Source organism: Cupressus sempervirens, chromosome 2, assembly GCF_028749045.1.
Source record: "Cupressus sempervirens isolate cs-2001-9-10 chromosome 2, ASM2874904v1, whole genome shotgun sequence".
Taxonomy (NCBI): domain Eukaryota; kingdom Viridiplantae; phylum Streptophyta; class Pinopsida; order Cupressales; family Cupressaceae; genus Cupressus; species Cupressus sempervirens.
The window spans coordinates 197,783,816-197,855,904 of NC_143119.1; the positions used below are offsets into that span (position 1 = coordinate 197,783,816).

At 35.4% G+C, this 72,089-nt stretch overlaps 1 protein-coding gene across 1 annotated transcript; it reads right to left on the reverse strand.

Annotated features, from left to right (window-relative positions):
- Positions 1-10,043: 10,043 nt before the first annotated feature.
- On the reverse strand, positions 10,044-52,275 carry LOC149571760 (uncharacterized). Its single transcript, XM_089813166.1, has 5 exons — positions 52,079-52,275; positions 39,009-39,069; positions 38,732-38,874; positions 38,524-38,573; positions 10,044-10,655 (listed from the first exon to the last, which is right to left on the reverse strand). The coding sequence occupies exons 1-5, from the start codon at positions 52,187-52,189 to the stop codon at positions 10,613-10,615; spliced, it is 408 nt and encodes a 135-aa protein (XP_089669292.1). The 5' UTR covers positions 52,190-52,275; the 3' UTR covers positions 10,044-10,612.
- Between the last annotated feature and the right edge of the window lie 19,814 nt (positions 52,276-72,089).

Consider the following 72,089-nt stretch of genomic DNA (forward strand, 5'->3'; position numbering starts at 1 on the left):
AAAAAGAATCATCAAGATTTTCTTTTAGCTTTGTCCTTGTGGGAATGAAGATTTGTGTCAAAAGAAAGCATAGATATCTTTTTTTTCTTTCCTTTTACTTTAATCTTCCTCTTCAACTTAGCAAAAAAGGTCCTACCAATCCAATGAATCCATCACTGAAACATCCCCACCCTAAGAAAGAGAGCCAACAACACCAACAACCTTAGAGGCAACACAAAGGGTACTAACAGAATTGATAGTCATAGCACTAATAGAGGATGTAGAAACCAAGGGTATATTCATACACTCATCCAAAGAAACATCAAGAGGGATAAGAGATTTAGAACCAACCTCCACCATGACTCCTCCAAAAACCAGATCAGCCTAAGAAGAAAACACAATAATAACCTAAGGCACAATGGCTTCAAAAATTCCACCATCAGAAACTAGAATTTCCTAAGTTTTAGTCATGGAGCACAAAGGATCCTACACAACCATCTGGGAGAAACTTCTTTGGTAATTATATGTCTTCTCAATCATATTATGTTGGACTAAAGCACATATCCACCATGAAGTCAGAGATTTATTCTTCTCTAATACACATTGAGCAGCTAAATGTCCAATTTTAAAACATCTACACCTAAAGGGAATCCCTTCATTAACCAAATTTTGAATCTATCTTTCTTTAAAATATTTGATTAAGTTCTCTACAAGAAACCTCTTAGAAACATCTACATCAACTAGAATACCGACAAAGGTGGAATGAAGAATATCAGATGATTCATCATCCACCACAAACAAATCTCCAATAGCATCTTCGATTTCCTCTAAAAGAGAGTCAATCCAAAGATGAATGGGGAGATAACGTAGATGAACCCATATAATAATCTTATCCAATGTTTTAGAAGAGTTCAAATTAGTATGTCGTGATGGTTTTACCCTAAGCGTAAATATATCATTCAAGCTAAAGAAATGATCACACAATTTTTTTTTTTTCCCCCCTAAACATCTTCGAATTTAGCAATAAAAAAACCTTTGGCCATAGGGTCAATGTGCACAATACTAGTAAGGAGGGGCTCCCAGGGTTGTAAGATCCAAACTTGCATCTTTGGGAGGCTAGACCAAAACATTCAACACGAATAGATCAAAGCATGGATGGAGAAACTAGAGGTATTATGATTTATCTCCTCTAATAGAAATGGGATTTGAAATAGGGAAAGGTGCACACTTAGCAATTTGCTTCTTCATTATTCCATTATTGTCTAGTCTAAGCCTCTAAAAATTTGTGACCCTAGCATCAAGATCAACATCCACAATGACCAAACTAGGATGTTTCCTCTCAACTACCACACTAGAAGAGACCTTAGCAGAGGCACCCATAGCCACGAGAGAAGGGCAAAGGGCATTGCCACACTAAGTGACCTATTTGAAGCAACAACCCAAAAGTGCAATGGATGAGAATTAATTGAAAGATCTAATACTCCTATATGATTCATCCTTGTTCACCTTAGTAGAAGGAGAGGACCAAGCAACATTAAGATGGGAAAACACAAGTGCTAATGCAGGAGTAGAAGGCACCATTGTAGCAAAAGGAGATGGGTCGATAGTAGACACAAAGGGACCAACATACATTACACTAGCACATTTTTAAAGCAGAGGAGATGACATTGTAGCAATGCAAGATATAAAACCATATCTTCAAGACCCAAGTGATCCTGTATGGGAAGAAAACCTAGTTGCAAGTGTCATCTTAGAGATTGAATGATGAATGTTATTGAATCATATTAGTAATATCATAATTTGACCTATTGTAGAAATAATTGATGAGCTAAAGGGTTCTACAATAAATGGTTCATAAGAAACAACATTTGCTAAGGTTTTTGTTGGCATGGTTTCAATCTAAGTGGGCTTAATCTTGGAGGTTAAGTGTGCTTAAGTTGGAGTTGTACTAGGATGGGTAACCTTCCAAGAAGGTCCAAAGCTTCATCTCTATGAGCATCACCTAGATGTTATAAGTTTTCCATTCATTCTCATGAGAGACATGGGTTCTTGTGAGCAACTTCTCATGACCATATGGGTTTATGAATTTGACTCAAAATTGACACGTTGTGGATAATATCTTTATCAGTCAATTTGATAAAGGGGTTCTATAATGAATATTTTTTAAGGCACAATACTTGGTAAAGATTTTGAAATTGGGGTTGTGAGCTAATAGGACGTGACCTTGGAGGAAACAATCAAGCTCGTTTGTGTTGGAGTTGTACCAAGACGAGTGACCTCCTAGGAAGTCCCAATGCTTCACCTTTATGAGCATCACCTAGATGCAATGAGAATTAAGTGGTTCATTCATTCTCATGAGAAAAAGGGTTCTTATGAACCACAACTCATGATGGATCAATAAGTTTGACTCAAAACCTACATAGTTGAATCCCAATAATAATGTCACAAGGTCACAATTAGTTAAATTATAAATAGGAGGCTACCAACTATTACTAATTCAATATTTGTGCATTAATTTGAATTGAGGAGTTTTAAAGTGAAATATACATCATCAAATAATTACAAATGAGAGGCCACTTCTAGTGATAATTAACTCTTAACAACATCAAGTTGGAGGTACACAACTATATTCACCAGTTTGACGACATCTCATTTGCTTGAAATCAAACACATCATGTCTCAACATAAACTCTATATGGATGTAAAATAGATGCTCGTCTATTATGCTTTGCATTAACATCACACACACTCATAATATCATTACAACATTTATATTCACAATAAGCACACATGCAAATAAATATGCAATGTATTTCATAATTAGAATTTGCATTTCTATATTTTTGAATGAGTCATGATCATTTATATTACTTTATCGAAGAGCGTAGTAGTAGTATTTAAAAACTAATTTTTTTTAATTGTGATAACATCATAGTTAAAATATCTCGTATACATATGAAAGTCCTATTGTAGGACTTAGATTTTTGATATGTTTCCAAGCTTTAAGGTTCAAGAACAAGTTATGTACTCGGAATGGTATTTCGGTATAGGATTATTAAAAAAATAAATTGATTTAAAGGGGAAACACATTTTTTTTAGAAAGACATGCCAAGAATGACAAGTTCAATGGGTACATAAGGGCATTAAAATTTGAAATTCCAAAAAAATAACATTTGAATAAATTATATGAGGGCGTGAGCAAGTTGTCAAGATTGGTACATAAAGTATATTGGTATGTAATTCTTTGAAATTCTTCAAGGTTGATAAATATACAAAACACTAAGAGGTGACAGTAGAAACAATCCAAAGTTGGACTTTTGATGGATTTCTAAATTTCTTAATACTTAGGAGACTCATTTAGAATGTTTCACTATTGTTATCTACCATGGGGTCAAATATGGCTAAGACACAAAAAGGGACTTATAAAAAAATTTGACATTACAAATTTAAATCCCAACACAAGGCTCCATGCTTCACCTAGATTGGATCAAGGAGGATTAAATGAAGGAATTTTTGAGCTACCAAATCTCCTAAGCTAGATGATCATGGATATGTTTGCAGCCATCATTTAATTTCAACAAAGCTTTTCCATCTTTATGTTGTAGTGTAAGGCAGAAGAATCCCCAAAGGAGATGTCCTAGCCCCCAGCAATAACCACATAGCGGAAACACAATAACAATGCAACACATATGCAAGATCTGATACCAAATCACAACTCTTTATTTATAAAATAACTGTTTACATGCAATATTCATAATTTTAATCCCTTCTAGGTTAGGGCCAAATACAATAGCAAATACAATAACAGTTCTGCAAGATCCACAAGATCCAACTCACAACACTAATCCCAGCTAGTCCAGATCTACACTCTGGTAGAAACCTCCAAGGAAGATCTCAACTTGTGCTCGCAAGCCCACCAAGCAATCTCCTTGTTTTCTAAGCCACAACTACTAGCTCTTCAAAGTTCAATCCTACACTTTATCTCCTTCTCCAAGCTAGATGATCATGACAAAAGACTCCACAAAACCCCCTACTTATACCCAACCAAGCCATAAGTCGGCCTAGCAATTACAAATTAAATAATACCCCTTGCATTAAATGCATATTTAAGCCACAAGTTGGCTCATAACAAACATTAAATACAAAATGTTAACCCTCACATTAACCCGCAGTTAACACGTGATAACACACAAAACACTTAGGACAAGCCCCAAGTTTACAACACAAATTAAATGCACATAGAAGAGATGATCAAGACCACTCATAGGTCCACACAAAATTTCAGATCAATCTACATCGTGATCACACACCAAATGCACCAAGAACTCCAGTCGACACCAACGAACTGTCGAGTGTCAACAAACTCCCGAGCATTGCCAAGTAACCAACACATGCCGAGCAACCAACACATGCCGAGCAGCCAATAAATGTCGAGCACAACAATGAGTGTCGAGAAACAGGATCTACCAAGCTCTTTAGTGACCGAAGCCCTTCAATGACCAAGTACCTTGGCTAACACTACTTTTAACAACGACCGAGCACCATTCCTTTGGTGACTTAATCCACAACTCCAAAGCCAAATACCCCCAACATGCAGGATCACAAGAAAGCCTAGGATGCTCCTGCATCACTTTATTTAATGACAAAGATGACACTTTGATAGTCAATACTTGATAGATTTACCCATAATTTTTATGGCTTTTGTATAAAAGGTTTTGACAATTTTTTCTAGTTTGAGACATTTGTTGGCACTTAACTTTGATTGTTAATCAGATTCTTGATCTGTGTCCTTTGGATTCTATTCCTTTTACTCATGTCCCTAGGGAGTGGAATGGTGTAGTGATTGTCTAGCTAAATGGGCTACTAATTACATGCAAACTCAGAATAATGTAGATAAGAGTCAATTGCCTTCGGGTTTGTCACATCATTTTGACCACTTGGTGGATCTTGATAGAGTTGTTTGATGCCCTTGCTTTGTATTTCTTCTAGTTTGAATAAATTTTAACCCCTCCTTTATTTAAAAGAAATCAATGTTTCAAATTTAGTGGTAGATGTGTAGATGAACAATTCGTTTGTTTTTTCCACTACCCATGGGATATATGGTAACATGTATATCCTTACATGCCTTAATAAAATGGTGTCACTTGTGGAAAAACTACATAATGAAAATAAAATAGTCAATTGCACAATTAAAGCCAAAAAAAGCATTCCTAGTATTCGTGCAAGTCATATCTAGGACCAAAATCTTTATGGTATAGAATGAGATAAAAGAAGAATGGAGTGAAATAGAATTGAATTTCCAACACATTATTGACTTTTGAGTGATAAGCAAATGAGATTGGGCATATTTCCAAATGTAAAGTGTAAGGAAAAAGAGAAGAGGAACTATTGATGTACCAATCATATATCAATGTTAGATATTAGGAAACCATAAAATCTATTATCTTTATTTACTAAATATTCTTAAATGTTTTAGACAAGAAATATTGAACTTTATGAACACTCATGAACTTACCAACCAAAATCTTCTTCTTTCTCTATCTCTTTTATTACATGTGCCTCTACTCTTTAAAATAAAGAAGTATTAGAAGATGAAGTGTATATGGGGACAAAATTAGAAGATGTGAATAAATAGGTGAACAAGTCATTGTTGTTTTCCTAAGACTCATATTGTAACATGTATTTGTGTACACGTCTTGGTAAAATGGCGTCACTTGATCAAAAACCACATAATGAAAAAATAACCAATTGTAAAATAAAAATTAAAAAGCATTCCAACAATATTATGTTGAGGACATCAATTGTGCGAAGTATATGTAAGACCATATTTATTATGATATAAAATGAGATAAAAGAAGAATATGGCATTTCCAACATTTTTATATCTTGAATCTTCAACAAATCAGATTGTGCATATTTCCAAATGTAAAGTATACAAGAAAAATGAAGAGAGGAGCTAATCTTGTATTAGTATTGGCAATTATAAAAACATTAAAATCTAGCATTTTTTTCAAAGTTTTCATAAGTATTTTAATGAGAAATATTAAAACATATGAACATTCATTGACCTACAAGACAAAAGCTCCTTCTCTCTCCATTTCTCTTGTTCTGTATGTTTCTATATTTTTTAAATAAAGAATTATTAAAAGATCAAGAAGGAAAAAAACCCTATCTTAGCTCATCCAAATTATCTTATGTAGTACAAGAAATCGAAAGCAGCTCTCATTTATTATTTATTAGAATCACTTTATAGCACCCCAACTTACAATTCTTTAATTCAAAATATTATAATACCTTTAAAGTTGCAATTAATATGCATTGTGGGATGGACTATAATATATGAATATCATTCACTAATGAAAAAATTTCTAGAAGTAAAAGCATTCTCCCAAGTTGGAGGGTTTGTTCCTCTTCACCTCTATAAAAGTTGTAAAAGGTAATTTGTTGAATGAAATGCATAAATCCTTTCAAATGTTTGATTATAAACAAGATCCAAAGTCCTTTCAATCTGAGTCATAAGCATAGATGTTTGAGCAATATGTGATAAATGTAAAAGATCTTTATATAATTGTATTAACCAATTCTTATATAGCAATTAGTACCTTATAGGGAAACAGCTTAAAAAGTTGTGTTTGCCTTTGAGTTGATCCAATGGTGGAGTTCTTGTATTCTAAGAAATCACAAGTTAAAATCCCACTAGATATAGGGTGTGAGTGCCTCGTTTGTAGCACAGCTAAGTACCTCCTGCAAGTAATACAAGATAGCTCCATATTGTTCTCAAATGTAGACTCAAAAACACATAGCTAGTATTTGGGTTGTAAAACAACCTTTCCTTTCCTAATAAATAGGAGATATTTTCTACAATAAGTCAAATTTTGATGTTGATATCAAGATTCAATGGTGTAGTTTTTGAGTCAAACTTGAGTAGTGGTTCACAAGAACCTATCTCTCATCAGACTAAATGAAACACTTAGCACTCATTGCATCTGGGTAATGCTCACAAAGATTAATAGTAAGCCTTCCTAGGAAGTTACTCATCCTAGCACAAGTCCAACTCAAACATGTTTAATCCCTCTTAGATTACAACCCCATTTGCAAAACCTTCAACAATTGTTGTGCTTTACGAACAATTCATTATAAAAATTTCACAATTGATTCTCGATAACTATACTACAAATTGATTGGTTGTGGAAAATCTCTCCTACTTTAAATTATTTATTTTTGTTAAAAATATCTAATAATGTTTTGACCCTTACACCACCACAACCCAAGGGTTGTCAACAATAATTATTTACAAGGTCAAAAAATACCATTAATAGTAGACTAGCAGCACAACTTCTAATCCACGCCAAGAATGGAACACTTAGCACTCATTGCATCTAAGTAATAATCACAAAGGTGAAGCACTAGGACTTCCCAGGGGATCACACATTCCAATGCTACTCAAATTCAAATATGTTTAACTACGAAGTTTCCTCCATGGTTAGGCTCACTTTAGTTGAGTTTGCTTGAGCTAGAGTAAAACTAGGATGGATGACCTCCTAGGAAGTCTCAATGCTTCACCTCTGTGAGCATCACCTGAATGCAATAAGTGCTAAGTGTTCCATTCATTCTCTCTAACACTGTTTGGTGGTCTATTTGCCCTCTATTTCCTGTTTGTATTCTCAATCCCTTAGACCCATGTGTGGTCTCCTGTTGGACATTAATAGATTATATTATTTCATGAGAGATGGAATCTTGTGAACCATTACTCATGAAACAAGGATCAATGAGTTCGCCTCAAAAACTACACAGTTGAATCCTAATACAAATATCACAATTTATCTTATTGTGGAAAATATCTTCTACTTATCAATTAATGAGCTTAAGAGGCTTTCTAATGGATGGTTTATTAGGCACATCACTTACTACAGGTTTTGCAAATGGGGTTCCAAGCAAAGTGGTGTGAACCATGGAGGATGTTTTGTAGCTAAGCACACTTGAGAGGGAGTAGTACTAGGATGGGTGACCTCTTGGGAAGTCCCAGTGCTTCACTTTTGTGATTATTACTTAGATGCAATGAGTGTTATATGTTCCATTCATTATTATGAGAGATGGGTTCTTGTGAACCACTACTTGTGAAACATTGGTCAATGAGTTTAACAAAATACTAATAGTTTAGTCCTAATAGCAATATCACAATTTGACATGTGAAAAATATATCCTACTTATCAATTGATGATCTTAAGGAGCTTTCTATTGAATGGAACATAAGGCACAACATTTGTTGAAGGTTCTACAAACGGGGTTGCAAGCAAAGTAGACTTAACCATGAAGGAAACTCCACAACTAAGAGCTCTTGAACTAGAGTAATACTAGGATGGGTGACCTCCGAAGAAGTCTTGATGCTTCACCTCTTTATGCATCACCTAGATGCAATAAGTTTAGTGTTCCATTCATTCTCATGAGAGATGAGTTCTTTTGAACCACTACTCAATGAAACATGGTCAATAAGTTTGACTCACAAACTTCATAGTTAAATCCTAATAAAAATATGACTATTTGACTTGCTATAGAAAATATCTCCTACTTATCAGTTGATGAAATTAAGGGGCTTTCTAATGAATGGTTAATAAGGGATAACACTTGTTGAAGTTTTTGCAAATGGTATTACAAGAAAAGTGGGCTAACCATGTAGCCATGTACACTAAAGCTAGAGTAGTATTCGAATGGGTGATCTTCTAAGAAGTTAGTGCTTCACCTCTATGAGCATAACCTAGATGCAATAAGTGTTAAGTGTTACATTCATTCTCATGAAAGATGGGTACTAGTAGACCACTATTCATGAAACATGGACAACAATATCAACTTTCCTTTCCTATTAAATATTTATTGTAGATCCAATTTATGTAATATTCTCTATTTGACACACAAATGTGCATGACTTTGTGATTTATTCAAAAAAACACAATAGAAGAATCGATGTACATTACAATATGCCATTTGATACACTTTTGGGAACTCTTCACAATTAGTAGCTTATGCATGCCCAAAGTTGAAGGAGACATTGATGATTACAAGAACATTGTTTACGACATCTACCATATTACTTTTGAAATGATCACTTGGTTTTGCAACAAGTTGACTATCATTACACTATCTTTGAGTAAAGCATAGACTATTGAGTAGTCAACACAAATTGAGGAGTCTTTCAGACAATTGAGACTTTATTGAATTCCATCATGTACACAGAAAAACTCACTACTCTTTGGCATGATTGCAATTATCTATAATTTTCACAAACCAATGGATCACCAGCATGCCAAGCATTTGAAATCTATACGTAGCCCCTAGATAACTAATTTCAAACCATAAACCTACTTGTGACTTCCATGCAGTTCATCAAGGACAGCATGCAAAATTTTACAATACCTAAATACTGATGCAAACAATTGCAATTAATGTTGAAAGTTTGAGATATTTAATTTATATAATTTGCTCAAGTATTATGTTGTTTTATTTGCATTGTTTGGAAAACTTGTATTGTGCATTAAAAACGCTACCATTATTCAATTTCTTAATTTTGTTTGTGTTTGTTTCAATAAGTATAATAAACATCTCATGCTTCATATATTAATTTCTAGTAGTTTCATATTATTCTGTTTTAAAATTTAGATGTGTTTATAAAGTTTGTTCTAAATAGCTTTCCTTTCATAATTATAATATGAAAGTTACTCCACCTCCTGTCACTATAGTTTATACCTCTAAACATAATTAGAAGAGGTCAAGTTGTTCAGATACAAATATTTCAGTTGTGCCACAAGAAATAACTTTGGTATGATTCTAAATTTAGCATAACCAAAACTAAGGATTACAAATTTAAAAAGTTCATCTGGTAACAAAAAAACCAGGAAACATCTAGATTTAATACAACCTGCTCAAAGGCAAGATGTAGTTTAGATGAGGTAGTAGATATCAATGTCAAATCCATCATTAGAGAAGCAAGATCATCATAAATTAACATGGAAACATTCTTTGAATGCCATAAGATGATTGTGGAGAAACATTATCATTAGGAGCAGCACTAAAGAAAACACCAAGATTATTCTGATTCAGCAAATACCATCGAGATGGCGAGGACCCTAAATAACAAAAGTTCATGTTCAAGTTGCACCTTTCAACAATCTGACACGGACAAAGAATGAAAACAGAAAGACAGATAAATAGATCTTTACACAACTATTCTATTTATCTGCATTTCAAGTATTTAACCCTTACAACCAGCCTCCGTAAGGAAATTTAAACTAAACATTAACAAATTCCAACATCATCCCTGTTTACACTCAGTCCGAACATAAGCGTTAGCAAAGCTAAAGCCAAACTGTTACAGATTAATGTATATTACACATAACTAAACACTTTATTTGCACTGTTTTTACAGATAATGATAAACATGTACTTTTTGCCATTGCTAGTCCTTTGAAGCCGGAGAGTTGAATCATGTAGTGATTGAGAAACCCGCTAATGAACATGGTTCAGGTTCAACTAGAGCTTGTTCTTGCATTGCAGCTAGACATGAATACCAAATTGCTTTGAAAATAATCTAACAAGTATGCAATCTTTGAGAGAATCAAGCACAGAATGTGTTAGCGAATCACATGTTCCCCTTCCGTTCCCAGCGTTCCTTTGTGTCAAGCCTGTCATAATTCAAATATTACAAACATAAATAAAGCCATTGTTAATTATAATTGGCTCTAGACCTGAATATCTCAACTATTTAAATAGAAGAAAGATTAAGCCAAAGGTTTAAGAAGATAAGTGAACAGACACACATTTTTATTACATAGACCAAAAATGGACTTCTTGTGTATTCTACCGTTTGCTAATTTACTATTAGATTGATAAAAATGCAATGGTAGACTGTTAACTACCTGTTGAAATGATAGCTTCGGTCTGATAACTATGGATGATAATTATCAATCTATGATTATAGACATTATATAATAATCTACATTGTATATATTGATATATATACAAACATATTAAATGCTTAACCATATATCATTATATTGATCATATTGTAAAACCAATTATCATCCATAACGATCTGATTATCATTTATATTGTTCCAAGTATAATCTGAGTTTTCAATCTGCATTTTGATCAATATTGATAAACATTATCATTGCCATTTATAAGCATTGATATCTAATCAATAAATAGAAAAATAGCATTGATTGTGAATCTGATTAAGACTTGTTATACTGCCAACAACTATTGGGAATGAGATAACATACTGTTTATTTGAAAGGGTGCATATACTAATCACTGATAATGAAGAGATATAATTATCAGGATAGAGGCATGTCTTGGAGAGACATGTCTATCCACTGATATGTCTTGTCAAAACATATAAATATCTCAATGCAGATCAAATCATGACAAGTACCGAAATCCATAAGTGCAAGTCACGAGCATTTGAAGTTTGAACTATATATTCAAAATTTGTTTCACAGTTTGAAGTAACTGAAGCATTAACATATCAAGAATATTTATGTAGGAAATACCATTGCATCTTTATTTTGTTATGGATTATAAGGTACTAAAAACTCCCTGTTAATCCCACTATTCACACATTACCCTTAAAAAATGTCTAAAGTGTATTCTCTTCCATTATCTGTTCTTAATGTTTTAATTTTCTTCCTAGACATGTTTTTGTAAGAGTTTTGAAATCCTTGAACCTCTTAAGGATTTCTTCAAACTCTTTACATTTAAGAAAGTGTATCTAGGTATTCCTAGAGAAATCATCTACAAAAATTATATTGTATAAGAATCCTCCCATGAGGGCTATAGAGATGGGTCCACATTGATCAGAATGAATTAGTTTAAGTACATTTTCAGTCTTACTAACACTATTTTGAAAAGTTCACTTTGTATTCTTTCCTAGAGCACAACCTTTGCATGCTCCTTCATGTGTTTGATTTAGTTTGGGCAAGCTAGTCACCATTTTCTTTATTGAAGATAGGGTACAAAAGTGAAGATGCCTTAGTCTTCTGTGCCAAATCTCATTTGAGTTAGAAGTCTCATGAATTAGTGCAAAGTTTGCAAAGACATCCATGTCTTATTCCTATAGTATGTGCTTTTTTTATAGTGGAATTCTTTGGCCATGCCAAAACTTTGTCATCTATAAAGGTTATTCTACTCTATCTTTAAGTGCAAAGATGGAGACTCGATTTCTTTTTATTCTTGGCACAAATAATACTCGTGTGAGTTGAAGAGATATGCCTAATTTCAAATTTATGGTGCAAGTTCCAATCCCTTTTACTGTGTAGTTAGAATCATCCCCAATAGTTACTTCCTTGTCATTATTTTCCACCAAAGTGTCCAAATGTTCTCTGAATCCTATAATATGGTGTGAGGGTCCACTATCAATCACCCAAATATTGAGTTTATTGAAACTCGACAAGGCTGAATAGAAGACAAGTTTCTCTAAATCATTTTCTATGTTAGCTTTTCCAACTTCAGCAAAGCAGGCTTGTTGATTTGTACTATCAGGACACTTTATGGCATAATGCCCATACTTATCACATCTAAGACTTTATATTTGAGATATGTCCTTCCTCTTCTTGGAAGAGCCTTTTCTATAAGTATTTTTCTTCCTTTTGAAATTCTTCTTCTCTCCTTTCTTATGAGTGTTAGTGTTTAATACATAAATATCTTCATTGATGGTATTTTGGTTGATCCCTCTAGTGATTAGTCGGAATTCTTCTTGTAAGCAATTTGTTTTTTACCAATCAAATTTAAGGAATTTTGACCGTGCACTTATTCCCCAAATAAATGATTCCCATGATGTTAGGAGTCCACCTAGAGTCATCAATGTTAACTCCTTATTGTCAATCTGATGACCAATTGTCAAAATTTAATCTCTTAATTCAGTGATCCTCATAAAGTATGTTGTGACAGTTTCTCCCTTATTCATCTTCACGGGATGGAGTTGTCTTTTCAATGTGAGAGCTTTGCTGGTGTTGTTTATTTCATATGTATTTTCAAATGATTTGAACATGTGGTATGCAGTATCATATTTTGATATAATTGGTACTATATGGTCCCTAACTACATCCACCATTATTTTCATAGCCTTTTCATTGTTCTCGCTCCATTGAGTTTTCTCAAGATCATTCTCTAGTTCAAAGGTGTTTGCGTTCACAAACGAGTCTAGTTTATTTTCTTTCAGTATTAGCATAACTCTGAACTTCCAAGATACAAAGTTAGATGTTCCTTCAAGAATGGAATGTGATTATTCTTGTAAGAGCAAATTTATATTCTAGGTAGTTTGCACTCTCAAATCTAATCGGATCTTCCTTAGCGAGGCTCTAATACTATGTCCCCCTTCACTCCTAGACAATAAAACCCCTGAAGAAGCATTCACCGACATTAAGCCTAATATAAGTCATCTATGAATCTTTGGGTGTCTTGCCTACATTCATGTACCTAAAGAGCTTGGTATGGAAGGATTGATCACTAACTTGTGGGACTAGGGTTTTCCAATAATGATGTTGATCCAAACCTTTATTTTAAGGTAATTAGTGGTGATATTAATACTTATTTAATATGTTGATGACATGTTAATCACTGGAGAAGATCGCCTAATCTCTCAATATAAGAGGGATCTAGCTTCATAATTTGACATGAGGGACTTGGACATTTTACATTACTTTCTTGGATTAGAAGTCTGACAATAGTCAGATGGCGTCACTCTTAATCAAGGGAAGTATACTGCTGACATTTTGAAGAGATTTGGAATGTTGGAATGTAGACCCATGTCTACACCCATCAAAACAAATTTGCACAAATTGAAGGAAGCAGCAACACACTTGGAATTTGCAAATCCCACTCTCTATAGATAGATAATTGGATCCCTGATGTATTTGTTAAATACAAGATCAGTTATATATTATGCAGGGAATGCACTTAGCCAGTTTATGTGTGAACCAAAGGAGATACATCTTGTCGCTGCAAAACATATTATGAGATATCTTTGAGGTACAATTATCATTCTATAATTATACACTACCTCAGTGACTCCCTCAGCATATTAGAAGGGGATAGGTAAGTCTTTTTACTTCTTCCATTATGTTGACTTGATACACATAATATATGGCACCCATTAATGCATTGATACATTTAACTTGTCTTGCATGATTTATCATTTATATCTGCAATTCCAGAAAAATAACTTCTTGATCAATGCCAACACCACACATTCCAATAAGCTATTACAGTTGCTTATACATTGCATGTCTGTATCAAGCTTGGTTATTGAAAGAAGCTTTTACCTTGGTAATTAGTGGTGCTTAGTGAAGTGTTTTCTTTTGGGAGAAAGGATTATTATAGCTGCTAGGTGATTTGTCAATGCAAAGGATCTTTGTGATTCTTTCTCATTGTTTAGAAAGTGAGTCGGTGTAGTTGTAAATTTACAAAATAATGTGTATATGCATAATGATACTGTACATATATGCTATCATGCAAAAACATTAATTCATTTAGAGAGTTTCCAATCACAAGCTAATGATCCAAAAAACTTTTAAAACCAGAGATGACAACCACGTTTCACAAAAGAAAGCCCACCCAAAATGCATAAATTATTATTACTTATCATCAAAGGTCTAAACTTCAAAATGACAAAATGGGCAGCTAATGAGGCAAACAATGTCACATCAGCAATCACATAAAAATATATCATGAAAGAGTCACTAATGTCTACAACATTCACACTTCAAATGTTGAATGGTTAACAAGATTTTTAAAAATATAAAATGTTAGATGAGAAAGCATTGCGATTCCACCATCAAAGGACCACCATGTTAAGAAACAATGTTTCTATGAGACTAGATGGAAATTGATAGAACCAACAGCTGGAAACAATTATGTTTCTCACTATTTCTTAAAAATGTGTTTCCTAGGTCAATTGGTACTGTGGCCGGCTGAGAAGTGCAGTAAATGGCAAAAAATAAAAATAACAAACGGAGTTCATTGCAAGATATGTGCAAATCAAGTTTTTCTTTAGACCAAATTTAAAGGTCATTTAAAGAAAAAGAATTTTGCCAAACCCTTGATTGCTTTAATTAATGTTAAGGACAATAACTAGCTGTGGATGAAGCACACTGAAGGTGAAGGGTCTCTTTATTGGTTATATATTTCGCTTCAAGCAAAAGGATTGTACACTTGAATATTTTATTATTGATAAAGATCTTTTGTTGTGTGGCTGGGTTTTTCCCTTCATTCTAGAAGGGTTTTCCTAGGGTATTTCTGGTGTTTTATTATTTCAGTTTTAACTATTTTCTTATTGTTGTTTATCATTGATTTCTGGGCTCAAGATTTAACATGGTATCAGAGCCTAACTTTTGATAATAGCATAATGTTATCTGTCTTGTTCCTTATATCAAGGAGCATTAAAAGGCTACAATCAAGAGGGGTGCTGAGTATATAAAAGTCTTCTCAAGATCATACGAAGAGTTTTTTGGAAGATGGTGCTGAATTGCTGGGTCTGGAAATTGCGTTGAGAATGCTAAGCAGGAGAAAAAAAATTGTCAGTAAATGTGTATTATTCCCTGCTGTTTTGAGCAAAGAGTTCAAACTAGGACTAGTGGAAAATCGTCAAACAGTTGGGTTTGTAATCCAAGTATTATGCTATAATGCCACTGAAATATTTCGATTTCCAACAATGCAGCAAGAATGGCAGAGGATTTCATACAAAGTAAAATGAAACACTTACAATGACAATGCTTAAAATAATAAACATCAGATTCAACTCCATGAATGGTCTACTGTTTTGGATGCTGAAGAAAGAAAGTTGAACTCATTCATATGGCCTTAGCAATGATTTGAAACATTTAATGATAGTTATTCAAACTGTAAACAAGAAATGATGAAACCTCGAACCATGCGAATGCCTGCAGGTCAGTCTGATCTCTCGCACTTCTCCAAATGTATGGCCTCTATCAACACTAGCTCATCTCAAGGTGGTGACTCGACTAGTGTCATATTGTGTTCAGTCAAGCTTGAAGACCACAAATGTGGAACCGTCTACACTCCAGTTATAGTTAACACAAATCTGGAGATGACTGACAGTGACATTAAGTCCTCTCCCGACTGTAGTCATACTGTCCAGCTAATAACTGCTTCAACCCAGGCTCTCCTGCTATGTGCCCCCAACCAGATGTAGCTAGCATATGTCGAATAGCATCATAATGATCAAGAGATGAATTAATGTCACTATCACTCACTTTCAGCTGATAAGTCACGTGAGGCCTTTGTAACCCCTGACTCCTATGCAAGCTTTGTGTCTCACTAACTGCACTGTGATAGGAAACTAAATCAAAACTGTCCACCACAAGATCACTCATACATGCGCCATCGTCCTTGCACAACTCTACATCCAAGATACAACTACTATGTACCTCAAACAACTCCTCTGAAGAAATAGAAGCCCTCGCAATCTTAATCTCCCCACATGTCTCAACTTCCACCTCAATAGTAAGATCCTGTAAACATTGATCACGTGACTCATCCAAAATCTCATAAGAGTCATCACCCAATATCTGACAAGGGGTATCATACTTGGTGCAAATCATAGCATCATCCAAAAAATCACCAGAGGTGTCCATACTACCTACATCCCCATCACTTAATAGTCTCAATTGTCATCACCTGACTTTGCACACATGACTATGCTAGGGTGTGAATCAATAACACTAAAGCATGAAACCACATCTACTGACTCTCCTATAACACCCAAATCACCAACATCACAGCTAGGTGACTCCATACATGCATCGGTCCCACCTAAAGAAGCAACTGCCTCCTACACTGGAGCAACACTATGACAACTCCCATACAAATCTCCAATAATAATTCCCTCCTCAAGGGAGCCTAAAGTATCAATAGTAACAACTACATCAATTGTCTCTGCACTAACTGCAACATCTCTAGGGGCCTCAATGTGTTGAAGCTTAGTGTCGCTATCCACCAAGGGTACTAACACATCTACTAATCTCTGTGAACTGGGTCCATCATCAACATGACAGATAGGACTAGCAAGTGTCGAGTAAAACTCAAGTTTCCTTCCCTGCAATCTCGATGTTGGCCTTCTAAAGGTAGAAATTGTATACCTCACTGTCCTCTCAACTGTCTCTAAATCTAACAAGCTCTCTATTTTTTGATTTAAGTATTGAACAAAGGACAAAATCTGCTTAACTGGATCAGGGACTAAATCCTAGTCATCGTACATTGCCATAACATTATCTAGTAGTAAGTTTGGTGCCGCAGGTGGTGCTACCACTTCCTCTGCATTAAAAATGGTCATCAAAGGCCTGTTAATGTTCCATGTGGGTGGCCTAGCAGCTCGAGGTGATCCTGCCACACTACCACTTCCCCTGTGATGACTCGGGGCTGCCTTGTGAGGCGGAGCTAACTACTGCATAGCACCTATAAGCTACTAAAATGCAGTGGCTATATTGTTCTACCCATCTCTAATAGCACTCAAAGTTTCCCTCACTTCCCATCCTTGTTCATTCTCATTACGAGCCATTTGAGTGTCTTGTATGTGTTTCACTTCCTCTTTCTTGTACTTGCTACTGAACAATGTTGCATTTCATAAGCACTATTGATTCCGGGCTTTTATTACTTCTGTGATCATAGCAAAAATCACAATACCACTATCTCTCAAAACTCCGATTTGCACTATTGCATTCACAGACAGACTTCTACTAACATAAACACTCCTTATAAATTCACTCCACAATCTCCATCTCTTAACTTAAATTGTTTCTGATAAATCCTTATAAAAATTTGCCTCTATTATAAATCCACAAGCTGGCAGGAAGACCAAGGACTAGTAGAATTTCGTCAAACAGTTGGTTTGTAATCCAAGTATTATGCTATAATGCCACTGAAATATTTTTATTTCCAATAATGCAGCAAGAATGGCAAAGAATTTCATACAAAGTAAAATGAAACTCTTACAATGACAATGCTTAAAACAATAACATCAAATTCAACTCCATGAATGGTCTATTGTTTTGGATGCTGAATAAACAAAGTTAAACTCATTCATATGGCCTTAGCAATGATTTGAAACATTTAATGATAGTCTTTCAAACCGTAAACAAGAAATGATGAAACCTCAAACCATTCGAATGCCTACAAGTTAGTCTGATCTCTCGCACTTCTCCAAATGTATGGCTCCTATCAACACTAGCTTGTCCCAAGGTGGTGACTCAACTGGTGTTGTATTGTGTTCAATCAAGCTTGAAGACCACAAATGTGGAACCGTCTACACTCTAGTTATAGTTAACACAAATCTGAAGATGACTAACAGTGACGTTAAATCCTCTCCTAACTGCAGTCAATGTACCCCTTGGAACGTCATCCAGATGATAACTACTTCAACCCAGGCTCTCCCGCTATCCAGAACCTACCATCTATGGGTATTTGAACATATTCTGTTCTCACGCTACACTCCTATGATCAAACCAGTAATCCGACTGTGACTGTTAGGTGCGGGTAGAACACATGACTGAGCAGCAACGTGATTGGTCTAAATGAACCGTCACCCCTCTAACATGTAATTACTCCCAAGCTCCACCGTTCATCTTCTAATGATATGGCGATTACTGTAGGTGTCTACTATTTCTATATTGCAATCCCTCATACAACTCTGAATATAATAACCATCTGATCATACATTATCACCAAATGGTATAACCAAAGAAATACATACCGCCTTCCTATATTAACGCAAACTTCTAATATAATGTAATAATCTATAACTCCTTACTTGCAACTGTTGAAATCTCCAAGAGGGTTGGGGCTATGTCCAACTTCTCAAACTTTCTTAAGGGTTTTCGTCTCTAAGAAGACACAGTCACATTCAAGCAACCGATTAGGATTTGAATAATAACATATATTCGTGGTGTCAATCCCAATGTAGCTCTACACTTTTATAACCTCGATATGAGGGAAGACACAAATAACTAGGCAATGTGAGATTAAAAGCCAATTTCGTCTTTTAGTCACTTAAGTAACTTTATAACTTTATAAGATTAAAATATTTAAATAAATCACTTAAGTCACTTGAACTTTAATATCTCTTAAAATACTTGTCTGATTGCCATGCCCTTTGAAATAAGAATCTCTCCTCATAATTCCCCATCTGACCAAATACACTTTCTAAAAATAGAAAAGGTCCATCTCTATTACCCCTGAACTATATATAGTATGGCAAATGGAGTCCAAATGACATCGAACGAAGGCCAAATCCATAAATCGCTAAATGTTGGAGATAAATCAATCCCCAGAAGACCCTCTAACCATCCTCATTAGCCTACAAGGATCCAATATTAGGCTAATCCCTAAAATTCTGATGCTGGCAACCAATGGGGACATTACCGAATGATGAGCTTTGGTCAGCCATGGAATAGACCAAGGTGGCAAAAATGATCCAAGAAGTATCCAAATGAGTGAATGACATTTTGCAGGAGCTCTTGATCTTTTGTCACGATTGTTCTACTCTGAAGAGTCGGTGCCTCCTTCGTTTTTTAGTGCAAGGCCATCTAGTTTCCCAATTGTCCTTTGAATATCCTTGACTGCAAGAAGGAACGCGATGCACTCGTTTTCATTCTGACGAGTCTTGACGTTTGCAGAGAGGACTAAATAGTCACATGTCATTGAGAAGATGGCATCATTGTTGTTGGATGTTGTATCATGTCTCAAATGATTTCAGAAGAGTTGTGGGTGATGTTCGGACCACAGTTATCTGGGTAGTCATTGTCATTTGCAATTCCTTCAAAGATTTGTTCTTCATAATTTGTCAGGCATCGTCTTTATTAGGGGTTTCATTTGAGCGTGTAATTCCTTCATTTTCTAGAGCAAAATATATCTGCGTTAGATTTTAAGTAGAGGTGGTCGCCGGTTATAAACGTGGACTTGGCAAATTTTATTGGGGACTCTTGCCTTGATCATGTCATTTGAAAGAGAATCTAAGGAAAAACCGTCACAATATTTCTTAAAATTTAGTTGGAGTCGTGCTTGAACATCATTACTATGCTTTAATCCTTGCTTGAGTTCAAAGACGATGATTGATTTTTAAGGAATCTTTCTCTTGGTGAGTCTATTCTGTTGGTGAAACTGTTGTCTTCCTTTCATCGGTTCTTTAATCTTTTATTTTGTACATGTTGTGTGGGAAATACAACTCAAGGATACAAACCCTAAGTTAATCACATAACCCACCTACATATGCAAGTGTGTGACATAGAAAGGGGTAAATAAGGAAGAGAAACCTTTCAATCCCAATTCTAGATGAATAGGTCTAGAGAGATTAGTGCTAACTAAATGAATAAGGAGCACTAATGCAAATTAGATCTAGGAAGAATAGGGGAAAGATGTCTAAAATCCTTAAAGAGCCTCAATATGTGTGTGTATATTCTACATATAGATGTGTTGAATTGACAAAGAAGGGAAAGGGAACTCATCTTTGAAATCTATTTTGTGCTTGTTGTAGTGATCAAAATAGGAGGAAATCTTTCATATCCTAACCTAAAATTGAGCAACAGACGAAACCCAAAAACCTTTTGACGATCAGTCAAGGTCGAATTGGTGCATCGCGAGTGCACTGGTGCACCAAGGGTTCAGTGCAACCCTAATTGACTGTGTTCGATATTGATTTTGTCTGTTTTCACAGTTTTGAAGAAAGCCGAAAAGGGTACTCCGATCAGCATCTTGTCGTCAATTTGCATCTGCAATCTACAATAAAAAAGATTTTTTGTTATTGATGGGGGGGTTTTCCTTGGTCAAACCCCAATTTAAGAATTAATCTTGAATTGAAATAATTGAAATAACATGAATGTAAAGTAAATGTACGAATTCGCCTTACATAGTTGAATTGAATGCAATGCATTTGACTTCACCAACGGATTTAGACCAAGAAGATGAAGATAGATGGACGTAGAAGATATGTCAAAGGATCTTGAATAGATTGAAGAAGATTTTGAAGATCTTGAATAGATTGAAGAAGATCTTGAAAATAAACTCCTTCACTTGCTTGAATGCTTGAATCCTTGATCTTCAATGGAGGAATGCTTGAATGGATGCTTGAAAGCTTGAAACTTGAATGCTTGAGAACTAGAATGCTAGGATGCTTGATCGCTTGATGATTAGATTATTATGAAAAATGGAGCAAATGGAGGGGTTTATATAGAGGTTGGAATTAACTAGCTCCTATAGGTAGACTCTCATAGAAGTTAACCCTCGATTATCCGAAACACGGGACTTAAAGAGAAAGGGCCAAAATAGGGCCTCATCAAGGGCATAGTGAGCCCCTGATTGGCCCATCAAGGGTGCAATGTGCCCCTAATTGTCAAGTGCACAAACCCCAGGGACAATTTGGGGACCCAAAATAGGTCTCGAAACCCAAAATTGAGCTCAAATTTTGAAGAAACCCTATTTTGGTGCCAGGAGTAGATTCCAAGTGGAAAGGTGGATGGAAAGGAATGACCTAGGGGAAATAGATCCTACCTAGAGCTTATCACCATGAAAATAGGAGCTTTAAAAAGAATCTATTAGGTTTTATCCCAATTCCACCTAGGAGAAAGGATGGAAAAGGGAAAAAGAAATGAAAGAGAGGAAAAATGATGATCTCGCATTAAATAGGTGCTAAACCTTCATTAAATTGGAGTGCTTCCAATTTAAGACAGTTCATTTAGCCCCCACTTTAGTGAGAGGTTGGACTCAGTCCAAACTCTTGGTAAAGTAGAGCACGAGGCATAAGATACTCTTATTAAGATCTAGGAGAGAAAGAATCAAGCCCCTAAGGGTTTGAGACTTTGTAACTGCTAAATTATAATGAAAGAGATCATTGACTGAAAAGAGAAGGGGTGATTATCTCACCCAGTAGAATGTCCATCCTATTGTGAATCACTAAAGAGCTGCTGAAAAAGATGGCATTGAAATAGTGTAACAAGGTGGTAACCCGCTAGTCAACCCATCGGAGGACCCACCCATAGGTCAACGTTCTTCGTATCACCATAATAAGGTTAAGCAAGGATGAGTTACCTGTACATGGAACTTTAGCAAATTGTTATGGGTAGCCCATAGATGAGATTTAGCATATGTGCATATAAAGGAAAGACAGACTCGATGTCAAGGATATTCACTTCCTGGATTGAATGTGTGCATAGAGAATCTACTCTTTAGGATCGTGCATAATCCACAAAGAGATTCATGAAATATGTGCGTTGAAAGAGAAGGATGAAGTAGTAATGCAATACTTAGGAAGCATACTAAGAAACTAAAGCTAGAGTACCCCAAACTAGACTCATAAACCATATTCACTACCCCATGATTGGAATGCAAGGATGAGAAGAGCGTATGCCCCCACATTAAAGTCATTGTCAACACTTTAATGGGAGTAGTGGCTTTAACGGAGTATACGTACAATGATTGAAAGACGTTTCCACTATGAGATGTCCCCAATAGCGAACAAATCAAGGGAAATGAAAACAAAACATGCAAGAGCACAGAAGGGATCTACTAACTCTGGGGTCAGTATGATCATCTGATAATAAGTATTATACCATGTATGGCATGTCATCATCTCCCAAAGGGAGTAAAACTACAACAGAATGGAAGAAATACACATAAGAGTTATGAAGAAGAGTCTATTTGGACCACTAGCACATACACCAAAAAGAATTGGTACTACCATGTTGCAGATCCAAGAAGACAACACAAGGATACAAGTACGAACAATAGCACATGTACAACATAACAGAGAACAATAAATAGAAGTAGTAAAATAAAAGAATGTCACGATGCCGTGATTTCTTTATCACCTTGCATCAATAGAGCAACAAGGGTCGTTTAAAAAAATCTGAACGTACAATTATGATAGAAGGGAAGCACATAACAAGAAGAAAACACACAAAAAGCTACTATGCTAGAGCACTCACTGCAAGCATGTTTCCCTCCTCTCCTATCTCGGTCAATATTAATAAGAGAAGGTGGATAACTTGCAAGAGGAGCTATGTCCAACACAATAGGAACAATAGCTAAATCCAAAGGACTCTTAGGAGAGTCACTATGCTCAAGTGTAGATGTAAGTGTAAATTGCGTACAAAGCATGTTAGGTAAATCAACATCAATATTAATAATCTCACGCACAACATCTAAAATATCTTCCTCATCTAAGTTAATAGTAATAGAATACAAAGCAGGAATATGCGTATCATTAACCTCTTCAACAGACATGGACTGTCGAGAAGCATTCATACGAGCTTTAGCACAAGCTTGACGGTTCTTTCGACGTTCCCAATCATGTTGGTTACGCTTAGTTTTATTAGAATTTTTTTGAGAAGACGAAGGAGGATCAACAAACATAGGTTCCTTTCCTTTTGATGGCACAAGAGGTGGAACAATAGAAGGCTGAGATGTAGAATAAGGAACCACACTAGGAAGGTCATGAGATGAAAGAGGTGGCTGAACAATAGAAATAGACGAATCTGAAGAGATGGGTGTTGAAATTGTAGGAAAAAGACTAAGGGGCTTACTTAACTCAGCAATCTTTCCACATTTATATTCTTGATACGAACGAAACACATCATCCAAAAGAGTAGGGGGAGTAGTAGGAAGAGAAGGCCAAAAGAAGTCCAAAGTAGCACAATGTCAAGGTCTAGAAGGATGATAAAGACTATAATTGATCTTCTTAATCTCACCATCATAAGGGAATTTAATGCATTGATGAATAGGAGAAGCTATAGCTTGCATGGAAGTCAACCAAGGTAAGCCAAGCTTCACTTGAAACTGATTGGAAGTAGGAACGACAGCAAAGGTACTATTCACCACTTTACCACAGAGCTCAACTAGGAAAAGAGATGGAACCTTGCAGAGGATACCAGAAACCATCACAAGTCTAAATCCAAGTATCAGTTGAGTCATAAAAGTTACGTTGTTTCCCTTTATTATAAAGATGTTCTTCAATGATGATGTTAACCATAGAAGTAGGATCAACAAGACACCCATAAGAAGGATATTTAGCGATCAGAGTAGCAATATAGAAAGGGCCATCCGGAGCCTTAAACTTATCAGCATCAGTGAATGAAATAGTAAGTGCTCTAGTAAGCTTACATTTCGGTTTAGGTTGATCATTAGATGTAGAAGGAATGTCTTCCTTAGGCAGAGGTGGAGGTTGAACTACACATTCCACAAGATTAACAATATTATCATTCTCTTCCCGTAAAGTATTATAAGAAACATTCACTTCCATAGAACAGAAGAAGAAAGATGTTGAACAATAGTGTTTGTAGTGTGTTGAGGTAAAGGATTAGTGTAGATTTGAAGATTTTAATTAGGAGGTGTCACAGATTTATTCCCATTATCATGACCCACAACAGATAAATCATTAGCATCAATCAAATCTTGAATCTTATGTTTCAAAGAATAATAGGCTTCAGTATCATGTCCAGGCTGGCGATGAAATTGACAAAAAGCTTGAGGATTGAAGTGTGGACTTGATGTAGTAGAAGGCAAAAGTGGTTTAACAAGAGGAAGCGTAATCATATTAGCACTAACCAACCTAGTCGTAATGGAATGCAAAGATTCAGAGAGAGAAGTAAACTTATGGTTTATCCGAGAAACAGAGGAAGAAGTAGTGGCATCTAAGAGGCAACAACACTTGATCATCTACTATATTTGTGGTTTTGTTGATCTTGACATAGTTGTTAGGTTTGTAGAATTTGTTAAGATTAGGTGTGGCATCACTCTTATTAGCAGGTATATGAGCCACTAGAGAAGTGCTCTCAAATTGACTCACTTGTAATTGATAATGATGAAGTGTTGCACAAAGCTTTGTCACGAAAAGTGCGAGCACACAACTTAGCTAAAATCCTATGGTCATGAGCATAGTCACTACATAGAACTTGGAAAGTCTTAAGATGTGTCACGGGATCACCTTTACCATTGTATGTATCAAGGCAAAGCATATCAGCTTTAAAGAAGAAGAGGTATGGATAATGTCAAAGGACAAAGGACTACCCATTTCACATGAAGGAATATTCAAATTAGTTTGAGTGAAAGAAGCGAGTTGTTGCAAAGATGACATCATTTGAGCAAAACTAAGGATAGTAGAATCATTATAAGAGACAAATGGAATAGGTATATTCGACACACTAGGCAAAGTGTATGAATTGGCTGGAAAGGAAGAGACTACAAGTGGAACACTGGGAACCACAATAGAAGGGTTAAGATAAGTGAAAGGGACACTATTATATGAAGGTTGTGAAGTTGGCAACAAAACGGGCAGAACACTCACAGGCAAGGAAGGAATAGGAAGACCACTAAGAGGATTAGATACCTAAACAAAAGTAGTCATAATAGGAGGGATGTAAGTGGAAATGCTAGAGATAGGCATCGAGGCAGGCAAAACAGGCTCGAGTAGAAACAGGAGGAGCCAATCCTACTTCAAAAGCAACTTGATTCAAAAGTTTAACATGAGTATGGACAAGGTGAGTAAGACCACACAAAAGATTAAACACCACATTCATCATTACGGATCACTTTTTTAAGAGAATCAAAAGCAGCAATAGTTTCAGTGTCGTGATTTTCTTGTAAAAAAAAATTATACATTTTATCAATCTCATTACCATACCAAACCTATCAACTTGTTCATGGGAACTCTTAAAGCCTCATCCTCATCATGAGATGAGTGAGAAGAGTAATGCTCCATAGAAGGATTAGGGTCAAGAGAAACCATAGGATCACCAAGGTTTTGAAGAAGAGGAGAAGAAGAATCTAGATCAAAAAGAGCCATGAGTCTACGACTTCTCCTAACGGGAATGCTATTGGTAAGACTAAAAGTAGTAAAGCTCATACACCAAACAAGACAAGAAGACAATAAGAGATCTAACCATACGATATGAACTATTCTTGATGTTTTGGTTGCTTTAGTAGGATAAACCTGTGAGATCATAGAGAAGTTAATATAATTACAATGATATATATATATATAATTAAGTTTGATATTATATTAATTATATTGATGAATAGACATGTCCCTTGAAAAGACATGTCCCTTGAAAGGACACGTCTCTTCTCAATTTATTCCTCATACAGATTCAAAGAGATCAATGCATTTGGAAAACATATACCACAAATTATGGCAGTGCTTAGTACATTTGCAGCGATCCTCCAAACTTAACATGGTATCACAACCTAGTTGCAGATGTAAATCGAATCAAGGTTTGATTAGAGAGAATATAAATATTGTTAGTGATTGAATGACTATTCGTGCATTTCTTTGGTGAATAACGACTTGTAATAGTTCCATTTATGAGTCAAGGTGATTGGAGCACATAGTGATCCACATTCTAGTGATTTGGCATCCATCTCATCAGCACATCGATTCAAGTGACACGCATATCAGATTGCAGATACCAAATTAAACCAGCTCACAGACTTTTTGCAGCCCATCTCTTGATCATGATCCAACAAGCCCATTAAATCAGAGACTTGGATAACACCCTAATCATCACACTGAGCATTGCACAAATTGGTGCACCCTTCATAGGACAAGAGGTTTGGTAAATCGTGCATTGAACCCTACCAACGCGGGCCTCCCATTCATGCCAAGTTGATCTGACATAGGCGAGAAGATTGTCATCATAGCAAGTAGACATAGTTAGATCCAATCATCGTGGACTTGACACGACAAATTTGTGCAACTTCATTCATCATTGAGTTGTCGATTTAGCTCATCTTATTTAGGCATCCACATGCAGTTCCTCTACAAAAACATTCACAGAGTTAGGGGCTTCTACGGTTTTCAATTATCTCATTGACACCATTTTGAGATTTGATTTGGCATTCTACATCTGCCTAGAATATGAACGCCATTGGTGCATGAGCCAAACCTCTCACCATTCTCGAATAATCCACATCAAATCAACCCACCATCTTGGTCTCACCTGCGAGCTTGGTCCAAGGTTGTCGATCGCATATAGACCTTTGCAAGAAAGATCAGGAGTTGTCGACCCTTGAGAGTGTCGTCAGATACAAAGGACAAGTTGAAGGGCACCCCACGTGATTATCATCGGACAATGGGAGAAAGAAACAAAAAGAAGACATGTAAAATTGTATGGAAAGAAGGAATTGAATATTGAGAAATATGCAGACGTCAAAATGACATATGAGTACCCTGACCTCTTCAATGTTAAATAAAGAACCACAATTTGCAAGTGGTGTCCTACACAAATTAGGTTGGGCTCATCAAACTCATTCTTCAATCTTGCACCTCCCCCGCAACGTTCAACCCATGTTTTACCAGACAATCTTATGAGAAGGGCAAAATTATTGTAAGAATAGATTGCCACCACATGGAAAAGCCCAAAACAAAGAGAGTTAAGAAAGGCATCGAACATTAAGAGAATATTATTAAAGGTATGTATAATGTGTCTTAATATTTCTTTCTCCTTTCTATAAACAAACATTAGATGGGATATTATAATTATATAATATATGTGACTATATATATGATATCATTAGAATATAATGTATATAAGTGATCATTTTACTTTGACATTGTATTTATTAAAGATATTTGATGTTTTATAGATATCAATATTATCTCTTACTACCTCATACGGTAAAGTTGATTGTGTGTGTGTGTGTTTATATATATGTAATGAAATCCTAAGAAATAATGAATGATATGATATCCTACATAATATCAAGTGAAACTCAAGATAAGGAGAAAGATAAGTTCTTGTTACTTCTTGTGAACTAACTTCATTTACTTTTGTAGTTAAATTTTTCTCTAAGAGTTATTTACCTTGATCTTTTCTGAGAATGTCATTGTAGGAAAAAAAACTGATTTTAGACTCAAAGGGAGATTGAGATTTAGAGGAAGGCTGACATTTCAAGAAACTTTGAAAGAGAGGGAGCGTATAGAGGATATGATTTAATCAACCTTCGATGATCTCAATCATATTGATTCAGAGGGAGTAAACCATATCGAGATGGATTCTCCAGTAATCAATATATTGTGGATTCTCCAGTAATCAATATATTGTAGCAGTCAAGTGGACTTTAATTCATGATTATATCTTATGACTATGTAATGGGCCTACCCCCTGTGTAAATCATGAGGAAGTGATGACTTCCAAATGATCACCACTTAAAGATGCAGAAGTTGTTGAAAGGTGACGATCTTTCTTGCACTAAAGAGGCAACTAAATCATATACAGATAAAGAAGGGAGAGTCTATGAATTCTTACTTCCTAAGGGTGGCTAATCTAAGAGATGAACTTGCAAGTATAGGGACCATAATAGAAGACAAAGAGCTAACACTTATGGCTATAGATGGGTTACCGAAATCATGGGAAACATTCTCACAAGGAGTAAGTGCTAGAGACAATCTCCCAAACTTCAATAGACTTAAAGGAGATTGCCTTCAAGAAGAATCTAGGAAACTTAAAAAGGGAGGAAAATTGAAAATTGAAGATAAAGAACTTCATGTTCTCAACACAAATTCCTATAAAGGTAAGAAGAAGCACTTCAAGAAGAAGGGTAATCAAAGAAAAGACAAACCTACGAAAGATTTATCCAAAATAAAATGCTTCAAATATGCAAAATTTCAACACTAAAGCTGTAATTGCCCTGAGATACAAAGCAGCAAGTAAACTGTACAAATGTTACTAGGAAAGAAGAAAACTATGATCCTGAGAATCGCGTATTATATTCTGCACTATCAAGTGAAGCATCAAGCGACGCATAGGTAATTGATAGTGGATCATCTTGACACATTACAGCATACAAAGAAGTACTAGACTCGATATTAGAAGTTGATGGCGAAGTTACCATAGGTGATAATTCCTCTCATTCAATCACAACGAATTGGGAACTGCACCTTGAAACTAAAGTCAGGTATATCTCTACTTTTTTAAAGAGTACTCTATGTACCAGGAATAAAGAGGAACATAATCTCTATTACAGCACTTGAAGATGATGGACATAATGTTGCATTCATGGACGAAAAAGTAATAACCTGGTCTAAGAACTCTTCATTTAAGAAATCAAAGTTGATTGGTCAAAAAAAGGGATTCTTGTATGAATTAAATATAGAACCTAATCAACCTATTCAAGCCTTAATTCATGAAGTTGCTGATATAAACAAAAAATGGCATAGAAGGTTAGGACATTTAAATTTCAAAGCATTATCGACCATGGAGAAGATGGTTACTAATTTACCTAAGTTGAATAAAGATCATTCAAGCATATGCAAAGGATGCGCTCTAGGTAAGAACACCAAAAGTCCATTTCATGATAGCACTAGAAAAACTAACAATGTTTTGGAATTAGTCCACTCGGATTTATGTGGACTTGTGTCTGTTCCTTCTCTTAGAGGATTTTAGTACTATATACTTTTTATAGATGACTTTAGAAAAACTTGGATTTACTTCTTAAAATGTAAAAACTCAGAAGAAATCCTTAAGAGATTTAAAGAATTCAAAACCTAAACTGAAAACTTATCAAGACACAAAATTAGAACTCTTAGGACTGATAATGGAGGGGAATATACTTCAGATGTGTTTAAAGAGTTTTGTAAGAAGTAGGAATTAAGAGGGAGTACATTGTTCCTTATAAACCATAGCAAAACGGGGTAGCAAAAAAGAAGAATAAAACAATTATAAAAGCAGCAAGACTATGATATTTGATCAAAATTTAAAATATTCTCTTTGGGTAGAAACCTCTTGTATTGTTGCCTATATTCAAAACAGAAGTCCTCACTTTCACCTTAGAGATAAGACTCCTGAAGAAGACTTTATTAAGGTTAAACCTAATATAAGCCATCTTAGAATATTTGGGTGCCTTATATACATTCATGTTCCAAAAGAAAAGAGAACTAAGTTAGAACCCTCCGAGAGGAAAGGTATTTTTGTCAAGTATAGTGAAACATCTAAAGCATAGGGAATTTTCATACCTAGTCAAAAAAACATTGAACTTAGTAGGGATGTCGTATTTGAAGAAGATTTAGCATTCAAAAGAGCCCTTAGTTCTGAAGATCCCACACATTTACCTAGTTCTAAAGAAAATCATGAATCTAAGTTTCAGCTGGAGAACATTGAAGAAATTGAAGATGAAATTCAAAATCTTAATCTTCAAAAAACTCAAAATCCTAAGAAAAGACCATTTTGGGCAATCAAGATTGTAGAGGAAGCACAAGACTTCGCTACACCATCTAGAACCTTCAGAGAAAGCAAAAGACCCAAAAGATTTTCTAGTTATGCAGCAAACATGAGTGATTTATCTAAATCAAAACCAACCAATGTTTCAAATGCTATTAAACATACAGCTTGGAAAGATGCTATGACGGAAGAATACCAATCCATTATTAAAAATAATGTTTGGGAAATTGTTCCAAGGCCTGAAGCAAAATCTATTGTTTCTTCTAAGTGGACATTTAAAATCAAACATGCTGCTAATAGTAGAATTGAAAAATATAAAGCCAGATTCGTTGTTAGGGGATTCTCTCACAAAGAGGGAATTGATTATGAAGAGAGCTTTGCTCCAGTTGCCAAATACCCCTCTATAAGAGTAGTTCTAGCTATTGCAACATCGAAGGGATGGAAAGTACATTAGATGGATGTGAAAACAACATTTCTGAATGGAAAGATTATAGAAGAGGTATATTTGGAACAACATGAGGGATTTGAAACTCATAACCCTAAAGTCTTCATTTACAAGCTCAAGAAAGCTTTCCAAAAGCATGGTATGAAAGAATTGATAAGTATCTCTCTAGTTTAGGATTCTCCAAGAATGAAGTTGATTCAAATCTCTATTATAAAAAGGATAAAGATGATATGATAATTTTGATACTATATGTTGATGATTTACTAATTATAGGTGATGATCATCTTATAGATCAATGCAAGAAAGATCTAATCAGAGAATTTGAAATGAAAGATTTAGAACTTCTTCATTACTTCTTAGGATTGGAAGTATGGCATAAATCTGACAGCATCATACTTAATCAAGGAAAGTATACATTAGACATCTTGAAGAGATTTGGAATGTGGAACTGCAGACCTATGTCTTCTCCAATGGAGACTAATCTACACAAACTTAAAGAAGCAATTGTAGAATCACCCTCCATAGATTCTACTCTTTACAGACAGATGATTGGGTCTCTTATGTACTTGGTAAATACAAACCCTGATATTTGCTATGATGTTAATGCTTTAAGCTAGTATATGTGTGAGCCAAAGGAGATTCACCTAGTTGCAGTCAAACACATTATGAGATACTTACAAAGCACTCTTAACCTTGGGCTCAAGTATGAGAAAGTTGACTTGAACTTACATGGGTACACATATCCAAACTGGGCTGGAAGTGTTACTTATAGGAAAAGCAATTCAAGATGATGTTTCAATTTAGGCTCAGCAATGATAACTTGGATATGTAGAAAGCAAGCATCAGTAGCACAAAGTTCCACAGAAGTTGAATACATTGCCACAGCAATGGCCACTTGGGAGGCAGTTTGGCTTAGAAAGTTACTTGTGGGATTATTTGGTCAACCCATGAATCCTACTATTATTCATTGTGATAATCAAAGTCCCATCAAGCTTTCTATAAATCTAATTTTCCATGACAGGTCCAAACATATTGAGATTCCTTACCATTATGGTAGATAGGAATACTGTAAAATTAGAATACATTTGCATTGTAGATCAGACAGTACATATTCTCTCGAGTGACGATGGATCATTTCAAGAAAAGACTTGGTATGGTTGAATTATAATACATTTGTATTCTTCAAAAGATATGGTAGATAGGAATACTGTAAAATTAGAATACATTTCAAGAGATATGGTAGATAGGAATACTGTAAAATTATGATCATTTCAAGAGATATGGTAGATAGGAATACTGTAAAATTAGAATACATTTGCATTATAGATCAAACAGTACATATTCTCTTGAGTGACGATGGATCATTTCAAGAAAAGACTTGGTATGGTTGAATTATAATACATTTGTATTCTTCAATTATTATTGAAATAATTTTGAGTAAAAATTATTATTGTCAGGCTATTGACTGTTATGGGCTCCACCATTTGTATTCATTATTTAGAGGTAATGATCTCTGAGATAATGAACACTTACATAAAAGACATTATGAGAGATGACGATCTCTTGGATAATGTGTTGAACAGTAGAGAACTACTGTCAGATCTGGATGAATTCAAGATCACATTGTGATATAGACATTTTTATGCCTATGAGTAACAACTTGGATAAAAGATGAATTTAATCATTCTCCGGATTTTAAACTGTGATTTGGTAGATCTTAACTCAAGGTCATACTGTGATATAGGCCTATTAGCACCTATGAGTCACAACTTGGATAAAGGAAAAAATTAATCATTCTCTAGATTTTATCCTGTATGTTGCATTCCATGCAATATTGTTATCACTAGTATAAGTGATAAGTCATATCATAGGTATAGTAATATGACATTGTATCATGTGTTCAATGATACCACATGCTTAGAAGATTCAAATAGATATAGAGTATCAATCTATGCTTATTCATCTTAATCGATGTTGCTAGATATGTTATATCTCAATATGATTATCACGTTAAGAGGTAGTGTTAATTCTGTAACACTAATATATCATACTGGTCTGATTAGAGATCATACAAATTTGTTCTTGCATAGAATCCCTTAGTAAGTTAGTCCTATAGATAATTGTCTTCTCCTTAATAGATATCAGCATCTCCTTTGGGCAACATAGTTAAAGACTAACTAATCATCTTGATTAGTTTATATATTAACAATATGTCTCCTTGTAAAGTATTTGATTATTAAGAGAGCAATTAAGGCCGACTTTGGAAGGGACATGTCCCTTCCAAGGACATGCCCCTTGGTTACTATATTTAAATAGGGTGTGAATGTGGATAAACGACACACAAGAAATACTAAGTCTACTCCTTTAGCATTCATTGCCTCTTACGAATTATAGCAGATATAAATATATAGTTGCAGAATTATACATCGGATAAAGGATACTGTATATACCAGTTTGTGTTGATAAAGACCATCTCCAGCAAAGTACAAAGGCTTCATATCAGATTTGGTTGTTCAGAATTTGTAGAAACTTTACATCCAATAGGTTAGAGGAACTTAAAGGACATTAAAATATCATGTAATGGTCGTGAGTTACAGATTTGAATGGTTGGAAAACTTTTTGAGGAGGATAAAAATGAAATGAGGTTTTGTTTTGCAAGTTTTATGTAAATTTTTTGTGTAATTTTCCGGGAACCTGACTGTTGTTTCTATTGGTACAAATTCATATGAAAAGATACAGACCTAAAACTTATATTTTCAGAAAGGTATTTTGAGTTCTCTTTCTTTTGGCTTTGGTTTGGTTGAATTTCATTGTGATTTGAAGAAGTTATGAGCATTTGAGTGCAGACTGGTCTGAACCTGATTTTTTGTGTAAGCAATTTTGGAAGACATATAACTTTTATTCTAGTTATCATTTTGAGGTATAACTTTGGAAAAACATGTTTAACTAATATATATACTCTCATAAAAGGAATTGGTTTGATATCTTCATTTGTGAAAGTTATTAATGGTTCTTTGGAGAGTTTATATTCTATCCTAGATGATTAAATTGGTAAAAGTTCCTTAATTGATGTGTAAGAACACATTGTTGAAGCCTCTTGAGTAGTAATCCCAAAAGAGATGTTTATAAGGTGTACCTCTGCATCAAGATACCTTTCAATCCCAATTCTAGAGGACTAGGTCTAGAGAGATTAGTCCTAAAAGAACAAATAAGGAGCACTAATGCAAATTGGATCTAGGAAGAATAGGGGAAAGATATCTAAAATCTTTAAGGACCCTTAATATGTGTATATGTGCTAGATATAGATGTGTTGAATTGACAAAGAAAGAAAAGGGAACTCACCTTTTGAAATTTGTTTTGTGCTCGTTGTAGTGATCAAAACGGGAGGAAATCATCACATTCAAGCCTGAAATTGTGCAACAGACGAAACCTAGAAATCTTTCAATGATCTATCAGGGGCGAACTGGTACATCATGGGTGAACTAGCACATCAGGGGTGCAATACTTTCCTAATTGACTATGTCTAATATTGATTTTGTTTTCACATTTTCAAAGAAAGCCGAACAGGGTACTCTAATCAGCAACCTGTTCATCAATTTGATATCTGCAACCAGCAATAAAAAGAGGTCTTTGTTATTGATGGGGGGTCTGCCTTGGTCACACCCCAGTTTAGGAATTAACCTTGAATTGAAATAATTGAAATAGCATGAATGTAAAGTAAATGTACAATTCACCTTACAAAGCCGAATCTCTTGAATCAAATGCAATGTGTTTGACTTCACCAACGGATTTAGACCAAGGAGATGAACATAGATGGATGTAGAAGATGTGCCAAAGGATCTTGAATAGATTAAAAAAAATCTTGAAGATAAACTCCTTCAATTGCTTGAATGCTTGAATCCTTGATCTTCAATGGTAGAATGCTTGAATGGATGCTTGAAACTTGAACACTCAAGAGCTTGAATGCTAGGATGTTTGATCGCTTAATGATTGAATTATTATGAAAAATGGAGCAAATGGAGGGGTTTATATAGGGATCAGAATTAACTAACTCCCGCAAGCCGGCTGTCATAGAAGTTAACACCCGATTATCCGAAACACAAAACCTGGAGAAAAGGGCCAAAATAGGGCCTCATCAAGGGCGCAATGTGCCCTTGACTAGCCCATCAAGGGTGTAGTGCGCCCCTGATGTATCAAGAGTGCAATGTGCCCCTGATTGTCAAGTGCACAAACCCTGGGAACAATCTAGGGACCCCAAAATAGGTGTCATAACCCAGAGATCAAGTTCAAATTCTAAGGAAACCCTGTTTCGATGTGAGGAGTAGATTCCAAGTGGAAAGGTGGATGGAAAGTAAGGACCTAGGGGAAATAGATCCTATTTCAAGCTTGTCACCATGAAAATAGGAGCTTTAAAGAGGATCTATTAGGTTATACCCCAATTCCACCTAGGAGAAATGATGGAAAAGGGAAAAAGAAATGAAAGAGAGGGGGAAAATGATGATCTCGCATTAAATAGTTGCTAAACCTTTATTAAATTGGAGTGCTTCCAATTTAAGATGGTTCAATAAGATTGGTTTTGCTCCCATTTTACCTTAACATCAACTACAAGGTAATTTCTTCTACACATTTCTTGTTCTGCAGCTCGAATCTCTCTCTTGTTGATCAATGCTTTGGAGATAATATCATGTTTTGTTTCTAGCAACGATTCTCATCTAATGAATATAATATTTTGGCTTATTCTTGAGCTATATGTTTGAGTGTATATCGAGTAAAGCTTATGTTTTCTATAAATTCTAAGTTGGATGCTTGTTCATAAGTCTTTTGGAGACCTATCCTTAATGAGGAGTGATGTCCTTTCTACCATTTTTGTATCAGGCTCTTGTAAGGGACTGTTTCAAAGTCAACAAAAAAGCCTTAAATCTGGCGTTAAAATTTTCATGTGTATGAAATGATGGGAAAGTTTGAAAAGGGAAAAATTCATTGATTTTACTTAAGGCTTTAATACATCCAACATCTAGCAATATTTCTTCATTCACGGAGAGCAAACCAATCTTCAAAGCTTTGTGGAGAATTCAAATTTATCATTGAATAACATCATACAACGAGTTGAAGGGAGATATGAAGGATACCGACAAATTCTGGAATTTCACACAAAACTCGATGGATTAAAGAAGCATGCAAAGTTGGAATACTAGGCAGTGGCATAGTATCCTGCCATTTTATAAAGATCAAAATCTAGAAAAGATAAACATGAGATAAGATTTCCTTTATCCTTGAATAATTAGTTGTTAATCATATCATGGAAAATAATGCATGATTTTTTGTATTAATGTATATATAATATATGATAGATTGATTTTATTAATCTCTCTTGTTTGTAGGATGCAACAAGATGAGATGAGGATGTTGCTTACTAAACTGGATTAATTTGCATATGAGATTCAAAGGGAGCTTGTGCTTCAAAAGGAGATGTACAACCTCGTAGGAAGGTTACATTCTCTTGCTTATTTTCGTGCTCAAAATAATTCTTGATTAAGAGGGAGAATTTATGCAATCGCTATAAAAAAAATTAAATGTTAATATTTTGGTTTTAAGTCTCTTAATGGAAATGAGTCTAAATTGTGATTGCATGTCTTACTGATTATGAGTTCTTATTCATAATTTGTTAGTAAGGACAATCTGATAACTCTTTCACTCTGGGAGTGATCATCATGTGGAGAATCCACGATGACATCACATGGAGGGAATCCGTGATGGGAGTTGGATGTCATATTGAGAGATTCCATGACAGATCACGTTGAGAAAGTCCGCGATAAAATGCTGATTGTAAACCTTACTAACTTGTCATGTTGAAAGATTCCATGACAACATCAAGTGAAAGGATTGTACACTTGAATACTTTATTATCAATAAAGAAGATCTTTTATTGTGTGGCTGGGTTTTTCCCTTCATTCTAGAAGGGTTTTCCCATGGTATTTCTAGTGTTTTATTGTTTCAGTTTTGACCATTTTCTTATTTCTCTTTATCAGTGATTTGTGGGCTCAAGATTTAACAAATCAACTATTGGTAATACATTGACAAGTACTCGAGGCAATCTCTTAACTGAGAATTATTACAATTCACAAACATAACACCAAACAAAAAGGGATTACGGGATTGTTATCATATTTGGGACTGTCAAGGGTGACATAGGACTCTGTGAACTATTAATGATGCAGAAGCATCCAGAGGTATAAGGGCAATCCTGCGTCACCCAAAAAAAATATACCTACACATAGTTTCTATTTCATGTGTTTTCATTTCTGGATACCCATTTGGGTCAAATAAAGGTTCCAACTCTCACAATTCCACTATCAATATTCTGGGTTAGAGTTTTTAAGCACCTTGGGATACATGTAAATGTCGAAAAAATAGGACTATGTAATTGAGCCATAATTATGGTGAGTTAGGAGGTGTAAATTGGAGGGATGATTAAAATTGTAATTTAGAACATTTCAGAAAAAGAATCAGGTCAAGAGGCTGCACAGTTTGAAAGTTATCACAGTTTTTCGATTTCTGGAGACCTCCTGAGAATGCTTCAAAGTCAGGTTCGAGGCACTGAATGACCTCGTACGGGCCTGAAAAATGGGGGACGAGCGAAGCTGGTCCATAGGGCTATAGAGCATTCCGAGAAACTGAATCTTGTGAATGAATGTATGGTGCCACATGCTGAGCACTATTATTTATAACAATAAAGAAAACAAATTAAAGAAAGGGATCTGAAACACCTTTGCTGGAAGAAATGATTCTCTCATTTGCTAGGAAAATGGTGACTCAACCTTGCATTAATATAAGGTTACTGTTGATTAATGAGGACAGGGGTTCAGAGGCTTCCCCCCAACTATGATGCAAAAATGAACTCCAATGAACATGACCACAAGTCACTACAAAATGCAGTTTTACAAGCAAGTGTAGTTGGGAAGAATTTGCTGAGGTGTCTTTCATCTAAAGCAAACATTGCTTCAGACAAACATGCTAGATAAATATCATCCAGCTAAAGACATAAAACTCATTCAATGTGATAACAATAACGTCTCAACCACCCAAACAAATATTGGCTTTTCTTTGACAACATTCCTCTCCACAGACAACTTCAATTTAGACCTGTTGCTCAGATAGAGTATTATGCAATAGAATGAATTATAATAAACATGACCATAAGTCACTTCAAAAAGCAGTGTTAGAGAAGAGTGCAGAAGAAGTTGCTGAGGTGTATTTCGTCCGAAGTCTGGATAAGCCTCATCCAGCTAAAGACAAAACTAATTCAATTTGATAAGGATCACCTAGCACATTGGCCGCAGTTCTCAAACAGCCTACACTCACAGTAACCACATCAGGCACATTATCTAGCTTTGTGAATACAGCCCTCTGCAATATCAATAGTGAAATGCCTAAATCTTACAGGCCTGTTGAATGCTGGTGCCACCCAGCTCCCCAGTTTTAATGGATTATCTTAAAAATTTCCACAAGCCACTGAAAGAGTAACAATCTTCTTAGATGGCAGTAACATGTTTCCCACTAGACATTTGAATTCTAACTTTCATATGGATCTGATCTATATTTCCACCACTTCTGTACGGCACAGGGATACCCTCCAGGTTCCTTTCTATAAGATGTGCACTAGTCAGGTGTTTCTTTGGTTCCAGCTCTTGCCTTTAGCCCCCATTATATTGAATATCCTATAAGGACTGTTTATAATTAAAACGTTTTCTCACTAATGCTTTTAGCGGTTTTTGCAACTCTTATCAAATATCAATATACCTAGTATTTACTATTTATCAAGAAACATTTTTCATTTTGTAATATATTCCTGAATCCTAGCTATATGAAGCAATGGAAAAAGCATACCCCCAGTGTAGCTTCTGCTGTTTCTTCCATGGCAATGATGCATTCTCTTTCTGTAATTAAATAAAAGATTACAACAGGTAAGTAAAACAAGTAAAAATGAAAAAGTAAGTATTCTTCTTTTTTAAAATTAATTTTCTCTGATTTGCACTCAAATTTATCTCTAACAAATATTTTCAAATGTGATGTTTGTGGGTCTTCAGTTATTAACCATGCTTTTTGTATTGCGACACTCATTCCTAGCACATGGAAATGATTCCTCTAGCACAACACTTTGTTGAAACTCTGTTTGGACAATATCTTTCTTCCCACCAGCTTCACCCACCACATTAGTCCTTTCTCCATTTGTCTTTCCTTCAGAATTATAGTTACAAGTCATATAGATTGCGACACTAGAAATGAAAAGAATATTCTGAAAGAAATACATTATGCAATGAGCCTAATTTGTGGATGGTTCCAGATAACTGCTAACTTGTTTGCAGCTGTACCTTTGATCTTTTTAAAATTTGAAGAATTCTTCTTAATTTGTAGACGTCTCCTACGTAACTCCTGAACAAAGGAGATAAAACAGGCAATCAGAAAGATGATGTACATTTCCCATCACTCACAAGCAAAGAGAAAAGTTAATAACACCCCTGGACAAAAATGCAATTAAAAATGTGGTTTAATTATGAAGCCAGCCTCCTTTCATAGGTAGACAGTTATAAAAATCCCAACATTATCACAATATTCAAGCCAATTTGCATCAATTATTGATGACATCAAACTAGACTGAGGCAGAATATTACATTTCCACAAAGGTACATTATTGTATGCTACACCACAAGGTTCATGCCCAAGTTCACATTTGCAAAGGATACAATTTGAAACAAGTTCACCAGCTAATAAAAGTCAGGAAAGCAACACAATAGGTTCAAAGAGTATAAAATTGTAAATTTGCATATTTTTACAAAACAACAAGTGTTACATGGATTTACAAAGATAGTTCTGCAGGTTTTACATATTAACCAAAATCTATGGTATGTAGATCTACATTAAGTCTAAATTTAGTGTGTTCTAGATGAAGACAGTTACAGTGTTGCATGGTTGCTTACCTAGGTCCCTGAAACTATGGTCACTTTATTTGCAGATGGGCTAGCCAAATTGATTCTAGTAATGATCCGCTGTCTAAGTCTTGGAACCTCCCTGCGATCTCTGGTTGTTTTTAGTATCCATATTACTATGAGATGTTAAATCTATTTTTTATGTGGACTTCATAATGAAGTTTCTGTTTCATTCACTATTCTTGGTCATCTTGTTATATTGGTATCTTTGATTAAGAGATGGATGATCTTTCACTATGATTTTTTGTGTCATTAAGAGTCCCTATTGGGGTCATTAGGAGTCCCTATTATGTGAAAGTTCGTTGACATTGTTGATTCTATTGACAACGGATGGTTAGCTTCAAGTGATTGGAAATGTCATCTCCCCTCCCGCTCAGTAGCCTATGGTTTTAAACTTAGCCTATTTCTCCACCCCGATAGGCCTAAGTTATAAATAGAGGTGTTGTGGTGTGGAGGTGGAAAATTCGTAATATCAAATGTTACCCACCTTCCACTGTAACTAAGTTGTTTCTATTCATTCTACAGTGGTGGCGGTCCCCTATCTGATATGGCAGTTGACTGCCAACTCCCTTCCTTCTGAAAGCCACCGTAGCCACCTTCTGTCATGGACCTTGTAACGTCTGAAGCTGCATGCTGCGCCCAGTGTAACGTCCATTCTTACATTCGATGGAGTGGTCCGAGCATTTCTTGAGGATGGGAAGCATGGAGGGAGTCACTTTTGGTGTGAAGAACAGATTTCTCACCAAGGTGAATTACCATTTCTCTGAGGGACAACCTTCCCTCGGAACTCTGATAGGACATAGCCCCTGTTTGGATTCAATTCTTTTTCCAATCGATTTTATGGTTATGCATTCATGGGGTGTTAACGTTGGGTGAATTGCACATGATTGCAGCTGTTTAGGAACTGACATGTGGATTATCTTCAGCAGTGGATGCTTGAACTGGAGGCATATTCACAGGGTCGGAGCTCTAGCAAGATGGTGCTATGGGCGAGCCGAGCATGATGGGCAGAGGACTGAAGCATGAGATTGACCAATGATTTCATTCTGAAGAAGTTTTTTGCAGTTGCTGGATTTTTGATTAGATAAGGAGCCATTTTCCATGCTTGGCCCAAGTTCTGAGGGTGGACCACACCCCAGGCTATCATGTATTTCATCCTGCCCAGTACTTTACAGATTGGATACATTTGTTTTGCTATGATCATTGAGCTGCTGTAGTGAAGTTAGAATTCTTGATGTGTGCACATTTTCTTATATCTGTGACAATGTGGTGTTTGGTCATGTTTGCTCATAACTTTAACACCCAGCTGTGAGTGTGTTATCATGTGCTGGTTATTACAGTCTAGAATCAATATCAGTAAACTCCTCATTGTAGTACAGTATTGCATATCAGTTATAATATCTTATTGCTTGGATTCAATCTCTTTCAAGTTTCCAGAATAATCTAGATTATTCAGATTTGCGTTCTTGATTAGAGCTCATTCCAGGAAGTGGCTGACATCTTGGTTTTCCATGAAGGACTTAGAGATTTTGTTTAAGCTGTTGTTTTTATGATCTTCCTTTGGTATTAATTGTTTTTCTTCGAGCTTCAAGATTTGCAGGTTGCATTTGAAGTTGGCATGAAATGATTGGTAGGTACTCATGGAGACTAGTGAGATTTAGGTGAAGCTAGTAAGATACTGAGAGGGGGGTGAATTGGGCTCTATAAAAAATTTATCTTCTTCAAACAAATCAAATGCATTCACCATTAACCCATCTTATATCAGCATAATGAATAATATAACCATAAACTGAAATAGATAAACTATTCATCACATCCTAAAAGAGGAAAGTAAATGTAAACACATAAAACAAAAGATTTGGTTACCCAAAAACCCTCCAAGGTGAAGGTAAAACTAGGGTGGGGATAACATCCACGAATCTTCACTACTACAGCAATAAAGTGTGCATGTTAAGCCTACAATGTTTCATCACTTCTAGTGATCTACCCAGTGAGGGGTCTACCCTGCTAAAAGCTTATAAGACTCATTCAGTCTACCTTAATTAAAGGAATTAAACTTACAACTCAATAAGACCTCTGTTAGGAGATTTGTACAGGTTTGTTAGGACCACTCTGTTAAGAGATTTACCTTAACTCAATTGCTAGAATGTATCAGTACCTAATCCTTTGGTTAGCACTCTGTTGCTTGATTATGGATCTCCTCTTTCCAATTCCGGGTTCGTTCTCTGATCTGATAAATTTTCTTTTGTACTTCACTGCTTGATTGCTCTGCCTGGTTCTTGCTTCTAGCATCCAAACATAGTCCCTTTACATACACACTTCTCTCCTTTGCTCTCTTCTGATTTAGGGTTTAGATCCTCCTTAAATAACCAATTGGAGAAGGTTCTAGATCATCATGAACGATCCAAATTTCTCCCTTTTGTCGCTTAATCCTTCCATTTTTCTGATTGGTTACATTGCCTTCATAGGGATTAATGATCTCTAACAAAAAGCGTAAACAACTCCTTAACTATCTCAACAATCATTAAATCATGTATAGAAGTCGGCCAAAACAGTTTACATAAGTGTTTGTGCTTTTCCAAACACATATACCAAAACTTATTTACTCAACACATGAATATTCTAATGCTCGGTCGTGACTAATACTCATGTTGTCACTCGACTTCTGATTGCTCGGCACTAATTGTTTAACTTGGCATGAATTGTCTTTGTTTAGCTCGGTGTCTATTGACTTCTGACTTACTTAGCATAAACTGTCACTCGATACATATTGGGGTGCTCGACAACCGAAGACTTGCTCGACTCAAACTGAAATGTGAACAAGTCCAAATGCATCATTCAGCCTTCATTGGGTGGCTTGGTCATGGTGATGACCGACCAACTCTTCCTAGGAAATGATTAAGTGTTTGACACTAGTAGGCAACATGACTTGGAGATCAACAATCTCCCCCTTTGACATTAGTGGCAAAAACACTTTATCATGATTGATCGTTACATCCAAAATTACAAAATAGTCCTCCCCCTTAGACTATGACTCGGTCTTCATAAAGACTTCACTATACACATCATATACATGTCTTAAAAAATGAGTAATACATTACATTATTGATCTTTAGCTGATTTCCCCTTGTGATATTCATCTATTCCTATGTTCTTGTATATATATCTATTCCCCCTTGATTTTGTCAATCATGGCTATGGGGGTGTTGGGGTCAAATTATATTTGTCCAAAAATGGTTTATGAATCTATAGAATCATGGCTAGCGCCTTAACCCAACTAGTTCCAACAGATTCCAAAACTTGTATTTTGATTTCTAGCGGAGCAACTACATCAACCAAATTGTCTGCAATTGAGGGACGTAAATCTCTTTGTACTAAGGCCTTTGCAGCTGTCAATTCTCTTTGCACGACCTCCAAATGAGGTATTAACATTGTTTGAATTGCAATCAATTTTGCCCTTATTTTGCCATCATTAGCTGTCAACTAGGCTAATTTGTCTTGGGCATAAGTCAACCTATTGAAATGAATGGAGCTTGAACTTGTGTACATGCTCAAAGAATGTCTTGTTGACTTCAAATCTGCCTGAAGCTTGTCAATAGAGTGTTGATTGTCCTTAGTAAAGAACTCTACATCACAAAGCTTCTTGTACAAAGAATGAACATTTTGTATAACTTCCTCTAAATTATTTACAAGGGCAGAAAGTTCAACCTATTTAATGGCAATCTCTGTTGGAACTTTCTCCAAAAAATTTGTCTCAAATTCCTTTTCAGATCAACTCATTAACTTTTCATTAGCCTCAATATCATCATTGTTGACCTTCTCAACAATGTGAATTAGCTGATCTAAAATAGGAGTTTGCTCATTAATATCCTGAATTTCAAATGCATCAACAAAAATTTCCTTTATTTCATGAAGTACCTATTTTTGTTGGTGTTCTCTCTTCAATTCCTCTTATTTGGTCTTCCTCTTCAATAACTCTTGTAAAATTTGCATCTGATCAAAAGTTATGTTCTCAGGATCACACTTAGGTAGCACAATGACCTCATCTAATGTTACAAGCTTAACAAGGGATTTGGCCTTCTTTTTCAACTATTTCTTTCTTGGTGTGATGTTGCTTGGCACTATGAGCTATAAGGATGAAATGGCCATGCTCGATCAGGCTCGCCCTATCCTTTACTAGTCTCAAAACCAACTGAAACAGACTTCTGATGAGTAGTAATCACCTATTGTTCAAGTGTAACAAGTATCTTTGTTTCAGCATGTGCAAGGGTTTCTACACTCGGTAACTGAACTAGTGCGTGTATAGCCTCTTGTTCTTTAGGCTCTTGGTGCTCCTTGGTCTTTGACTATATAGCCTCCTTTGTTCCCTTAATGTGAGGTTCTGAGGCATCAATTACAAACTTATCAGCTTACTCTTTCTCCTCTCCTTCTACATCAATGGCAAGGTTGCACTTAGGCGGTGGATATAGAATTGTAATTATAGCCCTGCCCTATTCCTCCGCACTTACAGCTTGTATGCCCTTTTCTTCAACTGTGATTGTAGTTAAATTAGAACTATCAAGCACTGAGTCAACAGCTGGAGCACTTTCTATCCTGGAGTAATCATGCACTTGTATCAAAACTGGATTTATGCATGATAGAGGTGTATCTAAGGTTGCCTTGATGAATGTTTCATTCTTAAGATCTTCCTTGGTCAAGGTATTGATATTTAACTGTGTATCCTCAGGTATATCTTCAATAGTGACAATGTCCTGTTGTTCACTCTCCTCTACCTTTCTCCTTTGTTCTTCCTCCAAATTTTCTGATTCATTTATATCTTCTTTATTATCTAATTCAACTTCTTCAATTGTTGTAGCTAGCTACCGAAATGCTTTCTTCCAAACCAAATTGCTTTCTTGTACTACTTCCTCAATTTTATTTTACAAAATTTTATATGCCCTTGGCTTTGGCACAAATTTCTTGGCAAAATATCTTAAGGCTATAGACATATGTGTCTTGCCTAAATCTAGCATTATCTAGGCTAAGGTTGTTTCCCTTATTTGTCTCTCGGTGCCTAATGCCCATTTCCATTTGGAATCCATTTTGTTATACAACTCTTCTAGTATTGCCTTACCCAATTCTATAGGTGTATACCTAAACTTTATCATGTCCAAAACTTCTTGCCCAACCTTCTCCTTATCAATTTTCTCTAAAGAACCATATTTTACATGATTAAATCTTGAAATATCTGCTAAATTTCTGATGTTATCACACACCTTTTCAATGTCCTGAGGACGTTGCCTGGAAACAATTTGAAATTTTCTCATGTCATCAAATTCGGTTCTTTCTCCTTCATTTTCCTCTTCATCGTCAGGCTTTACTATTAGTTTCCTCCTCAGTCTCTTCTTCTGACCTTGCTCAATCCCTTTAGCTATTGATTTCCTCTTTGTTGGGGACTTGCCCTTAACTAACTTTGTAATCTTTACAGTCCCTTTCTTTGGCTCGGCAACTACAGGAGATGTTGCATTAGATCCTTGCCTGGTTACTCTCCTTTGAGGTGTAGAGGACCTCCTTTCTGTAGATTCCTCTTAACCTTTGGATCTACAATTACAATAGTCTTTCATTTTGGTGCCTAGGGCTTGGCAACTACTAATTCCTTTCCTTTTGATTCATCTTCTTCATCTTCCTCAGTCTTCTCATCTTCCCCTTTGCCTTTTGTGATCTACAGGGGTCCTTCTCCAAGTTTACCTTCTAGATCTACTATCATCATCCTTTGGTATTAATTGTTTTTCTTCGAGCTTCAAGATTTGCAAGTTGCCTTTGAAGTTGGCATGAAATGATTGGTAGATACTCATGGAGACTAGTGAGATTTAGGTGAAGCTAGTAAGATACTGAGAGGGGGGGTGAATTAGGATGTATAGAAATTTTACCTTCTTCAAACAAATCAAATGCATTCACCATTAACCCATCTCATATCAGCATCATGAATCATATAACCATAACCTCAAATAGATCTAACTATCCATCACATCCATAAACATGAAAGTAAATGTAAACACATAACACAAAAGATTTGGTTACCTAGAAACACTCCAAGGTGAAGGTAAAACTAGGGTGGGGATGACACCCACAAATCTTCACTATTGCAGCAATAAAGTGTGCCTAATAAGGCTACAATCTTTGATCACTTCTAATGATCTACCCGGTGAGGGGTTTGCCCTGCTAAGAGCTTTCAAGACTTATTTAGTCTACCTTGATTAAAGGATTTAAACTTACAACTAAGTGTATAGGTCTGTAAGGACCACTTTGTTAAGAGATTTACCGTAATTCACTTGCTAGAATGTATCAGTACCTAATCCTTCGGTTAGCACTTTGATGTTTGATTACACAGCTCCTCATTCCAATTCCTTATCCTTTCTCTGATCTGATAAACTTTGTTCTGTACTTCACTACTTGGTTGCTCTACCTAGTTCTTGGTTCTAACGTCCAAACATAGCCCCTTTCACATACACACTTCTCACCTTCACTCACTCCTTCGCTCTCTCTTCTGATTTAGGGTTTGGATCCTCCTTAAATAACCAAATAGAGAGGGTTCTGGATCATAATCAACGATCCAAATTTCTCCCTTTTGCCGCTTAATCCTTCCATTTTTCTTATTGGTTACACTGCCTTCATAGGGATTAATGATCTCTGACAAAATGCGTAAACTCCTCAATTGTCTCAACAATCATTAAATCGTGTATAGAAGTCGACCAAAATGATTTACATAAGTGTTTGTGCCTTTCCAAACACATATACCAAAACTAGTTTACTCGGCACATAAATACTCAACACTTGGTCATGACTAATACTCATGTTGTCACTCGACTTTTGAATGCTCAACACTAACTATGTAACTCGGCATGAATTATCTTGTTTAGCTCGGCTTCTACTGACTTCTGACTTACTCGACATAAACTGTCACTTGGTACATACTTGGGTGCTCCTTAAATGACCAACTGGAGAGGGTTTTGGATCATAATCAATGATCCAGATTTCTCCCTTTTGTTGCTTAATCCTTCCATTTTTCTGATTGGTTACACTGCCTTCATAGGGATTAATGATCTCTAACAAAATGTGTAAACAACTCCTTAGCTGTCTCAACAGTCATTAAATCATGTATAGAAGTCAGCCAAAATGGTTTACATAAGTGTTTGTGCCTTTCCAAACACATATACCAAAACTAGTTTACTCGGCACATGACTATTCTAACATTTGGTCATGACTAATACTCATGTTGTCACTCGGCTTCTAAATGCTCAGCACTAATTGTGTAACTTGGCATGAATTATCTTTCTTTAGCTTGGCATCTACTGACTTCTGACTTACTCTACATAAACTATCACTGGGTACATACTAGGGTGCTCGGCAATCAAAAACTTGCTCGGCTCAAACTACAATGGGAACAAGTTCAAATGCATCATTGGACATTCATTAGGTGGCTCGGTTGTAGTGATGATCGACCAACTTTGCCTAGGAAATGACTAAGTGTTTGACACTAATAGACAACATAACTTGGAGATCAACAGCTAGTATCTCTTCTACATAGATATGTGTGCTGAAATGTTATTTGCTATGAATATTTTAACAAAAGGACCAAAGAGCCTACACCTAGTTAGGGATGTGAATCCATCATGATACTAAAACATAGATATAGATACTCCTACCTAGCCTACTGCAGATTCGACTAGAGATCAATATAGATACTCCTACCTGGCCTACTGCTCTTCTATTACGACTGTGAGTTCTAATACTAGCTCTCGAGCTCGATGTTGGCATGCTCAAGCAACCTCTCTACTGAGTTTGATTAGGATTGATATTGTCTGCCTCCCTCCATATCAGTTCTCGCTAGATGCCCCTGCTCATCTCCCCCTCGCCCGTCAGGAGTTGAATGAGCATGTCAAACTTGATATCTATAGACAATACACTATCACTACCTGGAGTAACCCTCCTAGAGGTTTACGTCCGAGGATGGCCTTCTATGTTGAGCACTTTCTAGAGATCTGTGATGGGATTATTGCTCGTCCTCGCTACCTATCTCGACGTTGGCATAATGCCCTTTAGAGTTGGTTCTTACTGTCCTATGTATCTCTCTAGGCTCCTTTAGAGTTGGTTCTCACCGTCTTCAGGCCCAAACCAACCATCATATGGATAGCAGAGACCAAATCTGTTAGTTGTGTACTCTAGCAGAGGTCAAGACAGAGACTCGCTTTATTTTCTGTTGCGCTATCTTCTATGAGATCAAAGGGAGATTCCATTGTCTCTTCCGTGATTGTTTTTCTCTTTCAGCTTTCTTCAATTACATTGACCAGCGGTGTCTCGCACTTTACCTTCAAAAGGCCACCCTGCTCTACGTTAGTACTTTACAGTCACTACTTCCTTCACGACATACCTTTGCTCAGCTCATTACTGCCTTTTTCTCACCCTTATCTCCGTCTCGAGGTGTGAAAAGGTCATCTAGCACCACTGGTCACTCTAGGTCTACCAGAGCCCACAACAATTTCTTTCGATAGCAACACTCCTCCAGTAGTTCACATAGACAAATCAGAGCTCATGATCACCCACAATCATATCCTTCTATGACCGATTTCTTTTTGCCAACAAAGGACTCCTAGTCCTTGCCTTGGCACTTCTCTTCTCTTCTTCTTGTATCTTGTTTCTTGTTTGCTTTTCTTGGGCACCGTTTGTTGCTCCTACTTTTGTCAACTATCTAGTTGTAAGCTCTAAGTCCCATAGACCTTTTGTGGCCTTTTGTTGGACATTAATACTATTATCTTATCTTATCTTATCTTAAAGAGAAAACTAGCATTTGTCATAAGCTTTAATTCCTTGGTGGTGTATGCATAAGACAATGCATTATAAACTTGAAGAAGATATTGGCATTTGTTATAAAGCTTCAATTGCTTGCTAGTGTACATAAGACAATCTTGTGGCACACTTCTGGTCTACTCAAGGAGTGAATGATCTAAGAGGTATTGCCCACTTGAACATCAAATGCAGTCTTCAATTTGTACCATTGTCTTCTCATATGGGTCAGTCTTGAATATCAAATTTCTAAAGACTTGTTAAGAAGAAGATACACGATTTAATGAATTTTCATTCTCCTTATTTCTTGATCTTGAGCTATGGATCTATATCTAATGACTTATTTGGAGAGGTACAAGAAATGGTATGTTGCTTTGGGCATATTATTTATAATGTGGGAATGTTTGGCTTCTTTGATCTACCTTCAATATCAGGAACTTACATCTATTGCTGCCATGTTTTCATCATAATCTGAATGTTAGATGTCGATATTCTTTCATGTTTGGATGTTAAAGAATATCTTACTTATGTTGATATTCTTTCATGTTTAGATGTTAAAGAATATCTTACTTCACATAGCTTGGCACATGTTAGTGTGGTATAAGGATATGGTTTGATTTCCAGGTTTTTTCTTTAATCTTGTTCTTCTTCCCCAATGTTTGTATTCACATTACATTGGATTTGATATTTATAGTTAGCCATGGTAATCACTATGTTTGTGGTCATGACATGTTCATTATTCTTTGGTGGCAACATAGAGGTTACTTGATCTCTTTCTTTTGTTGAGTGTGGAGAACTTGGGAGAGCTATGAAGACTACAGGTTAGAGATTATCATTACACTATGTGATTGAGGGAATAGCCACATCCTCTATGATTTCTGCCAGAGGCACACTTGTGTAATGGTTTGATCATGTTTTCAGATTTGACATTACCCATGCAGTAGGAGTTTTTGGGATATGTTGTTTGTTCGTAGGTAGGTTATCCTTGTTACTTTGGTTCGCAGATACTAATGTGATGATGAGTTTGCTCGTTGTATTTATTTTGGATACATGAGGTATGCAATCTGTAGGTGTGTACAGACTATTTATTAGAGAAGGATGATTCGAATGTGAATTGTCTGTACCCACAAGATTGATTCAGCGCTAATGCAGACCTTAGGTAGCCTTGTTTGTGGTCACATACAAGGACTTTTTGGCTGATTGTGGGTTGATATGTTTATAACATGGAGTTCTTCCTACGATGTTTTCAATACCATAGATTGAAGTATAGTAAGCTTGATGAGTTGCAAATTGTTGTAGTTGCTATTCCAAGTCCAACTAGTATGAGTAAGGCAATTACTCAGAACCATTTGTTATGATTTGAATTTGACGCTTGTACTCATCTAAAGATTGGTGCAGATTTCAATGACAATTGGCATGCTACACTTTGGCATGTTCCTTGTTTAATCATGGGTGACATGATGTGAGGATTTTTTTGCTTGAAGGGATGATTCAACCTTGTTGGTGATTACTATAGGTGTATTTGCAATGTATAATATCAAGTGGGAGAATGTTAGGATTAAGATATCATCTACCTTAAAAATCCTATGTTACAATGCATTATTATAACATCATTGGATAGTATCCTTCTGCACTTGGGTGTATATGAAAAAAATTTATAATATATGTATTCTCACCATTGTTTATAATATATTTATAAAGGACGAAGGGTTCCAGTAGCAATGTTAAAGGTGACTCGTGGACATAAATATTTAATTAATGTTCTTTTCCATATGAGATGCCTCAAATGCGATGGTAAAAGACAAGCGACAAGTACAAAAGAGTAACTATGGGCTTCTCCAAGTGGGCATTTGGAAAGAGGCAACAAGTATCTCTTGATATTCCTTCATTTGTCACATGCCATGTGATGTTTCATTTCCATGTTTGGTTGCTTTGGTTAAAGGAAAATTTTTGGATCGAAAACCTATATCCTACATATTATGATATTTGTAGGAAGCAAATCAAGGTTGCGATTAGAATAAAGAGTCATGTTTGGGTGCCAAGTTTGCTGCATACCACCTCTTTAGAAAACTATAAAATCAGCTCCTTGGAATTAGAAAGTAAAACGAATAGTTGAATGTAGAGGTATAACTTATATTGCAGGTAAAGGGACAAGCTGGAGTAAAGAGGCTGTGCACAGGGAAACAAGTGCTTCTATATTGGAGGCAAAGATAGAATTGTGTGACATGCTGTGGTCTAAATCAAGATAATGCATACTTAGCATCTCTTACTGGTGGATTTTTTTCTTGCAATCCCTTGGAATAAAAGCATTACAAGGGTGAACAAAAGTAGGGTCTACACCATCTGCCGCAACGAAACAAGAAAATAACAAAAAATTAAAACAGACATACTGATCACATCATCCAAAAGGAGGAAACAACAAAAAACTGACCCACAAAAACATCAGACAAACCAAATAACGATCCTAATTCAGACACAGAACTGGGGTCAATTTGAAATACAAGTTCCAAGGAGAAGCACAATTTAGCTCTTCTGACGCCACCCATAGGAAGAGAGGTTCATTTCAGTCTGTTACTGCAACCAAGGGGCAGAATTCACATCTAGAGAGACTGAAATATTTGGAGGACCCAAATCACCTCATTAGCAGTAATGATCCTCCCCAGAATCCATTGAATTTCTGAAGATAATTAAATTCAATTGCTCAACTTAGATTAAAAGTCTTCCCCAAATGGAAGGTCATGTGTGCAGAGTACATCACCCGAAACCCAAAACAGCAATGCCAAAGGGAATCCCTCCCACAGTCAAAGCACTGTAGCATGGATCTTTTGAATTCCATCTCAATTCACAGCCTGCAAACACACAGTTAAAAAAAACATCCCAAGAAGCCATGAATGCATTACCAGAGAGTGCTCGATGAGCTGAAAAAAGAAGGCATGAGTGCATTCACGCTGGCTATAAATTCCTATATGTCAAGCCTTGAATAACCAGTGGCAACTGCCACTCTCCCTCTCTATTCATTCCAAAGTATGCCAATTTTTTCACTTATGCATCGGAGATTAGGTAGGGCCTGCATCTGCACCGTCATAGCTTCAAGAGCTTCCCGAGCGCACCAGTGGATGGAGACAGTGGGCAGCACAAAGGGTGGTAAGGCGGGGGGGTATAATCTCCGCCGTAAACGGGAGATGTTCAATGGCATCATGGCGAGGAAATCTGCAATACAATTGCCTTCCTAATTCAATGCTTAAAAGAAATGCACTTGAAATAGTTATCTGACATAATCTAATAGTTAGAAAGAAGCAGTAACAAAAAAATCCACAGAAACTTCACAAATGTTCTCCAACTTAGGGATTTTTACAATTCGGGGTAATTCGCATGACCTAAAGCCGTGTCCATCAATTTAAATGACTTTAGGTAATGCAAATTCCCCCGAATTGTAAAAATCCCTAAGTTGGAGAACATTTAGTAAGGCTGTCATCGGACAATCTTGTGATGCATTTGAGTGTGACATGTGTTTATAAATCTTAAGAATATCTTCGAAAACTTACTGCACAGCAAATAATCTCCACGATTTGCCAAAAACAACAGTTTATAGTGAAATTTATTTGAAATGGAGACTTTAAGGTTGGACGTACCTTGAGCTTGCATAGCTGGGCGTGTGAGATTGAACTGGATTGAAAATTAGGCTGAAGAAGATCAGTAGCAGCCATCGCTGCCTCCCTCCTGGCGTCGTCCTCTTCCTCCATCAAGACTCGCCGATGTTGCACAATCTAGATGTAATGTAAAGAAGAGCTTTTGTTAAGCTGGAGTCCCTGTCTTACGTGAGTGAGTCCCTGAATGCGAGGGATTAGCAAGAAAGTCAAATATTTATACGCTCAAAAACTTAAATTATTATTATTATTTATAAGATTTGTTAATTTTACCAAATTTTAATTATAAATACATATAAATATTTATTTTATTCTATAATTTCTATGAATTTATTTGTATGATTAATAATTTAATTGTACAATATTTGACATATATTTATTATTATTAATTTTAAAATTATTTTTTATAAATGTTTATTTTTAATAATTTATTTAAATTTTATACATATATATATATATATATATATATATATATATATATATATATATATATTAGAATTTAATTATATTTCAAGGTTGGGGCCCTAGTTCAGTTGGCTAAATTTTTCTTGTTGCAGGAGGTTGGTCACGGGTTCTAGTCTCCCGGTAGACGTGTTGCGGGCGTGTTGCACCGATTCTTGGAGTCTAAAAAAAAAAGAATTTAATTATAATAGTTTATTTAATAAATTAAATCTATATTTATTTATATGTTTTATTAATTTAATTAATTTTCAATTATTTTTAAATTTGTTATAATTTTCATTTTACCATTTTTACTTTTACTAATTAAATTTTATTTCAATTTATTAGTATAATTAATTTGTGAACAATACGCTATTGATTAATAAACTTCTAATTAATTATAAATAAAATTATACAATTTTAATGAATATTACAAATAACTTTTTAAAAACATATTTTTTTTAATATAAATACTTAAACATTTTGAAATAAAAGAATTATTAAATTTTTGAACATTATATATAAAAGTGGCATATGTTTTATAAAAGTTATAATTTTCTTAATTAAAAAGAATGTTGAGAGGTGTCATGCAGTGAGGCTACATAGTTTTTTTGAATCTACGAAATGTTGTAGCTTGTACATATTGATCTAATGAAATATCTCCACTATAGCAGACTTTTCTGACAAATAATTAATTTGTTCTTATATTTTAATTTTTAAGCCTGTGTCTTGTCACAATTTAATTCTTTTTTTTTTAATTGAAAAAAGTATGAAAACCCCACTAAATTTTGATTCCTCCAATCAGAAATTAGCAATATCCATCTAATAATTGTTTTTTTAAATATTGCCTTCCCCAACTTTAGAATATGAAATCGTGCAAGCAAAAATAAAAATTAAATCAGGGTCCACCAAAAACATTAGTTCCCTGTCTTAAAAAGGCAGGGACTAATAACCGAAACAACAAATTATATGTCTGTATAGATTGACATGATGCTCCCTCGTTCTTTAATTTACATTTTAGTATTAGCTTAATATGTAACCAATAAAATTGTATTTTGAAATTGTTTTTACTATTTAATAAAATTATTTGAGATTTGTGTGTAAGCCTTATTTATTGTCAATTAAGAACTATTTATTAATTATCAATTAAGAGCTTAGATTCTTTCAATTGTGATGACATATTTTCAAATTGCTTTCATTTTCGTGAGTCTTTTTGGAAATCTTCTCATTGTATTTGCATGTTCTCGCATTTGTGCTTGAAATCTTGATTTCTTGACCTTGATGTTCTTGAAGCGACAAGGTAATTCATGTATTAGGATTATTCCACTTGATCCAAATGAACTTGGATTCCTAGAGGGATCAAGTTGATGATAATTCATTTTGTAGCCTTGATTATTTAATTTCATCATCGTGTTGTCAACTTTTAACTCACCTTGTTTGAAACCATGAGCTTGATCTTGTCACAATTCCCTTGTCCTCCAAGTAGCTCCCTCTTCCATGGGCACCTTGCAAAACAAAAGAGTAATTGTATTAAATCCAAGAATTAGATATGAAACTCTTTGGAAATTTTGTATTTTCCTTAAATTGTAAGATCAAAGAGTTGAATATTCCCAGTTCTAGCCTACTTTAAAAAAAAATATCATGGTTTTTTTTAGAAAATCAAATTTATGAGGGGTGGGGGTGGAACTTGCACAATAGTTGACTTGTTTTGAGTCCAAATATGCTAGCAATTTTTTTAAATAGATGTGGAATTAGGTGTACATGTACTTGCAAGTGCAAAATCTACACTAGTCAAGTATAACCTTGTACATGGCAAGTGTGGATTTCACACTTGTCAAGTACAAGGTGTTGGATTTACCAATTATTTTGTGATTTTAAAACTATTCTCTTCTATCTATTGTGACATTCCTAGAATCTTCACTTGGAACTCTTACACTTGAAGGTGTGGAAGTGGGGGGGCGAGAAATCATGTTTATACTTGAGAAGTGTGGATATGCACTATCAAGTACAACTTTGTACATGGCAAGTGTGGATTTCGCACTTGTCAAGTACAAGGTGTTTTGGCAAAGGAAAACAAAGGGGGTCAAGTGGAAGAGTACAATATATAAAATATAATGTTTAAGTATAAGTTAACATGTCTTTAAGTTATGTTTTATATTGCAATTAAACAAAATGGTGATCAGTGGTAGATCCCACTTTCTATATACATTAGAATACAAAACCTTCAATGGAGTGAATCTAATTAGCACAACAAAAAACCTAAGGGTGACAATTCATGATCTACACAATGTAAGGTTTTTGTGATTCCTTATGACATGGATGATAATAATATGTAAATCTGATATGTAAGTGTGATAAATGATTAAAGTAAAGAAAATATGATCTGTAAAAGTAAGTGCAAGATGGAAATAGGGGAAATGAACTTACCTTGCAAATAAGAAGAGGGGGATTGACCTTCAAATCCAATTTTGACTACCATAAAGTTGTTGTAATTAAGTGAGATTATGGATGAATGTAGATCTCATTCCTTAATGTCAAAGTTCTTTTCTTGTCCTCCAATAGGGAAGAGAACTAAATCTATGGAAGGAAATGATTTGCTTGAAATTTTTAATGAATTGAATGCTTGATAATGGATTCTTACTTGTACATGAAACTCTTGAATGCACTATAGCTTGCTTGATCATTGCATGAGGATCGATTTCTCATCTCTCGTAATTGTACATGTGAAAATGAGAGAGAGAGGCCTCCTTTGATACACATTTTGGGGCTCATAGTTTGCAAGGATGACCCTAAAAAAAGATCCAAAAGAAGAATTAAAAACCCTCATTGAGCCCAAAGCCCACTATATTGCAATGCCCTAGGACAACGCTAGCTTAGGTGACCTTGTCTAAGCATACTTTTTCAAAGTTTGTATGGGACCTAAGTGTGTGTGCCAAAAAAGTAGTGGTGAAATCCATAGTCCACAAGGAAATTAGGACAAATTTTGAAATCCAAAAATCCATGTTAAGGACCTAGGTGGAAGATGAATTATGTGAATGGATGGGAAAATATGCATAGAAATTAGAATCAACCTCAAGTTTTAACAATATTGAAGGAGAAGGAGGGTCCAGGTTTGAATTAAATATGCATTTAAGTGCAATGCAAGGTCATATCATAAGAAACTCACTAAAGTGGGCTAAAAATGGTCCCAAATTTATTACTTTTAGGATGGTTCATATGTATATATTGTCAAGATGTTTGTGAGTGGTTTCAGATCTATAGGAGTCATAATGAAGATACTAGATTTTGGGAAATCCTAAAAAAAAAAAAGACTTGTCTAAATTTAAGTAATTAAAACACTCTCATGAGTGTCATTTTCCATAGCTTTTCCTAGCTCTCCAAGATGAATTTTATATTGGAATGGGGCTTTTCAAAGAATTTTTAGAACTTTTCTTAGATTAGAATAAAGATTCTTCACAAATTTCTATGTTTTTAAGTTAAAAATACATTCCTTCTTGCTTTGCATCTTCAATTCATCTTTTTAAGCTTTGGCTAATTCATTTCATCACAAATCTCTTGAATGTAATTTTATGCCCTTGATTGACTTAGCCCAACACTTATTCATATCTCCTACCGACTTGATTCCCCAATTGTAAAGGCATAAAATTTACACCCCCATGTAGATGAAATTTTTGCACTTTGTCCCCCCCTTATCATAAGACAAAAATTCTACCACCTTAATTATCCTCGTCACCTTCCCAACTCATCACTTACCCAAACTTTCACACAGAGGAAGTCCAAGTAGCCTCAGACACATATGCATCATAGAGATGCTTGTGCAATGTGCTCATGCCCATGAATCTATAGGCATGTATAGAGTCATTTGAGCATTACAAAAGTTGCCAATCTATAGTTTTAACACCATAATGGTGGTTTACCCACATGGATTCCATCCAATTTCATTGTATACCTCTCTCAAATCCTCAATTTAGTCTTGTAAATTGATTTGGCAAGCTCCTTCACACTCTTGGATTGCTTCTTGATACTTCTTGATCACTTTTACCATATTCATACATCCTTCTTAACCATTTCCAATGACTTATTGCTCTCTTCCACCCCATACCATCATTTTGCATCCATATTCTTGTGTCACTTGCAAGTTTCCACCGTTATTGCACTCTCAAACTCTTACGCTCAGCATCACTATGTGCATTCAAGCTCTTTGAATCCCCTTGGGAACTCATTTTATCATATCCTTATTCCTTTGAGCATATATATCCTCTTTCCTTTGAGCATATATATCCTCTCTATCATTTCTTCTTTGTTTATTCTTATTGTTATCTGCATTTATTTGGTTATCTATCACCATTTGTCATGTCTCAACAGTTGTCCATGGTGATGGAAACACCAAAGTAGAGGTTTAACTAAGGCAAACCTCTTAAACAACCAAAACCATGTTTCTTCTCTTTGTGTGTACAAGTACATGGATTCAAGGACTTCACATGGATCACATCATCAACTATCATAATTGGTATTATTCTCCTCATCCTTTTATTTCATTCCATTCATAAAGTTAATTCATAAAATATGTTGTTTTCTTACATTATATATATTATATTTTTTCCTATAATATTCATTTAAACCTTGTCAATTACTCTAATTTATCTTGCATCATATCATACTTTAGTCTTGTGTTTCTCATGTTGTTTCATAATCTTTGTGTTTTGTTTGTACAAGATGCCAATGTGTCAAGCTGTTGTCTTAGATACATGATGTTATCATTTTGATGTGCATCTATCTAAGATAGTGAGCTTACCAACTTTAGGGATTTATTGCTATAGCTTTCTCTTTCAATTCTTTTAGTCCAAACATTTTGAACACTCTATTTGCATGCAAAATTCACACTTTAACAGATTTTCCACTTAAGATTATTAATCGTTAATTAATTTTCACTCATATAGTTGATATTGGATCAACTAAACTTTCCATGCATAACTTAAAGGTTAATTAAAACTTCATTTAATGCAACCACTCAAACTTATTCACCTCAAGCTAAGAATCACTCCTTTATCATTTGAGTATTGTCTCTTTAGCACTTCTAGCCAACTAATTGAGGTGGTTAGAAGGGAATCAAACGTCCCTTAAATGTCCTAGTCAACCTCTGAGGTTGATGTATTATTTTCTTCTGCACATTTTGGTGAACCCAATGTAAGTGAGCACCTTTGACAAAGTTTGGATGTCGCCAAGATTTATGAGCTTTATAATCCAAACCACAACATGAGTTATGCAAAGGTCTTTGAGGCAATTCATCCCTACTAATAAGAATAGTCTTGTAGACTAAGAACCGTGTTTATAGAATGAGCAGATGTAAACAATATAAGTCAATTGTATTTCTTTACAATACCAATCTTGGGAAAAAATAATTCTCCAAAGAAAGAGTCACTTCACACTATGCCTTGAGAGCACACCATTAAAGCCTCCTCCTACAAGAGACTGGACTCAACCTTCACAATTGATTTTAATAAAGTCAAGTCTTTAGATGTTAATCTAAAATAGTTTGAAGCATTATTTAAGTAAAAGGGTGCTCGTCCTGAAGATACATAAGTCATCTATATCTTAAGGGAGATGTCAATTTCAAACAAGGGCCTCAAAGTACTCTTTGTAAGGAAACTCGGCAACAAAGAATGTAACCGTTTCCACATAACCCATAATAGATCTAAAATAAACACGGAATTAAAATCCACATACAAGAGAATAGACAACATACCCACAAATTGTGACACAAGATATACCCTGGGAAACCCTCATTGAGAGAAAAACTCAGCCTCTAAAAGCATCCATCATCATGTATTATTCAGGAAAAAAATACCATTGCAATACAACCATGGAAGCCTTCATGGCCATAGCCACAACCGAGCAAACTATGTGAACAAGCATGAATCCACACATCCCATGCCATGCTTTCAATCTTCACAAATGCTCCCTTGGCTAACCTGTCAAGCCTTGTCCCACTCGACTCTTTCCTTTTGTCTTCTCCTTGTCACTCTTTCTCTCTCTCTACAACAACTACCCTTGTGGCTGCTTATATAGTAGCAAGTCCCACAAAACCACTAAGTGGTATTACATAAACCATGTGCTAAAACCATGTGCTACCTAACCCATTGACCCCACATTTAATATTGGGCATTTAATTCTTTTCCCCCAATATTAAATAATTACATAAAATATTTTTACAATGTTACAATACAACTCATCAAGAATATTCCATGGGAATCTTTACATGTTGCACATCCATCTAGGCACAACATTACATAATAAAATAAAATAATAAAATATAACAATATTATGCAATGTGTGCAACACCCATTATCTCAACAATCTCCCACTTGTTGTATACATTGCATAGGGTCAATCCGTAGCCACATAAATGAACAAGGGAACAATCCCTCCCATCACATCCACCATCATGGATCAAAATACACCAAGTGCTCCATCCTGGTACCCGCAACAAAATCAAAGTATCCAGCATCTCGAACATGAATGATCTCACCTCCTATTATGCCACTGCCACTGGACATACATAGAAGCCATCCAAAGAGAAAGCCACCCAACCTGTCGCATTAGAAGATCATAAAATTTTGTACCAACTGAAATTCCAAGCACAAATAACCTGATCCAAAGGTAATCACATGTATCCGTAGTTGTCAAAATATCCATAGCTGAAATAGCACCCACAGCAAGTGCCAAACCCATCCAACTATCCATACCTCAAAGGTATAACAAGTGAATCTCATATCACCGACATATCCAATCTATAACCTGCAATCACAAGCCTCAAGAGCAACACCTGCCACATATATACCAAGAAGCTCCCACTACAAAAGATAATGTCAAATCTATAACCAATCCACTCACAAAATCTCAAAGAAGTGAATCCATGTAGTATCAAGGACATCCACAATACATAAACTGATATCCTACAAGAAAAATTCTCATAACAAGTCTCCAATGCTCTCCCAAGTTTACCACAACCAACAGAGGAAAGAGATAAAGGAATAACCATGTCATCTCTCACATGACATACATGAGCACAAACTAGTGATCACAATCTCCAACCAATCTCAAATCCAATGTAGTCAAAACTCAAGACCAGAGAAACCATGCAAATCATAACCTGTATCATGTCCTTCTACACACACCTCTAGATGTAAACTGTGCAAGTATGATCTCCTCCATAAAACCCCAAAAAGAAGCCTCAACAACACCCAAACCATACCATATAACTCATCATGGATGTAAGCCTCTCACAAGAAGATCAAACTCAATAAAACCATTCCTAATCCAAGGAAAATGCCCAATATAAAACCATCTCTCAAACTTAACCAGCATAACAACATATGCACATGGAGATAAGCAATGCTAAACCATCTCTCAAATGAACCCTCCAGAACTAACTCATGTACCATAGCTCAAGATCCATATCCATGAAAGACAAGCATAAATATAATGCAACTGAGAGAAAATAATGGGCTATACCTCTGAAGTAGCAAACCGCCGAGTAGACTAAGAGTGGGGAATGAGAATGCTCATCAAGATACCCAAGTCTCCAACCAAGACTCATCTAAGAACAATCTCCTCTCAAATCCATATCAGGTGACTACCCCTCGGACTTCCTGCTGAAACCATCAACCGTCCCAACAAATACTTCTCTAATCTAAGAGAAATCAGCGTCACCACTGTTTCTAATTATCCATGAGCACCTGTAAACAATCAATCCATGCCAACTCCAAATGCAACATAGCAATATCATGAAGTATCCAGCTTATGATCAGTGTACTCAATACCAAGAAACTAAACCAAGATCAATGTCAAAGTTCCAACCATGGCCTCAAGAACATAAACATGACAACATGATCTTACCATCTCAACTAAAAGAGATAACATGCTCCATATGAACATACCATAACATGTCACAACTCTAAACACGTATCAAGAGTATATCATGACATAATAATGAAACCATCCTTATACCAAGGATAACATGCCAAATAAAAGCATAAACCACACCTTTACCAAGAACTCTGCGAGTCCTCAAGATGCAACCATCTCTACACACCATGAAGAAAACCATCTCCACATACTAGGAAGAACCATCTCCACATACCATGAAGATAACCAAGAACTCCATGAGTCCTCAAGATCTAACCATCTTCAAACACCATGAAGATAACAAGTGCACCATGCAAATGTCAAAGACGCTTCTGCAGCAACATGATCTAAGACAAACCTCCAACATCTGCAAACACTCAATAAATATACCAATGCCAACAACTCCCACTCAACCGTGGTACCAAGTCACCTATGGCATCATAAAATCCATCCTCTCCAAACCAAGAAGATATAAACCATACTAGGAACTAATCCTGCACTGTCACCCCATCACTGTCACAAGCTCCCACTAAACTATGTATCCAAGCTATCCATGACATCATGATGAAAAACCATCCTCTAACCATGAGAATCAACCAAGGCATCAAACCATCAAAGAACTCAAAGTGCACATCATGAGCTCCTCAAAAAGAAAACCAAATAACCATGATCCTCAACCAAGAAGATATACCACCATAACTGAATCAAAAAATTCAAGCTAATGAACATCAAGGATGTACCTGTATAACCAATCATGTCATGCCAAAATCCATGGCACCATGATCACATCCATGAACTGAGCATCAGGCTCTCAATATGTCCAACCTGTCAGCATAGTCAACCACAATCCTCCACCATGACTGTACCTGGTAACAACATCTCATCCCTTCTACATGAAGAAAATAGTAAATCATGTGACTTAGGGCATAGACAACCCAAATCCAAGCCACCAATCTGAATATGCATCAATAATGAAATATCAATGGGCAAAGACAACCCATAACCAAGCTATAAATGCAACCTGTAAGTATAGACCGCTTACAACACTGCACAACTTGTAGACCCAACAAGTCATCATGCATATCCAAACCAAACACTGATAACCATATCATCATGAGACCAATCTAAAATATGAACTGAGTATACAATGACATCAAATCTTAAGTCTCCCAATGCCATAAACTCACAATGTTACCATAGTCAAAATATATCTATAAACTGTTTAGATCAATATATCAACAAATAAATTATGCCAAACCTGCACCAAATCTAAACCAATGTGTAGAGCTCTCCAAGAGCTTTCCGTTGACTACTTGAAGTCCAAAATCCGACTCCGTATGCCCAAGTTATGCCCTAATTCGTGCTCAAAATAAACAACATCTGACTTTAGGGCTCTCAAAACCTAACAAAATTTTAAAATCACAAAACCAAACCTACACCATCTTGTAGTGCTCTGAATTAGCTTTCCAACGCCTATAAGAACTCTGAAATCTGATATTCTGAGAGAAAGTTATGGCCGTTTTACTAAAATTGTCTTTTTACCATTTTCACTGCGATTTTTCATTTTTTATTTTTTCTGTGATGAAAATTCCGATGGGATTAAATTTGACGGCCATCATGGGCTGAAACTAAAAAACTCTTTCATTTCCTCTGAACATGGCCAAACTAGGGCATATTATATATCAAAATTTATGGAAATGTCGACCCGGATCCAATGGTGAGGTCTGTTTTTACCTAGGAGGTCATTTCTGCAAGCTACCCCCCAAAACCCTCATTTAAATGAAACATCCAAAAAAATCTTTTTGTCCAAAAATTTCACATGCCCAAATATTTTAACATCCCATCATAACAGCAAATCCAAAACCCTCAGATCTGCAATAAATCATTCATATATCTTGCCCTTTCTTTTATCCTCTCATGCATTCCCATGGATTCAATCTAGGGTTACAATAATAAAACCATAGCTCTGATACCACTTGTAAGGAAACTCGGCAACAAAGAATGTAACCGTTTCCACATAACCCATAATAGATCTAAAATAAACACGGAATTAAAATCCACATACAAGAGAATAGACAACATACCCACAAATTGTGACACAAGATATACCCTGGGAAACCCTCATTGAGAGAAAAACTCAGCCTCTAAAAGCATCCATCATCATGTATTATTCAGCAAAAAAATACCATTGCAATACAACCATGGAAGCCTTCATGGCCATAGCCACAACCGAGCAAACTATGTGAACAAGCATGAATCCACACATCCCATGCCATGCTTTCAATCTTCACAAATGCTCCCTTGGCTAACCTGTCAAGCCTTGTCCCACTCGACTCTTTCCTTTTGTCTTCTCCTTGTCACTCTTTCTCTCTCTCTACAACAACTACCCTTGTGGCTGCTTATATAGTAGCAAGTCCCACAAAACCACTAAGTGGTATTACATAAACTATGTGCTAAAACCATGTGCTACCTAACCCATTGACCCCACATTTAATATTGGGCATTTAATTCTTTTCTCCCAATATTAAATAATTACATAAAATATTTTTACAATGTTACAATACAACTCATCAAGAATATTCCATGGGAATCTTTACATGTTGCACATCCATCTAGGCACAACATTACATAATAAAATAAAATAATAAAATATAACAATATTATGCAATGTGTGCAACACCCATTATCTCAACACTCTTGACAATAGGAGAGATAGTAAATGAGCTTATCCATCTCTCCCATTTGAATTAACAAGGGACACACTCATGCCTTACATGAGAACAATTTGACATAACCATGCCTTGAGCATTAGTGCATATGCTAGAGACCTCTACCACTGTCATTCTTAGGAATGACATGGGATTAGTCTTTGGAGGTGGAAGTGACCCTAGTACCACAATAAACTGTTATATCTTTGGATTTTGAGCCAAATCTAGAAGTGGTGGTGGGTCTTCTGCCCCACCTCACTACAACATTTGGGGTCAAATTGCGATGACAATTTGCAATAGTGGTGTAATTTGTGGTGATTTTCATGTGTTTTTTTGCATTTGTCCCCGATGTTGTCACAATATCGACATTGGCATCATAATTAAGACACCTACGTAAGTATAAACAAAAAAAAAGAAAACACAACATAAATCATTCCCCATTTATTTTGATTATGGAGAGTTGCGGGCGAAAGAGGTGGAGAGCTCTAAACGAAGGTGGAGAGCACTAAACGTCGGCGTGCCCTTGTGATCTTTGCATTTTGTTGTCATGCCCTTCCTCTGCGATTTCATTGTCATGTCATGCCCTTGTGATCTTCATGCCCTTGCTCTATGATTTTCTTCAAGGGGAGAAGTGGTACCTATGTAAATATTCTTTTCTTTTCCATCTAAACGTGTATCTCTTTATATTTCCTTTTAAACATGTACCTCTTTATATAAATTGAGATATATTTTTTAAGGTGCTTATTGCATATTAGGTCACAAAAGAAAAATTGATCCAACTGCATACATATTCCAGAATCCAAATCTTAAAACAATAAAACTCATGAAACCCATTCTAAGTGACTTACCTCAAGATCCTACACAAAAATAAAGAAGACCAGTAAAAATGGGCAGAGCTCGCAAGAAATTTTACAAAAACATATTATACTAGATATTTTAAGAATAAAACAAGTCATAACCCAATTAAATTGATCTAGTTATCGATTAGCTAGGTTGATTACAAAATCATCTACAACTGTCATCAAATTAGGTACAATAAAATGAACAATTAGTTGTTCCTAGCTAGCAGGATGAAATACAATTTTTTAAGGTGATAAAATTGCATATGTAGATGCATCATTTGCATATTAGGCATGAAGTGCATTTCCAGACTTATAATGAATGGTTGGATATAAAGGCTCTATATGTTGGCCCAACAATGGAAGCCAAGGATGTAACCATGCATGTATTGGCACAGTCTCCCTGCAAGGATCCCAAGTATCTATTTTTGTTGTTAATTTGGGGATAGCTTTATGATCTAGAATGTTATGAAGTACTGAAGCCTGTAGTAACTTCTCCCATGTCTCCAAAAAATGTAGCATAGGTTCAATATCCCTTGGCTCCTAGGAATTTGCAGCAGTTATTCTCACTACTGGAAGAATAACTTCAGTGAAGACTTGAGTGCAAGGAGTTGAAGAAGCAAGTTCTACTTTTGTGTAAATGCCATAATCACAATTCACATTCCCTTGTAGAAGCCTCTTCCATAATGACATTACCTCTAAACCATGCAAAGGATGTTGAAGTGTTTCCCAATGTCTCCAGAAAATGTAGAATAGGTTCAATATCCCTTGGCTCCTAGGAATTTGTAGCAGTTATTCTCACTACTGGAAGAATAACTTCAGTGAAGACTTGGGTGCAAGGAGTTGAAGAAGCAAGTTCTGCTTTTGTGTAAATGCCATAATCACAATTCACATTCCCTTGTAGAAGCCTCTTCCATAATGACATTACCTCTAAACCATGCAAAGGATGTTGAAGTGGTTCCCAACCTTGAAGCACTCTTATAAGCAATGGCAAAGAAAATGCAAATGCAATACATGACAAATTGCACAACATGTAGTCTTCATATATATAGAGAGATATTTTTTAAGGTGCTTATTACATATTAGAACAATAGAAAAATTGATCCAAATATATATAAATATATATATATATATATATATATATATATATATATATATATATATATATATATATATATATATATATATATATATATATATATATATATATATATATATCCAAATAATATAACAATAAAACTCACTCAAGCCATGCTAAGTGATTTATCTCAAAATCCTAGACAAAAATAATGCAGACCAAGAAAAATGGGCAGAGTTTGCAAGAAATTTTACAAAAACATATCATACTAGATATTTTTAGAAAGAAACAAGCCATAACCTAGTTAAATTCATCTAGTTGATGAGTAGCTAGGTTGATTACAAATTCCTATAGAACTATCATTAGATTAGGTACTATAAAACAAACAATTAGTTGTTCACAGCTAGCAGGATCAAATACAGTTTTCTAAGTTGATAAAATTGCATATGCGGATGCATCTCTTGCATACTAGGCATGAAGCACATTTCCCAACTTCTAACAAATGGTTGGATATAAAGGCTCCATACATTGGCCCAACAATAGAAACCAAGGATGTAACCATGCATGTATTGGCACAATCTCCCTACAAGGATACCAAGTATCTATTGTTGTTCTTAATTTGAGCATCACTATATGACCCAAAATGTTATGAAGTACCGGATCTGATAGTAACTTCTCTCATGTCTCCAAAAAATGTAGCATAGGTTCAGGGTCCCTTTGCTCTTTGGAATTTGTAGCAGCTATTCCAATTACTAGAAGAATAACTTCAGTGAAGAGTTGAGTGTAAGGAGTTCAAGAAGCAAGTTTTGCTTATGTGTAAATGGCATAGTCACAAGGCTCATTCCCTTGCAAAAGCCTCTACCACAATGACATTACCTCTAAACCATGCAAAGGATGTTGAAATGGTTCCCAACCTTGAAACACTCTTATAAGAAATGGCAAAGAAAATGCAGATGCAATACATGACAAATTGCACAACTTGATAGGCCAGTCATAATGGAAGTAGCAAGACAATTACTGGCATACGAAAAGATCCAATAAAACACATGCACACATTTGGGGTGCCTTTCCCTTCTCATATTGGAATTCAAGAAAGATCTACCCATTAGTCCTAGCATAGGGGCAGATGGGAAATAATTTTACACTAGGCCTATACAACACTCACCCCAACTTCAATTCACATCATGAAATTTAGAGGGCATATGAAGTCAAGTATAAACATATATAGTTCAAAATGAAGATCATTGGATTAACATGATTTGTTTACTATAAGGTAAAGACCTGTAAAGATCAATGGATTTGATAGTAAATAAATTATAACTTATTCCAGAGTTGTTTAAGGAGGATGGAAGCTATTTCCAAGGTGATCATGATAGAACAAGAAAGAGTGTAATTCCTACTATAAATTGGTCAAACACAGATGAAGTTTTGACACAATAATTATTCATGTTTAACACCATTGACTCACACATGGATAGAGCAATAGATGGATAAGTTTAAGGAAAAAATAATTCCATTGAAATATGAACTAATGAAAGATGTAGAAGAATCATGTGAACAACTCCCCGAATGTTAAAGAAAACAAGAAGAAGAATGGAGGGAATGACAAGGAGTTACAAACAAGAGGAATAAAGAGGAAGGGGATAGAGGACAAGGGGCCACCTCAAAAGAAGAAAATGTCAAAAGGAAAGATGGCTTCACAAGTTGTGACTGAATTAGAGACAACAAGAAGTTCAAGTTCAGGGTACTCACCATTATCTCCAAGCAAGAAAGAGATAGATTCCCCCTCTAATGAAACTAAAGAACAACATATCGAGAGACATTTTGTGGTCAACATTGAGGCCCTTTCAAATGATGATCAAATAGGCCCTAAGGTGCTAATATCTTGGACATTAATTTGAGAACCCAAGATCGTGATTAAGGAATTCAAAGTCATGAGGATGAACTAGGTGAGATCACCTCCCTAACATGGCTATCAAAGTGAATGTGATGGAGACAAATAATAATAGCCCAACCCATTAGGATTTAGTAAGGTAGATCTAATATTTACCTTTGGATTTAGTTTTCTTCATGTAATCATATTTCATTTTCGAGGTTGATTCCTAGATAGGGGTTCCATTCCCCCATCTTTTCCATATTTTTATGTGTTGGTATAAATATCATTCTTGGGAAAATTCCCTAGGGAGCAAAATGTCTAGCCCATTTTGTTACCTAAATGTAAGGCATTTTGGTACACTTAGAAAAAATTCAACTTTAGTATAAAGGTTAATATTTTCAACTTTTCATTTATGGTGATTCTATCCAATGCTCCCATAATATCCTCTATGTTGTCTAGTTGTTGCTTCTGTCATGCAACTTCTCTTTTTCAAAGTCACTCCTTCGCCTTCTAGTATATTGCCACAGACTCTCTCTCATGCCTTCAATTTTGATCAAACTTATGAATATCGGCCTTTACCATATCTAAAATCAACTTCACATTGTGTTGTAACTCTGGCATCTAGGTGTTTGATCCTTGATAGCTTTCATTTCAACATTCAAGTTTTCAAGATTGGTCAACACCCTCACTTGTAGATCTCTCATGTCAAGCAAATTTTGTGTTGTTTCAACACCATGTTCTTTCTTCTAAGCTAATAGTTCTTTAGGTGCATTTTCGTGTAAAACATTAATTGTGTTGAATAATTGTAAACTCTTAGAAAATGCATTCTTGTTCTCTATTACCATTGGCGGGCTTCCCTTGAACAAAATCAAAATGAAGAGGCATAAATACAAAAAAAAAAATCTTTCAAAACCATATGTGCAGATATAAACATAATTACACCAAAATTTTCTTTCGAAACCTAATGTGCAAATATAAACATTAAGTACAACATGTCCAATATTTTTGTAGATATACACATTAATTACACCAAATTTTTCTTTCAAAACCATATGTGCAGATATCAACATTAAGTACAACCAACTCAATAAGGGTACAAGAATAAGTTATTCCTGTGAAAAAGGATCATGTTAGATAATACAAGGGAATTTAATCAAAATAGGAGATAATCACTAGATTTTTGTCTAACTTTCAAAGAGAAGGCGATGACAAATATTATTGTCCTTGCAAGAGCTGTAACGACTTAAAGATAAGAAGAATCAAAATCAAAATAGCTCATTGTAATAAATTTCCCAATGTTACACAAAAGGAAATAAATTTAGCATATGGTTTAAGAGATCTCCAAGTACTTATAAATTTGTTAATCAATCATATGTTTTTGAACTTGTGATGCAATATTTTATACATGTTTGACATTATTGTAGGTGAAACACCACAAGGCTATGTGATGCAATGGTTATAAATTTTGCATCAAAGATTTTGATGACAAAAGAGAACTTGTGATTTTGGGATAAGTGCAGTCTTCTAGGTGATCAATATTTCATCTAGAAATGACTTACATCCTCAAGAATCTCAAAATCGATACTATGGCATTTTGGTTGATATAACTAACTGTTACTTTAATTCCTTCAAATTAGTTCTCTTCATCATCAAATGGTATAAAATATGACTCAATCAAAATGATCTTGATAGAAATATTATTGAGCATGAGAATTAATTTCCAATGATTAATACGAGGTTGTTTAAGCCAATTGGGGATGAACCCTATGTTCTTCCAAACCAATGTGAGTAGGTATTTTACTTAGAGTTTTCACATAAACTGGGTTGGTCAATTATTTTTAGAAGTGATCCAAGAGGAAGGTTGATAAAGTATAATGTGATGGAGGAAGAAGATATCGAGGAAGAGGAAAAAGTGGATTACAATCAAGAGTTAGTCGATGATGATCCTAATGGAAATGATGCTACTATTGATCGTGATGATGATGAAGATGATGAGGATGATGATGATGGTGGTGATGATGATGATGATGATGTGATTATGGTGGTGTTGATGATGATGCTAATGATGATGACAATGACGACCACGATAGTGGTGGTGACAATGTCGACGACAACGATGATCTTGATGATGAGATGGATGAAGAGTAATATCAATGAAAGAGTTTTTTTTATTAGCTAACATTAGAGGGGGGTTTGATTATCAATGAGAAGAATGAAATGTATAGTTCTGTCATCAATGCCTATGCTATTCAATATTCAGTTCTTAATAGATCAATGATTAATTTGATTAGCTTGTCATGTACCTTTTACCATTTATAATTCATATGTGATGCTAATATGCGATGTAATTTTGAGTATATGTATCATGAATTTTTTAGCTAACATAAGACAATTGATTTACTATTGCAAAAACTTGAAGCCCTTTCACGAGCATCCCACACAGTCTCATGGATCATTAGGTATAAGTAAATACACCCAATGGAGATTAACATCTTTTACCATTTGTACAATATCTCTCTTATTTGCACCTATCTCTCTTATTTCATGGAGTGCAGGTGCCAGTGAATAGGTATTTGTTAGATTTGTCTTCCTCAAGAGAGGAAAATGTAGGAATGGAAGATGAAAGTGAGACATTTAGTATGTCTAAATCAAGGAGATTGACTTGATGTCCAAATATCATAAAGAAATTCAATAAGCACATGAAATTTTTCCTTGCTCAAGGGGGGTCATGTTCATACAATAATGAGAATGAAGGTGACTCCAATGTGCCCTTTAGATACAAACATCTACTGAAACAATGGGTCCCTGATGAACTTCCTCCAATAAACACTATTTTTTGTGTTGGAGAGAGGATATATCACATATCACCATCCTCATTACATGGTTTGGGTCTATTTTCCATGGATGGAATAAATGTCTCTTACAAGAAGGTTGTTAAATTGATGGAGTATGTCAGACCTTGTTATGATTACAATAGTTGGATGCAAATTGTTAGATAAAAAAAATGTATGTGTAGGTATGCACTCTTAAAAAATTATATAGAACAAAAAGTTAGTGAACAAAGTAAAATAGTAGCTATATACATTGATGGAAGGCCAAAAGCACCATGGAATATTATAGGTTTTATAAATACTACATAACCTGCATTAACTAAGAAGCAACCCATTTGCATATTTGAGGCGCGTGAGGGAAATCACATATTTTTATGTGCAATAAAATCAATACGTGGATGCAAAGAGCTTCTTATTTATCACAACTTGAATTGCATAGATACAAACAAAGCCACTATCATGGGCAAGGTGGTATGTACTATGCACATTTAAAATCAACTCCAATCAATGAATCCAACACACCATTAAATTTTTATACTTTTTTTTGCTAACTTAGAATAATAACACATGTGTTTAAAAATGTCTTAATGAACTTTTATTTTTTGTAATATAGGGCTATAGTATGGATCGACAACCATAGGATATGTAGAGTGGCAATGGTTCTCATGAGACTTCTTCTCAATAGGTAAAACTTCTTGTATAAATTAGATACAAGAAATATGTTAGTGCATATTTTTTATTATGTTTTATTCTTCACTACTATTTTGGATTGATTTTAAATATAGCACTAATAATATTACTCTTGCAAACGAGTGTTGATCAAGAAAAGGGAAAGGAAAAACTATTCCATGAGGAGCCACACAATGAGCATGATGAATTCATTATTGATTTTGCGTCAGCCACTGATCTTGTGGCTGCAGTGCAAAAGGTGCTTTGTGCTTTAGCAATAAGGTTAAATCAGTTGGCATCAACTTGATCATAGACTACTGAAATACAACAGACAGAGGATGAGTTGATGCACCTAGTTCATACATATACAATAAGTATTAATGTAGTTTTTAATTATAACAAAAGTTCAATAACAATTTTTATAGTATACTATTTTATTTATGTCATTAAATAAAATACATTTGTGTTATTTTTATAGAGGATGCTAAGGATGTACAAGGGTGATGCCCCAAAGGATGATACTTTAGGTGGTTCAAGTACATTGCATGTTCTATCCTACACTTGTGTTTTTCTCAAACAATGTTTTTTAAAATAGCTTTAACAATATTTATTTATCGTGCTCTAACAATCTCATTTTTCAGCTCCTACCATTGATCTAATATTCACTATGCCGCCTACTATAAGGAACAAAATTGAAGAGGAAATCTTGACTACTAATCTAGCAACACATAGCACGACGATAGATGCGGTGGCAACACCTATTGGTACGTAGATTCCTCTTTTTCTCTCTCATTTTTTATGTGTTTATTTCACTTGAATTATTATTTCTTAGGGGGTATTTTGTAATATTGGATCCATTTTATGCAAGAGGTGATGAGGACATTCTTGAGTGTACTTATGTTAGATTTACAGGAACAATAAAGAATTGTGATCAATTGCTCGTTAGCAATGAAGATGGTCTTACCCTGAGAGTAGCCCAACATCTAGGTGCTTTAAAGATTGATCATTTCTTTTACTATACAATATTATACTCATAATCAAATGCACTAACCTCCTATGCAGTCCCTTGTAATAACTACTAATCCCATTATTATTTTGCAAGGAATATTTTTTTTTGTATGAAAAACTTAATGATGAGTGTTTGCATATATTTGGGCCGACCATATGTATAGGGTGTCATATTTTGATTTCATTGCTTGACATGTTTCCTTTGATCAATTTCTTCGAGTAAATTAAAAGGTAGCTTCAATTCATTTATGAATCTAATAATTTTTTAGTTTCGTAAAAGGTGGAATTTGCAAATGAAAGAGTTAAATGATAAACTGATGACAACACCTTTTGGACCCACTATCTTTTAGAGACTTAGGCTCCTTGAGAAAGTAGGCCAAGCTTTGAAGTATAGTAGGTACAAGTACATGACCCAAATGAAAAAGAACCCTTGTTATGAGCGGCCCCCCTATATTCCTCTTATTGAGTGGGAGAATCTTAAAAAGGATGCCACTGAGAAAAAAACAATAGATGATAGAGAAATGGTAACACCCGAGGAAAGACAATATGTCATAATATTAAGAATAAAATCATGTTATAATTACTCTTAATACTTATGTGATCTAACATATTTCAAACTTCACATAGGTTTCTTGACA

Excerpts from the sequence above, each read along its gene's own strand:
- LOC149571760 (XM_089813166.1), bottom strand. The coding sequence starts at position 52,189 with ATGGAGGAAGAGGACGACGCCAGGAGGGAGGCAGCGATGGCTGCTACT. Across the intron at positions 38,875-39,008 it reads AAATTTTAAAAAGATCAAAG|GAAAGACAAATGGAGAAAGG; the intron begins GTACAGCTGCAA and ends ATAATTCTGAAG. Across the intron at positions 10,656-38,523 it reads CAGCAGAAGCTACACTGGGG|GCTTGACACAAAGGAACGCT; the intron begins GTATGCTTTTTC and ends GAATTATGACAG.